This window comes from Rosa chinensis, chromosome 4, assembly GCF_002994745.2.
Source record: "Rosa chinensis cultivar Old Blush chromosome 4, RchiOBHm-V2, whole genome shotgun sequence".
Taxonomy (NCBI): Eukaryota; Viridiplantae; Streptophyta; class Magnoliopsida; order Rosales; family Rosaceae; genus Rosa; species Rosa chinensis.
The window spans coordinates 27270086-27342174 of NC_037091.1; the positions used below are offsets into that span (position 1 = coordinate 27270086).

General features: G+C 37.3%; 3 protein-coding genes and 2 pseudogenes across 5 annotated transcripts; 4 read left to right on the top strand and 1 right to left on the bottom strand.

The window, feature by feature from the left end:
• The first annotated feature begins 8516 nt into the window (after positions 1-8516).
• On the top strand, positions 8517-12169 carry LOC112199057 (annotated as a pseudogene).
• Positions 12170-14283: 2114 nt separating this feature from the next.
• LOC112199058 lies at positions 14284-27410 on the top strand (annotated as a pseudogene).
• Positions 27411-31782: 4372 nt separating this feature from the next.
• LOC112198142 lies at positions 31783-34384 on the bottom strand. Of its 2 annotated transcripts, none has more exons than XM_024339205.2 (4): positions 34253-34384; positions 33193-33517; positions 32513-32770; positions 31783-32221 (listed from the first exon to the last, which is right to left on the bottom strand). In XM_024339205.2, exons 2-4 carry the CDS (start codon positions 33463-33465, stop codon positions 31952-31954), a joined length of 801 nt encoding a protein of 266 aa, XP_024194973.1. In that variant the 5' UTR covers positions 33466-33517; positions 34253-34384; the 3' UTR covers positions 31783-31951. The 2 variants fall into 2 exon arrangements, with proteins under 2 accessions (XP_024194973.1, XP_040374523.1); XM_040518589.1 differs by having other exon boundaries at positions 31783-32240; positions 32460-32770.
• LOC112198141 (2-(3-amino-3-carboxypropyl)histidine synthase subunit 2) lies at positions 34365-39803 on the top strand. Of its 2 annotated transcripts, XM_040518588.1 has the most exons (11): positions 34473-34603; positions 34697-34887; positions 34964-35072; positions 35463-35484; positions 35586-35867; positions 36525-36594; positions 37059-37126; positions 37806-37921; positions 38014-38120; positions 38354-38493; positions 39175-39803. In XM_040518588.1, exons 1-11 carry the CDS (start codon positions 34523-34525, stop codon positions 39429-39431), a joined length of 1443 nt encoding a protein of 480 aa, XP_040374522.1. In that variant the 5' UTR covers positions 34473-34522; the 3' UTR covers positions 39432-39803. The 2 variants fall into 2 exon arrangements, with proteins under 2 accessions (XP_024194972.1, XP_040374522.1); XM_024339204.2 differs by lacking the exon at positions 35463-35484 and having other exon boundaries at positions 34365-34603; positions 35522-35867.
• Positions 39804-66396: 26593 nt separating this feature from the next.
• On the top strand, positions 66397-66780 carry LOC112199059. Its single transcript, XM_024340122.1, has one exon. The coding sequence runs from the start codon at positions 66397-66399 to the stop codon at positions 66778-66780; it is 384 nt and encodes a 127-aa protein (XP_024195890.1).
• Positions 66781-72089: the final 5309 nt, after the last annotated feature.

Below are 72089 nucleotides of genomic sequence, written 5' to 3' on the forward strand. Positions count from 1 at the left end.
CGGTGGGCAGGAAACTAGCGCCCAGACGCCTAGGCAGGTGCCTAGGCGGCGCCTAGGCGGTTTTCTATTTTTTAATTTTTATTTTATATATATATATATACACACGCACACACACGTACATATGAACACTATATAAAGAAAAATAGAATAAGAGAGTAATAAATATATGGATTAATTTCAGTTTACCCCCCTGAAGTTTGAAGGTGTCATCATTTCACCCCCTGTACTTTCAATTTTGAATTTTAACCCCCTAAACTTTCCAATTTCAATCAACCGAGTCCAATTTCTACTATTCCGTCCAAATTAGACGTTAAGTTTGACTTTTGAGGGCTAAAATGGTCATTTCAACATAAAAAATTTAAAAAAATAATTTATTTATTTTTTCTGTTTTTTTTTTTTTTCTTCTGTTTCTTCATTTTTTTTAAAAAATTAATTAATTTATTTATTTTGTCTTCAACCTATACACCACAAGTTATAATAGGTTTATAAAAACAAAAAAAATACTCTACGTGGTTGAAAGCCGCTCGCTGATCTATGATATTTGTGATATATCTCTGATAAAGTGAAGAATTTTAGGATATATCTTCAATAAAGTGAAGAAATATTTGTAAAAACTAATTTTACACTTTATCTGTAAATAAATATCTGTATATCCCCAATAAAGTGAAGAAATATCTGTGTAAAATCATTTTTGGTCTACGATATTTGTGATATATCTCCAATAAATTGAATAATTTTATGATATATCCTCAATAAAGTGAAGAAATATCTGTAAAAAATGATTTTACACTTTACCTATAAATATCTGTATATTCTCAATAAAGTGAAGAAATATCTGTGTAAAATCATTTTTTACAGATAAAGTGTAAAATTATTTTTTACAGATATTTCTTCACTTTATTGGGGATATATCCTAAATTCTTCACTTTATCGGAGATATGTCACAAATATCGTAGACCAGCGAGTGGCTTTCAACTACCTAGAGTAATTTTTTGTTTTCATAAACCTATTATAACTTGTGTTGTATAGGTTGAAGACAAAATAAAATTAAAAAATTAATAAATAAATAAATAAAACGAAGAAACAGAAAAAAAAAATATAAAAAAAATAATAAATAAACGAAGAAAAAAAAAAGCGAAGAAACCGAAAAAAAAAACTAAAAAACAGAAAGAAAAAAATAATAATAAATTTTTTTATTTTTTTAATTTTTTTTTATGTTGAAATGACCATTTTAGCCCTCAAAAGTCAAACTTAACGTCCAATTTGGACGGAATAGTAGAAATTGGACACGGCTGATTGAAATTGGAAAGTTTAGGGGGTAAAAATTCAAAATTGAAAGTACAAGGGGTGAAATGATGACACCCCCAAACCTCAGGGGGGTAAACTGAAATTAATCCTAAATATATATTTAATTGGATTATTAAATTTTTGTTTAACTAAATAAAGGAAAATTGAAGCCGTATTCAATTATGCCTCTAAGTTCTAATAATGGTTGGCCTGCACACACCTGTCCCACTTACTCTCCTATTCCTTTTTTCTCTTGAGACGAACAGGAGCCACACATTTCTTTTTTATTCTATTCTTCGTCATCTTCATTCTGTTCCTCTCTTCCTCTTTGCAAAACCAATCGCCACCACTCTAGGTTCTCTCTTATCTCTCTCTCTCTCTAATCTTCATCGATTTTTCTTCTTTCTTTGTTGTTCAATCACTGGGTAAATAACTACACAAAAAGAAGGTTTCAGTTCTCAGATTTCAAGACGTTGTGATTTTTCAGTTGCTCTGATAAGAGATCTTGGTTTTCAGTTTTGAATCAAGGGGACTAAAAGCTACTGAGAGAGGTGGTCAAAGACTTAAAAGGACGAGCTTGCAGCTGTTTCGAATCAGAGGAGAAGTCTCTTTCTCATCTTCTCTTTGATTTTGACGAGAATTGAAAAAAAAAATAAAAAATCAACGCCCAGCGCCTAGACACAGCCGCCTAGACCACCTAGGCGGCTGCCTGGGAACCCAGCGCCCAAACCATTCTCCCAGGCCAAAATCGAATTTGGCAAGTGACGCCTAGAGCGTAGGCGCCGTCTAAGCGGCCTAGAGAGCGTAGGCGCCGTCTAAGCGGCCTAGGCGGCCGTTTTTTAGAACAATGATATATATATATATATATATATATATATATATATATATAAATCTGAGACTTGTATAATTTGAAATGGGAGATGTTGTGATTTGGGGAGTAGGGTGACTCCAGGAGTTGAAGATATTGTTTGATATTAGAAGTGTAAATGTCTTTCTACAGGTTTTGGGTAGTCCACTTTTAGGAGAAGTTTCGCTAAATTTTTGATAGAATTTCTTCTAAGGTGGGCCCTGGAGGACTACTTCGGATTTCAGGGTGAAATTTGGGGTGGGTCCTGTCATCCGCTTTAGAATTTTTAGTTTACCAAGGCCCAAGGCACCTCAAACATTTCAATATTACTTTCATAACTTGCAACCCTCAACACTTGAAAAACCAAAAGTTAAACATTCAAAGTGAATCGGGGAAAGTCACATATCATAGCATCAACTTTTGAATTTATACAAAGATGGACTTGTTTAATATATAGTATGAATACAAAAAGACAAAACCAAGAGGCTTTATCTCACATATACATGAGCTCCAATAATGATGTAAAAACCAATAAGCAACCATGTAGAGCAAAAGTTGCGCACAATATAATGTTCAGGATTAAGAGTCAACATGATCAAGAGGACATAGTAAGGAGGGGGTAGTACGCTCAAAGTGAGTGCCAATTTAAAAGCCTGCATCAAATTCTAGTTAGAGTAAGCAGTGTATCGTTCTAAGCCGGGGATTGGGGTATACTTCCTGTCAAAAATGTTAAACATATTAGTATTATTCACAAAGTACAAAAATAAAACAAAGTATATATTTACAAAAACTACAAGATAAGGAGAGATTTATTAAATTTTGTATTCTAATATAACTATATAATACATGTGATTGATCAAACCATGAATCGAGGTAGAAGTAGGGAACAGAAAAGATGTAAGATGAAGTTAACAACCATTAACACAAAAACAGATAATCTAATCATAAACCATGGATCAAAATATGTAGATGAAAGAAATTAATCAAGTATAGAGATGAACTCATACAAAGTCCTTATTACTTTTCTTAGTTAAATTAACTAGATGAATGCACCATAATTAACTCTATTAAACATGCAATGCTAGTCATAGAACGCTACTCACTAACAAAACATATTTAACGCACCAAGATCAATGAAAGTTTGACTGATTTAAGCCAAACACATAAGTTGGAATGCTAATCAAGCATGCAAGACTCATTATTGATTTACCTAAGGAATTATAGGTTTTCCACTTAGCAATTAAGACCTAGAACGCTATCAAATCTTAATTTGGATTAAATTATATGCTCAATATTCTAAGTTTGCAACCAAAGAACACAAAACACATAAACGGTGGGATTGAAGCACAAAATCAACAATCTAAATTCATCACATATAGAAATCGCAATTTATGTCTATAGAAACCTAAAACGTTCATCATGCTTCATGGTTGTTGGAAACTAAACATCAAAACATTCTCTTTATTCTCACAAAATATCGAAACATTGATTTAAAACAAAAACCTAGAATGCTAGTATAATTGTTTTTAACGTTACAAAACAAAGAAACCAAAAACAAATGATAGAAGGACATGGTTACACTTTTGAAGAACTTCAAGAATGCAAAAAAAGACTTCAAAAGGATGGAGGGCGTTGATGAGGACACGACAAGGTGGTGTTAGAGATAATGGAGCTTGCTTCTTGTCTTCAATGCTTGAACAATGGAGAGAAATCAAAATTTAGAGAGTAAAGGGGAGGAATTATGAATTTGATTCTGGGTTTTGATGATTTCAGAGTTGTGGAATTGATGGACGTATATGGAGGGAGAGAGATACTTGAACAGAGTGAAGGAAGATGTGTTAGGCATCCAACATAGGTGAGTATATATAGAAAACACTAGATCTCCTTCTTCAAATTTGATTCATTTTCCTTCTTTGTGTTGATGTAGATTTCCTCTTCAATTTTCTTATTGGTCCACATCATCATGGCTACAATATATGCTTACATGGCTGTAATATATCCTCAAAGGCAAATCAAATATGGAGTAGAGACCTTCCCAAACTCGTCCAAAAGATATTCACCTCCAAAACTCTCTTTATTTGCACAAAACAGATTCTCGGGCATATTGACTTTCATATACTAAATCAGCCATAACTTCTTCAAGAAAATTGATATTGACGAACCGTAAAAAATATGAAAACTAGACATCCGTAGCTTTCCAACCATATAAGGATCATTATCTAGATCATTCTGAGCTGCTCTCAGGTATCTGTAGAAGTTGACTGATCTGCACATGCAGATTTCCTAATTTGAATAGGATATGACTTTGATGCGTAACTTGTGTCCCATGAGGATTCCTTGTCTAATCTTCATTGCTTTGCCATCACATGCCTTGCACATGTCATCCATGATATCATCTAGAAGCTTCATGAATTTCTTTATGCCCTCCTAGCCCACTCAAATACACTGGTATCATCGGGACTTCCAATGCCAACAGGTTTCCTAGTCCAATTAGGACTCTTCCATTTTCACCATTTCTCATTATTTCTCCGAGCTTGACTCCTAGTTCTCTTAGGATTCCTACTTCAACTGGGATTCCTTTTCCTAGTAGAACTAGAAAAATTTCATTTCTCAATTTCTTGTCATTTCTATGCAATTTCCTCCTTGCCTGCCTTTTTAGACTCAAAATTACCTAAAAACACAAAACTAAGTTAGAAATGATAAGAGAATAATTAGGTAAAATGTAGTGAGTTTAATGTTAAAAACATAGCAAATATACTCTCATCAGGGAGGGAGGGATGAAGGGGGGGGGGGGGGAGAGAGAGAGAGTACATTTTCAAGAAGTTGACTAGGATCGTATTGCCCTATACGATAGGCAGGAAGTTGAGAGAGATCAAATAGTGGCTGACACTCAAGGAAAAACTCAGCAATCACACACCTGATAAAGTGTCATGATTAAATGATAACATATCCCAGGGCCAACTTGATACATCTACTAGTTTTTAAGATGTATTTTGCGGTGCCACATGAAAGTATGAAGAATGAATGTTTAAAAGGTTTATATGTTAACTTGTAGGTTAACAAACTGACATGGACTAAATTTTTTTCTTCAAAAAAATGTCAAAAGCCGTTTCGACAATGTAACTTTGTATCTTGGATTTCAACTTTAAAATTGAAATAAAACTGAAATGGTACTGCTTTTGAAAAAAGAGATGCTAGTGCCTCGAAAGCTCACCCTACAACAAAGATATCCATAGATGGTCTTAATGGTGCATCTTATGCAACTTGCATCTCACCTAGCTCTATGCTCATAAAATCTCTGAAAGTCGAAGGTTATGAGGACATTAATAAAGTAACCATCTTAAAAGTAGATATGGAGACGACTAGGAAGTATCAGAAGCATAAAAAAAATTCCTAATTTTAATGGTGATTGGTGAAAGATTAGTTAGCTAACTCCTAAATAAGAGGGCCAAATACATGAGCAAAATTGTCTAGAAGGCTAGAAGTGTTGTATACATTGTAAACAAGAATATGCTAAAGTCTTATAGCTCATAAAACTGCTTAATTTTTTTTGTTCCAACATTTCAGAACTAAAGCCATTGTATGAATTACACAAACATACTCCAATCAATATATATTATGAGTACAACCATACCCTAAACCTTGAAAACCTACATCTATGAATCATAAATTCTTACGGCTTTCTGAAGAAGAGAAAAGCATCTTATAAATTGAAATAAAAAACCAACCTCGGTAGCAAGATAACAAAGCCTTCTAGTTCTTCCTCCAGTATCATAGAAAAATGAGAAATCAGAAGGGTCATCATATGGAATGTAAGTGGGTTTGAAGGACGCAAATTGCATAGTTAGCAAGATAGAGCCAATTCCAAGAAGTCACTAGCACATTCTTGCACTTATAATTATTGTTCAATGAACAGTGTCATGACATTTTTGCCCTTCAATTTTTTGGGAATTTACTAGATAGTCCCAACACCTTCGCGCCCAGTGGTTATGTTTTGGTTGTGCACACGTGTTTTCTTTTCATATTCTTATCGGGAAACAACGCCTGGGAATCCAAACCACCATCAATATCATTATTTAGTTTCCAAAGAAACCAAAGGAAGAAGAAGAAGACTGTTGGTATATATACCAAAGGCGAAGTGCAGATAGTTAATTTGGTAGATGAAAATCAGTGAAACTATGAACAAAATGTATTAATTTAGCATTGACTTGGACCCCATTGCTTCTGCAGCCCTCTCTCAGAGCATATTAGAAAATAAAACAAGGAAGAAAATAACTAGATGAAGACCACATCAAAAAAAATGGTTGGATCTAAGCCAGCTAATGAAAAAAGTAATTGATGGTATCACAAACAGTGATTTTTCAATATTATGAGCCTAAATATAAAGCCCAGCAAGACAGAGAGCCCATATCAATTTTCAGGGCTGACCCAACCAATGTTGTCGTAGTCCACCCAAGAAGTTCCAAGCTCAAACCCATGTAGCTCTGCACCAAGCTGCCAAACTAGGACTACTGACATTAGTGGCGACACTCCAATAACATGCCAACTTTTTTTTTTTTGGATGTAATTTATTGTTTTACAGTTCCCTAAGAGAAAACGACAGGCTAAATGACATGTACTGAGTGTGTTCAAGATGCTAGTTTAAATTAAATTAAAATTGAGTACAACTGATGTACCAAAGAAAATGAGTAGAGTTGATAGATGTAGTAGTGTGTCATTCGATCTCGTTGTATCCCAGTTGGGCTTCACAAGTACTATGTGAGCTTTCTACGTCAATCTATTGAGGTAACCCCTAATTTTAGGTTTGTTGTTGGTAACCATCAAGGCGATGACATTTGGTACCTTATTTCATGGAGACATAGCAAGAAGCCGGCTTGCGGTGAATTCTCCTTTTACACGACATCAACTTGTTTAGCATTTTATGCTTGGTTTTTCTTCAACAAACAACCACAAACTCTAACCCTAAGTTTCGCCTGTCCTGATTTGCGGGCATCTTGTGGCCTTTAATATCATCGTCGAGTGTTCTCGAGGTTTCTATGCCATTACTACACCTTAAGTATTTTAACACTAGTTAAAAATTCAAAAGTTTAGAACTCGAGCATCTAGGCTAACTTAATTTGCGAAGCTGTTCCAAATACTTTCATTAGCTAGTAAAAATTTTCAACCCGACCCGATTCAATAATCTGGCAGGTTATTGATAGCTCAATCAAATTCGTATCAGGCGGATTAACGGATACCCGATTCGCTAATCTAATTCGCCTATAAAAACGAATGTTTTTAAATTTTGAATAATTTATTTAATTTTTTATCTTGATATTTCAAAAAATATTAATAAAATATTAAAACAAAATCAAGAGTATCACCAAAAGTTGAATTCCATAATCAAAATATTCCTTAGAACGATAAACCAAGGTAACTAAAATCTTTTTTTAAAAAAAAATGGTAACCAAAATATTAAGAGAACAAAAAAAAAAAAACACACACACACGCACACATGCATCATATTTCCATATAGGGAAAAATTCTCAATATTAACAATACTCTTAATTATCTCATATTCCTAATATTGGAAGGTTAAAAGAAAATGGGAGAGAGAAAAGTGGGTTGTGGATATTTTAATTTTTTTTTAATAAAAATACATTTTGTAAATGTCTCAATTATTCTTGTGATTTAATTTATGCTCAAAGTTTATTAATCTTCTACTCTTCTAGGGTCAATTCTGTCAAAATTTTAGATTTTGACTAACAAAACCTCTTCTCTTAATAATAGTAAGTATAGATATATATTTATTATTTTATATTTAAAGCTAATAAGTATTTTTAATATTTAGGAAAATAATATTTTATTGCTACAAAAATAATATTTAATTATTATAAAAAAGGATTGGATCATTAACAAAAAAATCAGATAAATCTAAATCCGTGTTTGGTTCATTAAATAAACGGACTTAATCAAATTTTCAGTCTAAACCGGTTTAATAACTACGGATCCGGAGTGGATACGGATCAAAAGCCAATCAATTTACAAGTCTACGTACGTACGTATTGGGCTATTCAACCCTAACTAATATAAAATCATGACTATGAGAGGAACGAACACCCTGTTTTGGTTTCGTTCCCCAAGCAACTGCGCGCGCTATAGAGAATAGGGGTCTGTCACGGAGTCTTTACTCCGAAGAAAGATCCTCGACCCTCGTTTTCTTTCTATCTCAGCCTCCCTCGAGGTTTCATGCAGTAATAAGGAGGAGAGTCAGAGTGATATTAATCATTATCGCCCGTCGATCATGGCTAGGGTTTTGGCTCTGTCTTCAGCAAATAATATTCCTTGTGTGGTTGGTGGGCTAGTTAGGACTGCTCAATCTAAAGAATTGGGTGGAAAAAAGAGTAGTAGAGTGAAGATGATGTGTACTTCTTCGCCAGTAGGAGGAGCACTTGCTTTGAGAATGAGGTGCATGAGTAGTAGTAGCACTAGTACTGCTTCTAGTTTCTCAGGACTCCGTAGGTTTAACTCCCTAGATAAGCTGGTGGCCACACCTAGCAGCCTACACCACGAGGAATACTCTTTTGGAATTGCAACCCCTTGGGGTTCCGAAAGTCGGAAGGGGGCTAGAAGTGGAAGAGCTAGCAGATGTGTACCTAAAGCCATGTTTGAGCGGTTCACAGACAAAGCAATTAAAGTGGTTCTGCTTGCACAAGAGGAATCAAGACGACTTGGTCACAATTTCGTGGGCACTGAGCAGATCCTTTTGGGTCTCATTGGTGAAGGAACTGGTCTTCCTTCCAAGGTTCTGAAATCCTCCATGGGAATTAATCTTAAAGAGGCACGAATTCAAGTGGAGAAGATAATTGGAAGGGGTTCTGGATTTATTGCTGTTGAGATCCCATTCACTTCTCGTGCCAAACGAGTTTTGGAACTCTCACTCGAAGAGGCTCGCCAACTTGGTCAGTAAACTCCTCATAATATTATTCTTACTGCATGCATGGTTGCTCGATCTTTTGGTTGAATTTCAAGTGCATACCTTTACCTACGATTATTTAGTGCTGGCAGTTTTGCATCGTATAGTTAAGAGGTTTGATTTAAACTTTTATATAATTAAAAAAGGCTTAATAAGTTTGAAATGTAGAAGTATGCATGACTGTGGCTATTCGACCCCTATCAAATTCTTTGTATTCCCTATGGTGTAATTAGTTAGTGATTCCTCATTTTCTTTGAATGCATGAAACAAGTGTTTGCATTTCTAAAATGATGAATGACTTTTAGGCCATAACTACATTGGATCCGAACACTTGCTTCTGGGACTGCTTCGAGAGGGGGAGGGTGTAGCAGCAGTTGTTCTAGCGAATTCTGGTGTCGATCCTTGTAATATTCGCACACAGGTTATCCATATGGTGGGCAGTGAGAACACAGCAGAAGCTGTTGTTGATCATAGGCGAGGGGATGATAAGACTAAAATGCCAACACTAGAGGAGTATGGGACCAATTTAACGAAGCTAGCAGAAGAGGGTAAGTTGGATCCTGTTGTTGGAAGAGAACAACAAATATCACGTGTCATCCAAATTTTGGGTAGGCGGACTAAGAATAATCCCTGCCTTATTGGAGAACCTGGTGTTGGGAAGACTGCAATTGCAGAAGGTCTTGCTCAACGTATTGCAAGTGGCGATGCTCCAGAAACAATAGCCAAAAAGACGGTTATAACTCTTGATACGGGTCTTCTTGTGTCTGGTACCAAGTACCGCGGAGAGTTTGAGGGAAGATTGAAGTTGCTAATGGAGGAATTAAAAAAAAGTGGTGGTGAAGTTATTCTGTTTATCGATGAGGTGCACACTTTAATTGGAGCAGGAGCAGCAGAAGGAGCAATTGATGCTGCAAATTTATTGAAGCCGGCCCTTGCAAGAGGTGAACTGCAGTGCATTGGAGCCACAACACTAGATGAATACAGAAAGCACATTGAAAAAGACCCAGCATTGGAAAGACGATTCCAACCAGTCAAAGTTCCTGAACCAACGGTGGATGAAACCATACAGGTTTTGAGAGGGCTTCGAGAACGATATGAGATTCACCACAAAGTGCAGTATAATGATGAGGCCCTGAAAGCAGCTGCGCAGCTATCATACCAATACATCAGGTAGGTAGCCCTTTTATAGATTCTATATTCTGTCAGATGAATTCATCAGCTAAACTGAAAAGTATAGAGTTATATGCATGCTTGCTAAATTGCAGTCAGAAGGTGCACATTTTGATTTGATTGCACAAACATGTCGTGTAGCTGGAATTTTGGAGTCCATGGTCATTAGTGTCATAAATACTCATTTAGTATTTTTCTTTTTCTTTTTTGTGGCAATTGATACTTGTTTTCAGTGATATGCATGCTACTTCTCTCTTCCCCTGTGAATATAAGTTAATATTTTTCTGTTATGTCTCATAATTATGTGTATTTCAGCGATCGCTTTCTTCCTGATAAAGCAATTGACTTGCTCGATGAAGCTGGTTCTACAGTACGGCTCCGTCATGCACAGGTATCACTTCACTTTTTTTTTCAGGGTTCAGACTGCTACCTGACCTTTTAAACGCTGGGATTTTTCCAGTTAGTAGGACTTTTATTTTTTTGGTGATTCTAATTTGCAGCTTCCTGAAGAAGCTCAAGAGCTTGACAATATTCTGAGGCAGATAACAAAAGAGAAGAATGAAGCTAGTCGTAGCCAAGATTTTGAGAAGGTACAAAGTTTTTGTTGCTGGAAATCTGTATGATAACTATGCATGTTGCAGTAAATATTATTGATCTCAGCGGTCAAATGTTTGTAATTTTGTTAACTAAACTTGACACAACAAGATCTTGGACAGGCTGGGAAATTACGCGACAGAGAATTGGACCTTAAGAAACAGATCTCAGCAGTAACAGAGAAAGGCAAGGAGATAAGTGAGGCATTGGATTATGTTAATGGTGGCCCTATTGTTACTGAATTGGATATTCAACATATTTTGTCTTGTTGGACTGGTATTCCAGTTGAGAAAGTGTCAACAAATGAATCTGATCGCCTCCTCAAGATGGAAGAGACGCTCCATAAGAGGGTTATTGGCCAGGATGAAGCAGTCAGGGCTATTAGCAGGGCTATTCGTCGAGCTCGTGTTGGACTGAAGAGTCCTAATCGGCCAATTGCCAGTTTCATCTTTTCTGGTCCAACTGGTGTTGGAAAATCTGAGCTCGCGAAAACTTTGGCGACTTGCTATTTTGGCTCTGAAGAATCGATGGTGAGGCTTGATATGAGTGAGTTCATGGAAAGGCACACTGTTTCCAAGCTCATTGGTTCCCCCCTGGTTATGTTGGTTACACAGAGGGTGGTCAGCTGGTTGAAGCCGTTCGTCGCCATCCATACACTCTGGTGCTTTTTGATGAGATTGAGAAGGCTCATCCTGATGTTTTCAACTTGATGCTTCAAATACTTGAGGATGGAAGATTGACTGACAGCAAGGGCAGAACAGTAGATTTCAAGAATACACTCATCATTATGACGTCTAATGTTGGAAGCAGTGTCATTGAGAAAGGAGGCGGTAACATGGGATTTGACCCGGCCAAGGATGAAGACAAGGATAGCAGTTACAAACAAATTAAGAGCTTGGTGATGGAGGAATTGAAACACTACTTTCGACCAGAGTTCTTAAATAGGTTGGATGAAATGATTGTTTTTCGGCAGCTGTGTAAGTTGGAGGTAAAGGAAATTGCAGATATAATGCTGAACGAGGTTTATGGAAGGCTCAAGTCCAAAGAGATAGAGCTTCGTGTGACAGAGAGGTTCAAAGACAAAGTGGTTGACGAAGGATACGACCCAAGCTATGGAGCAAGGCCTTTAAGAAGAGCCATAATGAGACTTTTGGAGGACAGCATGGCTGAAAAGATGCTGGCAAGGGAGATCAAAGAGCGTGATTCAGTTATTGTGGATGTTGATTCTGATGGGAATGTGATTGTGCTCATCAATGGCAGCGCTAAGACAGATATAAAGAAATAGGTGAGTGAAACAAGTGCACCAGCAGCCTCAAGATGACTCTCTCCAGCAACCAAATACAGCTACACACAAAAAAGACGTAGATTGACATTGAATTCATAATTTGTTATGCTCTTTTACGCCACAGTTTCTATTGTTCTTTAGTAGGTATCATTAGACGTTTTGTTTTCCATATTGTAGTTTTTATTTTCGGCTTAGTCATAGGGCTGTCAATGGATCGTGTCGGGTTGGGTTCGTGTCGGGTCAAGGTATTTATCGTGTTGCAAGATACAAACCCAAACCCAACCCATTTAATAATCGTGTCAAAAATTTAAACCCAAACCCAACCCATTTATTAAACGGGTTACCCGTTTCCAATCCGCTTAACCCATTTAATAAATATATTGTGTTGTGTTTGACAAAATGACTCATTTAAGGGTTAACAATGCGACCCATTTAACTAAAAAAATGCATAAATTGATTAAATTTGCTAAAAACTCCACAAGACGAAGAATATAAATAATTATATATAACTCATAAATAATTAAATCCAATAATTATAAAGAAAAATATTTCAAATTGTCTAATCTTATGATCAAATACTCCCAACGTCTAAAATTTCAGGATAAAATATAGCATAATCGGGTTATACGGGTTCACTTCGTGTTGGCGGGTTGACCCGTGGCCGACCCATTTATTAAATGGGTCATGGCGGGTTGACCCGTGGCTGACCCGCTTTTTAATCGTGCGGGTTCAACCCGCTTTATTTCGTGCGGGTTTCGAGTCGTGTTATCGGGTCGTGTCGGAATTGACAGCCCTAAGTCATATGCATCAGATAAATATATCTTACGGGCTAATAATTCTTTGCATTTATTTCCGCTCTTCCTAGATTGTCAGATACTCAAATGTCTATATTTCTGCAACATGCAAGGATCCTAGCTAGATAGTTTGTTAAACGTCATATTTGATTTTTTTTTTTTTTTTTTATCACATGAGGCATGATGATATGCTTACCTAGGTGGTCGATAGATCTGATTGCTTCTGATATTGACAAAACTAATCAGGAGCCTCAAGAATTATATGATTACAAATTCCAGATATATAACCCTATGCAACTGACCATTTGAACATGATTAATCACATTTTCCTACTCCAGTTTCTATTAATTTATGTTGTTAATTACAAACTCATTTCCAAATTAAACTTGACTATAAGGCCTAACGAGTCATGTACTCATCTTGATATGGTTGTATCCATTACATTATTGTTACCTGTTATTGTGGGAAACTCACTTGATTAATTTATTTCCTACTCATTGTTCAAACTATATGTGGATGCTTTTATGGGCGAAATAGCAGTGCTGGTTGCTTAACTAATGTTGTTTAGAGTTCTTACAGAAAGGAAATTTGGTTTTCATCTCCTCGCTGGTTTCCTGTTTGTCAGAATCGATTTCACTGTTGTTTAGACGTAGTAGTAATAATGTGTGGGTAAGTGGTGACTAACTGACTATTGAGCATGCATTGGATCATGACTGATTAGATTCGTAATAAAATTGCCTTTCATGATGCATTGTACTATTGTAGTACTTGAAAATTGTCACCACAGAGGTGAAAACCCCAATTTGATGCAGAGATTGAACTTGCCATGAAGTCCAGGTTTGTATTTCCGTTCTCTTCCTTCACATCTATGTATAAATATATAGTCCAAACAACTCAATACTTTTTTCTCTTTAATTTGGTTTTGTAATGTTGCAGTCTAAGATGCCCTATTTATAAATTTCTTGTTGTCAATCCAGCGTGGGTGGGTATCTTTTGTTACAGCTTGATGATTTGAATGAGAAGACAGTGCAAGCATCCAGCAAAATGACCATTTCAGAAAGAGGAACTGCAGTGGTAGTGCTAAGAACTTGGGAGCAAAGTGAGCAATGATCTTGAAGTTAATAGTTTTTGTGACTAGGTTCTGAACTTGACCAATATCTTCTGAAAAGCAGGAAGGTCATGGGAAAATTTCTCAGTTTTCAAATGTGTTGGCCACTCAAATTACTTGAATCCCATGTCCTTTTGACAAAGAGGTAAAGCTTACTGCTTTCTATTGTCATTCTTCTCTTGGGGACTAAATAAGTAACTCTCAGGTCATTATGTAGTTTTGCTTTTCTTTAATATATTTAGAATGCAAGATGAATTCAAGTCTGGAGAAGAGTATTGGGCTCTGGAAAGAAAGCTTTGTCATGCAGTTAAGAATAAAATGCAGGTATGTGTATCATCCTGGGTTATTAACTTGTTACATTTCAACTGTGGGTATTGATGAGTTTTAAACTGTTTATATAATACTTGGATGGACAAAGGTTGGAACCCCTAAACCAAAACCGGTCTTCTCATTTGTAAAAGTAACATAGAGTTAGTCTTTAATTCTAAAATGATGTAGAACAGGTGTGAGGTGTCCTCTCTTCCAAAGTAACAATAAGCAAAAAGGTAAAAATGAACGGGCAGGCCTACTCCCTAATTTCTGGGGACATTCAAGCAGGGCATTGGGGTTAACTATAGTTTGGTGTGAAATTCAAAAATCATTCATGACCAAAACTCGTGTCTGAATGGTTCTTAGGGTAAATGCCTAATAGAGTCCTGTTTAACATAATTTTTGTTAAGCTATAGAAGGCAGAGTTGGTGACATTGAAAGGAAGAGTAACTAGAAGATGAGTAATACGAACTCTACTTGCCCAACTGAAGATTCCAAGTAGTCAGAAAGCCTCTATGAACACTAGCAACTGGATAGTACCTTCACCACTGTTCAAGCACAACCGGTATAATCAAACCACTGACCTCTTCTTTGACTTTAAGAGGACCATCAACTCCACCACAACCTCCTCTTGCATCCATCGATCCAATCCATCACTTGGCACCCTTTCTGGTCCAACCTTTTGAAAAGCCACTACTTTGATTGTTCAAGGAAAAAACAAAGCCACTAGTTGACATAATTAGATTTATGTAACCTGTTTTAACTGTTACTTTCAAATATTAAGGTATTCAATTTATAAGTTATATATTTTCTACTTAAAGAAACTCTTCAGACCGTCCTTTTTTTTAATTCAGAGGAATTATCTAGCATCAGACATAGACATGCTCAAGGTTTCTATGTAAAGATAATAATCAACAGTATGCTACACAGATCTCAGTTGAAGATGCAATAGAGGCAATTCATCTCAAATCTTTGATTATCGAGTGCTGAATCTTTTACTGTACCAGTTGAGAGGAGAAAAGATATCACTATATCTTAGTAAAGCGTACCAAATATTATATGATCTTTTTTATCTTTATTATTGTTATTTATTTAATTTTTTTATTTATTTTTTATAATCACTTGTTGTGTTGTATGTATCCGATTTCATCGGTTACGACTATATTGTTTGTTTGCATGTTTTTCTTAGTAACTGAATCTTATAGTTAACTGTTTACTAAACCTTGTGCGGATACACACACAAAGATCCTATCTGCGGAGCTCCGCTTTGAAATTAACGTGTGAAGTTCAAGTTTTAGGTCACTTTTCGGTTGCATATCTACATCTCGAAAGTTCAATTTTTAGGCACTAGTGTATAGATCATCTCTGCAAATTTTCAGCGAAATTGATGATCGTTAAGGTATCTAAGTCGCTTAAACCAATGGACGGACTGAATCTGTCAACATGAACCGTATTAGCTTTAAGGGAGTTATCAATGTCTTAACGATCATCATTTTGGCTGAAAATTTGCAGAGATGATCTATACACTAGTACCTAAAAACTGAATGGTCGAGATGTGGATGTGCGACCGAAAAGTAATCCAAAACTCGAACTTCATACATTAATTTCAAAGCGGAGCTCCGCTCTGGATAGGATCTCTGTGTGTGTGTGTGTGTGTGTATACAGGCGTGTTCTGAAGCGGACGTCCGCACTTCGCTAAAGTGAGGATGGCGACGCAGCAGCGGCGTTCCAGGCGGTGAGGGCTACTCGGGGCTTGGCGGACAGAGGCTGGAGGCATCCCAGACGGTTCTGGGCAGTGATCGAGGTTGGAGGAGGTAGAGGTTGCAGGTTCTGGGCAGCAACTCGACCTGCAACTGCAACTTTTTGGGCGGAGCTGCAACCTCATTGCCGGCAAATCCACCCGATTGTAGACCGGTCCGTCCTACCCCTGGCCTCCGTCCGCAAGCGGCGCCGCGCGGTCAAAGCTTGATCAAGGCTGCTGTGTCGATGTCCGCACTTTAGCAACAGTGCGGACGTTCTCTTTGGAACCGCTCCGTGTGTGTGTGTGTGTGTGTGTGTGTATATTATCCAGAGTGGAGCTCCACTTTAAAATTAAAGTGCGGATTTAGAGTTTATGGTCACTTTTCGGTTGCATATCTAGATCTCGACCATTCAGTTTTTAGGTACTAATGTATAGATCATCTCTGCAAATTTGAGCCAAATTTATGATCGTTAAGGTATCTAACTCACTTAAACCAACGATAGTTATCAATGTCTTAATGATCATCAATTGGCTGAAAATTGGCAGAGATGATCTATACATTAGTACTTAAAAACTGAACGGTCGAGATGTGGATATGCGACCGAAAAGTGACCCTAAACTCTAAATCCACACTTTAATTTCAAAGCGGAGCTCCGCTCTATAGGATCTGTATAAATATATATATATATATATATATATGTATATTTTAATGAATGAGTTGCTTGTAATTGTGTGTGTGTGCAGATATTACTACATTATCTTTACGAAAGTTTTTTTTGGTAAGAAGTATAACCTTACATTTTTCTTTCCAAGTATGATAAAATGATTTCATTTTGTTGACTGTGTTTTCCTTTGAAGTGATTATTCAGATCGATCAATGAGTTGCACATGGAATTTCTATGTGTCTCAGAATTCCTGATTGAGGTAGCTGATGATTTGTAAGTACTTTCTTTCTTTGTGTTTTTTTTTCCTTTTCTTTTTTTTCAGTCAAAGGCTCTTATTATTTGTTACATTTTTTCAGTGGCCCTTATTTCACATTATAATTATTAATTTGTAACTGATGGTTGGTTGGTTTTCTATCTGTTTTCAATTACTATGTACTCTGTCGGAACGTCGTTTAATCCTTAGACATATATATTATCAGTATCATTTGCTATTGAGTTGACACAATGATGTTGTAGGTTTGACTACGGGGTGAGTTCAATAGTTTTCTGAGTTCATACTGGTGACTATATAATTTAATTGGACGTTTCTAGTTCAAAAGTCTTGGCGCTCTTCGTGCTGGAGGATGTATTAGAAAATAATTTCAATATATTGCGCACGTTTGTCAGAGTACATGGAGCTTGTGCCCCTACAGTGCTGGTGAGCATTCATTAATTTGACCACTTCTTGTTTCCAAGTCTTTTTCTGGTGCGAGGGAAGGGGGACTGGACTGAACCTAAGACCCTAGATGAGCTTAAGCTCAGGTTGATCCCCTGAGACTCTTGATTTAATCATGTAATATTCTGAAAAAAAAAACTATTCTTCTCCTTGGTTTCCATTAAATGCAATGCAATTCATTTTTATTAATTCAAGCAATATGAAGTTGAGAATAGATTGATGCTGCTCGTTGTCAGGAATAAGAATTGCTTAATGAAAGCCCTGGTAGTTATGTTAATACAAAAAGGACTTGCATTGTTTTGTTTGTTAAGGGACAGGTAAAACTTAAGGTACAGTAGCCTAGTATGTGTAAGTTTTCGGTCAGTAATTTAGGTGGTTAATGTAGTTTTCATACAGTAGGTTCCTTGTCAATGAAGTAAAAGCTCGCGTCATGTTTCTATATATATTTATGATCAATATTTATTCTTGATTATCTTATTTACTATTGATTATAACACTAATTAAATTCTGATTTTTCTTGATTGTAGGAGTTTATTGTGTGCACAATTCTTGGAAGAAATTAGTGCAAATCAAAGGAGAAGAATAAGGGATGTATCTGGTCGCTATTCAAGGCATATACAAGGAGTCATTAAGGGGAAAAGAAATCAGAAAAATCAAGACATTGTCATGAGAAAATCAAGCAAATTTGGAGGAGAAATCACCTCAAGATGATTGGCCATGATTGCATCACAAGAGATGACAAATCCACTATAAATAGCAGCCATTCTCTACTCTAAAATCATCACTTCTTCATACAAAATTCAGTTCATTAGCTTAGCTCTCTTCTCTCCAAAACCCTCTCCAAATATTCAGAAAAAGCCTCTGATCGTGAAGAGCTTTAGGACTTCTCCAAGGCTGTTCGTGTTCTTGAAGGCCAAGCCTTGTGTTCTCTTGACGTTCTCCAAGCTTCCTTGAAGATTAAAAAGTGTAATTCATGGCCCTTATTTCTGTTTTCGTACTCTTTAGTATTGAATTTCAGATTTCTTTTATGAGCTTTATTATTGGAATTGGATTTTTGTTGAGAATGAGTTTATGTTAGTAATTTTCAGATTTGTTTCTTTATGTTCTTGATTTGTTTATGATATCTTTACAATCTGATTTTGTGCCATCCTTTATATCTTTAAGCATATGATTTTGGTTGAATAATGATGTTAATCTGCAGGTTGATAAAGCCAAATTTGTGTTCTGATTCACCTAATCGTTTTGGGGCATAAATTGAAGTGGTAAAGGCTATGTACAATGGTCGAGATTATATGCTACATGTTTGTGCGTTTGTAACTTCTTATGGATGCATACATGTTTGAATTCAGAATTCTAATTGCACTTAATGATTCATATTTAATGTTGACGGATGCTCTTCAGTATTAACGTGATGTTTTATATGAAATATTTTGAGTTACGGACTTTTCCTAACTTAGGAGATTCAAAAGAAGAATTAAAGTGGTACTCGATCTCTTCAGACTTGTACTTCGAATTCATTTATGATATTTAGTGTTGGCACGATTTTAGGTTGTTTAGATTGAAATAATTCATTGCATGTTGATATGGTTTGGAAATTCTGATTTGAGTGTGAAGAAGTTGATCACATGTATATATTTATCTTTTTGTTTTATTTCGTAGGAACTTAGAAACCAAAACTTGAATCCCCCTTTTTATGGTTGTTTCTTGTGTAAATTTGTAGATAAATACTTGTTAATATTTGTTTTATTAATTACTAATTTAAATTGACCTTTTTGTTTAGGTGTACCCTACAATCCCCGGACTGAACGATCCCTGCTTATCCTATACTAACAACTACATTTTGCAGGGTTAAATTGTGAGGCTATTTCAGCCCCATCAATTTTTGGCGCCGTTGCCGGGGATTGTTAAAATCTCTAGCACTTAAAGTGTCATTAATTTTGTTGTTTATATAGAATGTATGCTAAATTTTTGTACTACACTTGTGGAATGGTGACAAATTGCGATTTATGCTAGGCCAAGCTATAATTGTGATTTAGTTTAAGTTTTATGAGTGTTACCAAATTAAACATGTATTTTATAATTGTTGTGCAATTTGTAGAAGTTTTTTTTTTAACATGTTGTAAATTGTATGCGTTTCACTTAGATTAATATACTTAGGTTGTTTTGAATTTCGTAAAATACTTAATTGTTGTAAGTGTGTAAAAATAAAAAATAAAAAATTAACTCAAAAAAAAAAAAAAAAAAATTGTTGTGACACAAGGAGAAGAGTCCAGGCTGAAAGACTATAAATATTAAGCGCTGCATGGGAGGCAACCCATTTCAACCGAAGCTGTGGAGGAGCCATCAACGAGAGTTTGACATTTCTATCCCTTCACTTGTTTAGGTTGAATTGTACTTGTGTCTTTTATTTTCGTTTTTGCTTCTTTGTTTTCGTATTTATTTTCATAAATTCAATTCCTATATGCTTAATTGTTTCATTGCATGCTTATGATTGATTACATTGAGGACAATGCAATATTTAAGTGTGGGGGAAGGGATTTATACTTTTGTCTTGAGTCATATATATTGAAAATACAAAAAAATTGAAAAATGTCAAAAAAAAAAAATCGTTGCTTTTATTTATTGAGTCAAAATGATTTTGGGTGAAATATCTTCTTCATCGTAGGCGCATCTGATGGGATGTGATGTCTAAGGTCTAGTTTGGATCCGAGAAGTGCTGACAAAGGGTCTCGTCCCCTGTCAAACAAGTGAGCTGAGCTCCGCCAAAATCGGTCCCCTCTTCACCTGGTCATGTTCCAAAGGAGTTACCGAAAGGAGAAAGGAAATAACCCTAGTCAAAAACCTTTTTGGCGTCAGTCTTAGTCTTTTGTTTTGCTTTGAGTCTTAGGATGCCCTTAACTGTCTAGGATGATTCAATATCTCTGAAATTATGGCTAAAAGAGGATCACATATTGAGATGATTTTAAATGTTATTCTTTGGTTAATTGAGATATATATAAAAAGCATATACATGTGTAGTGGATATGGATTTCGTAACCTTGGTACAAAATAAGAGCATGTTAAGATGAGTTTTGATTCATAAAAGCCATGTGAGATATTTGAGCCTTGTCCCTTTTTCTTGGAGTGATAAATAAAATATATTCTTATTTTATTGGCGATGTTTTGATGATCTCATTATTCTTTCATTTGATTGATTGCTTGCCATAGATTAAGTTTGATGGACTAGAGAATGCTAGAATTCACTCTTGTGCTTGTTGAGACTTTTATCAATACATGGCCCTGATTCTGGAAAGGATAGAGGCACTCTAGGAACTACCACCATAGACAAATTAACCTGTGTCCATATTTGTGCCCGTCGTGGGACCCCCTTAGATAAACCACTTTGAGCCTAAATTAAGCCTTTTCTTTCATCACCCTAAAAATCCTTAACCTAAACCCTAGTTAGTCACAACCTGACCTTTTGTTCTAAAAACTTAGTGGAGCTATCTTTTGAGACTTACTACATGAGGGTGGCAAAGATGAAGATTTAGAAAAGGTAAAAGTGCAAGTGTGGGGGTAGACTTGTCCATGAGGAAAGAAAAAAGTATGTGAAAGCCGTGAAAAAGAAAATGAAAAAGAAATAAAGAAAAAAAAATGTGTACGGCTAGAAAAGAAAAAGAAGGAAAAAGAAAAATATGTCTATGGATTTTAGTCCCCCATACTTGGTGAATTTGGAGTTTTCTTTGAATTGAAGGCCCACTATTGAAAGGTTTGGTCTTTGTCCAATTTACGAGAGTTCAAAGGAAGTTTAGAGTGATGACATTAGGCTTTTTATTTTGCCTCTATGGGATGTAACGTTCTGTATGCCTTGGTGGATTTCTAGAAGTCTCTCTACATCAACATAAGCTCTACTAGGTTTTTAGGATACTTTGACATTCCTTAACCTTTGTTTCTTAAAACCTTGAACCTTAGCCCCATTTCAACCCTTCAAAGTCCTTTTTGATCCTTAAGATGGGATAGCCTTTGATCTGTGGAGATGAGTTATAAGAGTTGAACCTATGGCTTGGGTCCATCCGTGCAAGTAGTTGATATCTTTCATGAGATCTTGAAAAATTATATTCACAAAGTGCTTTTCATTTCTTATATATGTGAGCTATTTGATTGCCTCAAAATATTTTCTCTCACATATAATTGAGTGATTATAAGCTTTTAAGCATTGCCTTCTTCTGAGTGAAGAAAGAGTGGATATACCTTGTGAGGATATGAATCATACTTGTCTGAAACATGCTGAGCTCCACCCATCACCATTGTTACAACCAGGTCCTACTTATTTATATGTGGATTATATGCTTCAATTAACTCTCGAATATCTAAATATTGATTCTTGATTAAGTGCTAATTTTAATGCCATGAGAGACAGGATTCATGAGACAAATGTTAAGGGCAGTATAGTCTTTGTGTGTCATTTGTGTAGAGTCTGGTAATGAATTGTTTAATTTGGTTGAGTCTTTTGTTTTGATTTTGCTAAGGGACTAGCAAAAGCTAAGTGTGGGGGTATTTGATAAGAGCACAAAGTGTGACATTTTAATTATGTATTTTCCCTCATTTTGCTAAGTTATTCTCTTAAAATTAATAATTATAACATAGTTTATGTTTTTAGGTACTTCAAGGACTGAAATGGAGAAAACAAGCGAAAAAGAGCAGAAATGAGAGTAAATGAAGGATGACTTATTTTAGAAACTTTCCTCTTTCATTTTAGGAAATATTTCCTATTTTGTTTTAAGAAACTTTCTTCATTTGAACTTTTCTATTTCTGATTTTTATATTTTAATGAGAGTCCATCACATTAAGAACTCTTGACTGATGAATTCAAGGAAAACTTAAAACAAAAATCATGAAGAATTCAAGGAGATAAAAGGGAGTGTTTATGATCAATATTTATTCATGATTATCTTATTTACTATTGATTATAACACTAATTAAATTCTGATTTTTCTTGATTGTAGGAGTTCATTGTGTGCACAATTGGAAGAAGAAATTAGTGCAAATCAAAGAAGAGGAATAAGGGATGTATCTGGTCACTATTCAAGGAATATACAAGGAGTCATTAAGGGGAAAAGAGATCAGAAAAATCAAGACTTTGTCATGAGAGAATCAAGTAAATTTGGAGGAGAAATCACCTCAAGATGATTGGCCATGATTGCATCACAAGAGATGACAAATCCACTATAAATAGCAGCCATTCTCTACTCTAAAATCATCACTTCTTCATACAAAATTCAGTTCATTAGCTTAGCTCTCTTCTCTCCAAAACCCTCTCCAAATATTCAGAAAAAGCCTCTGATCGTGAAGAGCTTTAGGACTTCTCCAAGGCTGTTCGTGTTCTTGAAGGCCAAGCCTTGTGTTCTCTTGACGTTCTCCAAGCTTCCTTGAAGATTAAAAAGTGTAATTCATGGCCCTTATTTCTGTTTTCGTACTCTTTAGTATTGAATTTCAGATTTCTTTTATGAGCTTTATTATTGGAATTGGATTTTTGTTGAGAATGAGTTTATGTTAGTAATTTTCAGATTTGTTTCTTTATGTTCTTGATTTGTTTATGATATCTTTACAATCTGATTTTGTGCCATCCTTTATATCTTTAAGCATATGATTTTGGTTGAATAATGATGTTAATCTGCAGGTTGATAAAGCCAAATTTGTGTTCTGATTCACCTAATCGTTTTGGGGCATAAATTGAAGTGGTAAAGGCTATGTACAATGGTCGAGATTATATGCTACATGTTTGTGCGTTTGTAACTTCTTATGGATGCATACATGTTTGAATTCAGAATTCTAATTGCACTTAATGATTCATATTTAATGTTGACGGATGCTCTTCAGTATTAACGTGATGTTTTATATGAAATATTTTGAGTTACGGACTTTTCCTAACTTAGGAGATTCAAAAGAAGAATTAAAGTGGTACTCGATCTCTTCAGACTTGTACTTCGAATTCATTTATGATATTTAGTGTTGGCACGATTTTAGGTTGTTTAGATTGAAATAATTCATTGCATGTTGATATGGTTTGGAAATTCTGATTTGAGTGTGAAGAAGTTGATCACATGTATATATTTATCTTTTTGTTTTATTTCGTAGGAACTTAGAAACCAAAACTTGAATCCCCCCTTTTTATGGTTGTTTCTTGTGTAAATTTGTAGATAAATACTTGTTAATATTTGTTTTATTAATTACTAATTTAAATTGACCTTTTTGTTTAGGTGTACCCTACAATCCCCGGACTGAACGATCCCTGCTTATCCTATACTAACAACTACATTTTGCAGGGTTAAATTGTGAGGCTATTTCAGCCCCATCAATTTTTGTATTTTTCTGATCTCTTTTCCCCTTAATGACTCCTTGTATATGCCTTGAATAGCGACCAGATACATCCCTTATTCTTCTCCTTTGATTTGCACTAATTTCTTCCAAGAATTGTGTTACAACCAGGTCCTACTTATTTATATGTGGATTATATGCTTCAATTAACTCTCGAATATCTAAATATTGATTCTTGATTAAGTGCTAATTTTGATGTCATGAGAGTAAGGATTTTTGAGACAAATGTTAAGGGCAATATAGTCTTTGTGTGTCATTTGTGTAGAGTCTGGTAGTAAATTGTTTATTTTGATTGAGTGTTTTGTTTTGATTTTGCTAAGGGACTAGCAAAAGTTAAGTGTGGGGGTATTTGATAAGAGCACAAAGTGTGACATTTTTAATATGTATTTTCCCTCATTTGGCTAAGTTATTCTCTTAAAATTAATAATTATAATAAAGTTTATGTTTTTAGTTACTTCAAGGTTGGAAAGGGTGAAAACAAGTGAAAAAGAGCAGAAATGAGCATAAATTAATGACAAGTCATTTATGAAACTTTCCTCTTTCATTTTAGGAAATATTTCCTATTTTGTTTTAGGAAACTTTCTTCATTTGGACTTTTCTATTTCTGATTTTTGTATTCTAATGAGAGTCCATCCCATTAAAAACTCTTGAGTGATGAAATCAAGAAACATTGAAGGATTAATCAGGAAGAATTCGAGGAGATAAAATGGATTGTTTTTAATCAATATTTATTCCTAATTATCTGATTTCTTATTGATTATAAACTCTAATTAAATTCTGATTTTTCTTGATTGTAGGAGTTTATTGTGTGCACAATTCTTGGAAGAAATTAGTGCAAATCAAAGGAGAAGAATAAGGGATGTATCTGGTCGCTATTCAAGGCATATACAAGGAGTCATTAAGGGGAAAAGAAATCAGAAAAATCAAGACATTGTCATGAGAAAATCAAGCAAATTTGGAGGAGAAATCACCTCAAGATGATTGGCCATGATTGCATCACAAGAGATGAGAATTCCACTATAAATAGCAGTCATTCTCTACTCCAAAGGCATCACTTCTTCATACAAAATTCAGTTCATTAGCTTAGCTCTCTTCTCTTCAAAACCCTCTCCAAATATTCAGAAAAAGCCTCTTGTCGTGAAGAGCTTTAGGACTTCTCCAAGGCTATTCGTGTTCTTGAAGGCCAAGCCTTGTGTTCTCTTGACGTTCTCCAAGCTTCCTTGAAGATCAAAAAGTGTAATTCATGGCCCTTATTTCTGTTTTCGTACTCTTTAGTATTGAATTTCAGATTTCTTTTATGAGCTTTATTATTGGAATTGGATTTTTGTTGAGAATGAGTTTATGTTAGTAATTTTCAGATTTGTTTCTTTATGTTCTTGATTTGTTTATGATATCTTTATAATATGATTTTGTGCCATCCTTTATATCTTTAAGCATATGATTTTGGTTGAATAACTATGTTAATCTGCAGGTTAATAAAGCCAAATTTGTGTTCTGATTCACCTAATCGTTTTGGGGCATAAATTGAAGTGGTAAAGGCTATGTACAATGGTCGAGATTATATGCTACATGTTTGTGCGTTTGTAACTTCTTATGGATGCATACATGTTTGAATTCAGAATTCTAATTGCACTTAATGATTCATATTTAATGTTGACGGATGCTCTTCAGTATTAACGTGATGTTTTATATGAAATATTTTGAGTTACGGACTTTTCCTAACTTAGGAGATTCAAAAGAAGAATTAAAGTGGTACTCGATCTCTTCAGACTTGTACTTCGAATTCATTTCTGATATTTAGTGTTGGCAAGATTTTAGGTTGTTTAGATTGAAATAATTCATTGCATGTTGATATGGTTTGGAAATTCTGATTTGAGTGTGAAGAAGTCGATCACATGTATATATTTATCTTTTTGTTTTATTTCGTAGGAACTTAGAAACCAAAAGTTGAATCCCCCCTTTTTTATGGTTGTTGCTTGTGTAAATTTGTAGATAAATACTTGTTAATATTTGTTTTATTAATTACTAATTTAAATTGACCTTTTTGTTTAGGTGTACCCTACAATCCCCGGACTGAACGATCCCTGCTTATCCTATACTAACAACTACATTTTGCAGGGTTAAATTGTGAGGCTATTTCAGCTGCATCAATTTTTGGCGCCGTTGCAGTGTTATAATCAATAGTAAATAAGATAATCAAGAATAAATATTGATCATAAACACTCCCTTTTATCTCCTTGAATTCTTCATGATTTTTGTTTTAAGTTTTCCTTGAATTCATCAGTCAAGAGTTCTTAATGTGATGGACTCTCATTAAAATATAAAAATCAGAAATAGAAAAGTTCAAATGAAGAAAGTTTCTTAAAACAAAATAGGAAATATTTCCTAAAATGAAAGAGGAAAGTTTCTAAAATAAGTCATCCTTCATTTACTCTCATTTCTGCTCTTTTTCGCTTGTTTTCTCCATTTCAGTCCTTGAAGTACCTAAAAACATAAACTATGTTATAATTATTAATTTTAAGAGAATAACTTAGCAAAATGAGGGAAAATACATAATTAAAATGTCACACTTTGTGCTCTTATCAATAGAAACACATGAAAACTTCCATTTTCTATGTTGCCATGTTGGTCCTATCTATCATGATGTTAAATGCCCCGATGAGATTGATATTGAACCTAAGACCCTACATGAGCTTAAGCTCAGGTTGCTCCCTGATATACTCCTGATTTAATCATGTAATGATGTACCATTGAAAACACTATTCTTCTCCTTGGTTTTCCACTAAACGCAATGCAAACCCTCTTTTATTGAATTAAGCAATATGAAGTTGAGAATACATCGGTCCTTGTGTGGTTGTTATGTTAATATAACTAGCCACCTAAAAGGACATGGTTACTTTTGCTTTTTTACAGGACAGACGGACATAAAACTTATGGTACAGTAGCCTTGAATGTGCAAGTTTCAGGTCAGTGTTGTAGGTTTCATAGAGTAGGTCCTTGTCAACGAAATACAAGTTTGTGTCATCGGTCCATACAGAAACACATGATAACTTCCCTTTTTGTATTTCGGTACTATCTGTCATGATGTTAAATGCCAAAACCAGTGGAGTTTAATCGATTCGAAAATAATGTTTGATACCAATCCATTTGTTCATCACACTGAATTTAGAAAGGGCACCATGTATGACCTGTAAGTACTAACGCCCAATTATATTGTGCCATTCAGGCAAAATACATAACTGAGGCCGAAGAGAAGTACAATCAAGTGTTGAAAGCGTCGAATCATCAGCTGTCTATGCATTACCAGAGAAGATGTGTAGAAGCCACTAAAGAAGGTAGATCTGCAGCATTAATGTTTCAGTCTCTTTTGTATCAGAAGAAATGTTTCAGTCTCTTTTCCTTCACGCTTTGTTGATGTTTCTTGAATTTGAAATTTTTATGTGGGAATATGTCAGGGACTCAGGGCATCCTCTCGGAACATAGAGCATACCACCTTGATCTAATACTAGATGAGGAATTCTTTCGATCCAGTCTACCTGAGACTCCTACACATTTATCTCCCTCGCAATTAAGGGGACTTTAGCTAACATGGTTCACATATCAGAAAATGCTGGATGTAGAATAAATCAGACTGCATTTACCTGTATTTGTTTTAAAGTTCTTGCCCTATCAATTACACATGATAGATAATTGAACATACTTTGGAGTAACCTATTTAAGTTTTTTTTTTTGGTCAAAAAGTAACCTATTTAAGTTAGAAGTGATAAAAAACATTACAGTAGTAGATCAAATTAAGGCACTGCAATCATCACTTGTTGAGATGCCAGGTAAGCCAGCTACAACCTTGCAGCTAATTATTAATAGTGATTGATTGATGGGCCAGAACATTCCCACCTGCCCTGGGCTATAGATGGAGGTAGTTTATATTGTCAACAAGTTCCATCCTTCTGTTGCAATACATTTCCAGAGGACCCCTGATAGTGGCATAAGCTGCTGGTAATCAGGCATGAAAAGTCGTACTAAATTCGTGGTTTATCCACCCTTCGGTTTCTTTGTGATAGGAGCATTTTAATGCGATGTTTTAATAGTTATTTCCTCATATTTTACTTAGTTATTTCCATAAATAAATAAATTTTAATTTAGTTTTTATTTTCTAGTACATTGGAATAAATGGAGAAGAAATGAGCTGAAATGAAGAAATGGAGTTTTCCTGGTCCGACTAGGAATCCCAGTCAACGCAGGAATCCTAATGAGGCTAGGAAACCTGATGGCACTAGGAAACCACATGCCTTGAAGATGACGTGGGAGATATTATGGGAGATTAAATCTGATTTTTGCATGGGAAATGATGGAGATAATGTGAAAATCAAGGAGATTACGTTGAGAAAATCTTGGGAGAGTTTCAAGGGATTGTGCAACAAGAAAATGCTCAAAACAAGTCCAGATTCGTCCCTTAATTCCCTCAAGATATGTTGGCTGAAATTAGAGAATAAAATCTGCAATTTTAATGTGAAAATCAAGGGGAGGATGTTAAGGATAATACCATGGAGAGATTTAAGGGAGAAAATGTCCAAAATGAGTCCGGATACATTGTCTAGGTTCATGCCTAGATATTTGGCCGAAAATTGTGAATAAAATCAGATTAAATCATGGGAAAATCAGCAACAAAATATTAGGGATTGATTTTGGAGCTTTTTGATTGGTTGGATGACACAACAGAGCTGACGTGGCACTACGTGATTGGTCGAAGCTGTGTGGTGCAACCAGAAAATTCTTTGGAAATTAAATTCATGAAGCCTTGCCTTCCCCTATATATAGCCTCCTCTCAACACCAACCACAAAACCATCAACACCAACCACAACAAAACACCACAACACACCTCTCTTCCTCAGTAAATAAACATCAGAAAAATTCTCTCCATTCTCTAGTCTTCAGAAGCTCTGCATCTCAACCAAGGAGGAGAAGAAGTCATGCAATACATCAAGATTCTATCCGCCATCCACCCTTGGGTCGTCCGTAGAAGATTGCTTGCTTTCAAGGATCTTCGAGTTTTTCGTCTCAAGGCCATGTCATCCATCTTTCACGGTGTATTTCATACTTTCTTTTGTTTTCCTTTGTTTGATTCTTAGAGTTATGAATTCTAGTTAACATGACGTTAAGGGCAAAGTTTAAATCCCGTTTATATGTTTTGAAATAAAGTTACGATTTCTTTATGTTGATTGATATGTTGCTTATGTGAGATTGCTTGATTGATTTTGTTTTACAGAAAACTTTTATATGTATGTGTTCTTTGGTGGCCAACTTAGGATATATGCATGTAATTGAAGCTAGATTTAAGTAGTAAAGGCTTTGGACAAAAGTCGAAATCAATTAAGGAGGATTGCAAATAGGTGAACTTATTCATAACTAGGTTGTGCACTTTGGTTGACATCCTTTCTCTATGCTTCATGCATTGAATGTGTTCTTGATTAGCTAGCTTTCTAGACTATGATTGCATGTTCAATAAGATTGATTTAGGTGCTTTCACTTAGATAAATTATTCAAGGAAAGTAAAAATGATGCAGCTAAAAAGCAAGCGCATAATTTAACCCTGAAAATATCGTTAGTAGTATAAGCAAATAGGGATCGTTCTATTCCGGGGATTGAGGGTACACCTGTAATTGCAAAAATAAATTAATTAAAGTAAAAAGAATTATTTACAAGAATAAAGCAAAGAATAAAAATATATACAAGTAAACACAAATAAGGGGGGATTAGGATTCTTAAAATTAAAATTAAAATAAATAAAATAAAGAAAACGTAAAAACATATATACATGGGTGGAACGCAAGGAACAAAGATCAAAACCAATTCCATGTAATCAAATTCGATTCAAACCCTATAATTGTTCATCTAAGTCATGAGGAAGGAGTTGATCATGTGAAACATTCGAAAGCAAATGATTTCCCATATTTTACTTTTCAATGCTAATTAACCTAAGCGAAAGCACCTAGATCAATCCTATCAAACATGCATTCAAGCACTAGAAAGCTAGTTAATCATAACATGTTTAACGCATTACACATAGAGAAAGGCTATCAACTCAAGTGTACAACTTCGTTATGGAAAAGTCCACCTAATTGCAATCCTCTTCAATTAAATTCGATTCTTGTCCAGAACCTTTACTACTTTTGATTCAAGTTACACAAAGCAAAAAGTTGATTCATGTTCTTAAACCTAGCACCAATTACATGCAAATCCTATAAGTGTCGACCCAAATAAGATAAACATATAAAAGTTTTCTGTAAAGCAAATTTAATTGAACAAACTCACATAAGCAACTTAGAATCTCAATTATAGAATTCGAAAACTTTATTTAAACATAGAAATTGGGCTTAAACTTTGCCCTAAACGTTATTGTTAACTACAAACAAGTTCATACGAAATCAAACAAGGAAACCAAAAAGGTTACAAGGAAAAGGGACGAATTACACCGTGAGTGGAGATGGAGATGGAGAGCTAGATGGTTGGATCTTGAATCTTGGAAGCAAGCCTTCAAGGTGGATGATGGAGGATATGATCTTCACGGCTCATTCTTCTTCTTCCTCTCCTTGCTTGAAAACGCAGAGCTTTGCAACTAGAGAATGGAGAGAATTTTTCTGAATTAAGAGGTGTTGTGGTGTTGTTCTTCTGTTTGATGGTGTGTTGGTGTGTAGAATTGTGTAGAGAATGCTCCTATTTATAGGAGGATGACAACTTAGTCTCCAAGTCTTCAAGATTGATCCACACAGCATTAGCCAATCAGAGAACGCCACGTCAGCTCTGCTATGTCATCCAACCAATAAGAAACCTCCAATTTAACACCTTGATTTAGGGAGATTATTTTTGAATTAATTGCATGATTATTTTCTGATTTATCTCCTCAAATAACTATCCAATCATGCCACACAGCTTCGACCAATCACAGAATGCCATGTCAGCTCTGTTGAGTCATCCAGCCAATCAGAAAGCTCCAAAATAAATCCATAATCTTTCCAAATATATTATTGCTGATTTTCCCAAGATTTAATCTGATTTTTCTCTTAATTTTCGGCCAAAATACTCTTGAGTGAAAATAGGAATGAATCTGGACTTGTTTTGGACTTTTTCTCCCTTAAATCTCTCCATGGCATCATTATCCTTGATCCTCTCTTAATTTTTGACATTAACTCCATGATTTTCACACTATCTCCATGATTTCCCATGCAAAAATCAGATTTAATCTCCCACGTCATCATGTTGTCTCCTAATGCCTTCAGGTTTCCTAGCCTCATCAGGATTCCTGCGTTGACTGGGATTCCTAGTTGGACCAGGAAAACTCCATTTCTTCATTTCAGCTCATTTCTTCTCCATTTATTTCAATGTACCTATAAAATAAAAACTAAATTAAAAATGATTAAATAAAGGAAATAACTAAGAAAAATATGAGGAAATAATTATTAAAACGTCGCATAAAAATGCTCCTATCAAAAAAATGGGAAATCGTTTGCTTTCTAACGTTTCACATGGTCAACTTCTTTCTCATGACATAGAAAATCAACTATAGGAATTGTGATTGGATTTCATTCATATGATTGTGGATTTGATCTTTGTTCCTTGCGTTCCACCCTTGTATATGTGTTTTTACCTTTCTTTTATTTTATTTATTTTAATTTTCAATTTATTAATCCTAAACCCCCTTCTTTATGTTTGCATGTATATATTTCTATTCTTTGTTTTATTTTTGTAAATAATACTTTATACTTATTTTAATTCTTTAGTTGTTTTTGCAATTACAGGTGTACCCTCAATCCCCGGTTAGAACGATCCCTACTTATTCTATACTAACGATAACATTTTCAGGGCTAAATTATGCGCTTACTTTTTAGCGTATCACTTTGACAATTGCAGTATCTTTTATATGCAAATTTGATACATCCAATCCAACCCAGGGTCATTATCTGCAGTGAAAACAACTTTAACGAAATAATTTTAGGATCTCAAATGTCAGAAGTAACAATAAAATGTACGTTATAAGCTGATAACTTGTACCATCCCTCAAAAAGTTGATGGGAAATGCTCAAATGTAGAGGGAAGGTCGGTATAATTATAGTACTTGACTGGGACTATTCATCAGAATTTGATTCTAAATGAGATCTAATGCTCTCAGTTACGTAGTGATACTTGGCAGGGCTATCCCACCAAGTTGGGGTGCTGATTATGGCCTTCTCCAACCAGAACTTATCATACACCTTCTTCTCAGTCAGCTTCTGGTAGAACCTTCCCCATTTGTACATGGCACGTTTTAGACGAACACTCTCAGACCCTGAAAAGAGAAACTTGAGGTAGTCCTTTGCTAGCCGAGCCCACTCCTCACCAGTGATGATGTAAACATACTGCAACAAAAGCATTCGACTAAAGCATATCAAAACATCACTTTGTGAAACTAAAGCAACTCTGTTGTGGTAATTACTAAATCATGTCAGTGACCAAACTATTTTTCAGCCAGGTGGGAAAGAATATTGGCCAACCTAAATATCATATTCAATTAAGCAGCAATAAGTGATACTCTTATCTTGTGTTAGTTATTTATTTGTGCGCAATGTGTGCGCCTTACACTATACTACATCTCACCTCTGACAAAACAACAAGCTTATATGAGTTGCTAGGGAATGCAGGATTATTACCAGAAATATAAATCCAATGGTTGCTAGAATCACTTGCAAGGTTTCATCAATGATTCCAGCAAAGCCTTCATCTTCTGACCCACCAGATCCATCTGCACCACCGCCACCGCCACCGCCGCCACCACCACCACCAGGTGTACCACTGTTTTTGTCTTCATAGAATTCTTTCTTTTCTATCTGCTGACGTAATACATCCTCTATTGAACTTTCCTTCTTCAAATTGCTCATTGCTTTCTCCAGAGATTTCCATGGGGAAGCCTGGATGCATTAAGATATGCAGTGAGAATGTTGTTGGTGACATGCATTTGCAGGCTCACAAGTACCATTACAAATATCAAGGAGAATACATCTTCACAACTCTTCTCATATTGTAGGGAAATTCTCCAAATATATCATAAACAAAATCATTAAGCCCCCAAATGCCCCTTACTAGCTATTACTCTATTACTAGACTCTGATGAGCAAACCTTGAAAATAAGGCACTATTATCTTATTAGGTCATAATGTCATGTGGCATGGGGTGAAGGGATGGATTATAGGTTGGAAGGGGGGGGGGAACTTGAAATTGTAAGTATATCTCTGATAATTTGTAAGAATCAAATTCAGCCATGGTTCAACCATATATATTATTCAAGTATTTGGCATAAACACAAGCAGGGACTTGTACAAAGGTCTCTTACCTCGTCATCACTTCCATTTTTTCCTTTTCCACCCAATAAGCAGACAGGGAATGATTGTTGGTATGTAGATACCGCCCTGCATCGCTGGTTCTTCAATACGGTCATGCACCGTTGCTGAATTGATGCATTACACGTTGCTACCAAAGGATTTCTAAGAAGAGCATGTTTAGCATGAATTGGTAAAATATATGGCTTAGAAGGGAGACGAAGAGATTGAGAGCTGTTCCTGAGACGGATGCAAGGATTGCATGAACTAATCTGCACAGTGCTCATCCTCAATAAAATTCTCAGCTTCCTTGTAAATGTCACATGAAGATCTAAAATCCTACAATACCATTATCCAAATGTTATTGAATAATTACCCAGGAAAGTATGTGAACAGTAAGGTAGATGAATAGAATGAATTTTGAAACTCAAAAGATGAATAGAATGTGATATAACAGATTCAAAAGTTTTGGAAATAAAATTAAACAATGCAGATGCACTGGTTTCATTAGCAAAATAAAGTGAGAAATATATTGTACAGTGTAGGATAGAAAACTGAAGATGCGTGAATCTCTGCCCTCCCAGGTATGCAATTACGTAACACAAATACTTAACAAAGAAGAGATTTCCTTCCCCTCCTCAGCCAAATACATTTCCCAGCACAAAAATACTTCATTAACCATTTGAAGTCATTTCACAGCTAAATTGTCCAGCAAAAGTGAGAAATAATGTAATGTTCTCGGTCGAAACAAATGATTTTTAAGTGACATAAATTTTGCATTCACTAATTGTAAGACACATGAAGAAACACAATGGATGAATTTGAGGTTGTAAAAGTGAACTGGGATTGCGTTTTGCTTCTTTTATTTTTGTGGTAAACGACTAAACAAAACTGCTTGTAACAACTAGCGCCTTTCTCAGAGACCAATGCGGCATTCATGTCTTTGTTCCCAAAAACGGTAAGAGCTATGAATAACAGATGCATTCATGATTAAAAATGAGGAAACCATCGACATAAATTCCCCAAACAAAGAAATGAAGAGAGAGAGAGAGAGAGAGAGAGAGGGTGGCTTACGAGTGTTGCCCAACCGGTGACGGTGGCTGAGAGAAGCAGCGAATTTGTTTCTCTTCGGAAACCTCGACTCGGAAAGGGTTTTGCAGAATAGAGAAGACGATGGAGCTGGGACAAGGGAGCAGATAATATTTGTTTCTCTGGGCCTCCTACTGATATGGGCTGCAGTGTTATTTGGGCCTTTAGCTGGGCCTCAAGTCTGAAAAGAAAAGGTGCCTCAAGTCTTCTTCTTCTTCTTGAGGGTTTAGGCTGAGTTGAGTAGAAACCTCGGGCATGGAGTTGGAATCAAGTTACGAAATTGGGAGGACAGCGGAGTTCATTGAGAGTAATAACTTCAGGAGAGTGGCTTTACAGGTGGGAGGGACTTGGTCTTGTTTTTCAACAAAAGCTCTGAGTTGTGTGGAGTCTTTTATCATATCTCTTTTTCTCTCTGTGTGCGTGTTTCAGTTCCCGGATGAGCTTCTGAAGGAGTCGGTGAGAGTTGTGAGTGCTCTGAGGGCCTCACTCAACAACAAGGAGGAAGTGGGGCTGTTCCTAATGGCGGACACGGCCTACGGTAGTTGCTGTGTGGACGAAGTTGGAGCATCGCATGTCGAAGCCGATTGCGTTGTTCATTATGGCCACACCTGCCTCAGCCCGTGAGTAGTCTATTTTCTAAACTCTTTACTCTCCAAGCAATCAGGTTTTTTTTTTTCTTATGAATTGAATTGGCAGGACAACAAAGCTTCCGGCATTGTTTGTTTTTGGGAAGGCTCCAATCACTGTATCTGATTGCGCAAACAAGCTGTCACATTATGCTCAACCAAGTGGAAAGCCTGTTTTGGTACGATAATCAGATCCCTCTAGTCGTTACACTGATACATAGCAATTATTTTCGTCACATCAGCATTCTAGGTGTATAGTTACAGCTAAAAACTCTACTTATGAGTTGGTATTTTCATTCATAGGAGCATCAACAATGGTTATATTTCATTTGGGATCAACTTTTTTTCTTTTTTATATTTTCTTTATTCAGAAATAAGTAATGAAACAAAATAATCATGGTAACAGGGAACAGATAAAAATCTAGTTGGACCTCATGACATGAGTTGAGTTGTTCATTTTTGGATCAAGGTGGAAAATTCTCATCAATTAAAACATCAGTTACACTAAACATTATTCTCTACGTATCATCATCACGATACTGACTATTTATTTGTGGATAATCTGCAAGATACCAACTCTTTCTTGTTCAGGTTATAGCGACCAATCTGACTTTCAATAAATCTTTAGGTTCTTTTTGGGTTGGATTATGCACATTCCATACAGCAAATAAGAGAAACTGTTATGGCAGCAGGTGGATCCGAGTGCAAGCGAGAAGTTCAATTTGCTAATGTAATGTGTTCAGTTATGAATCCATCAAAAGATCCTCAACTCTCCAATGACATCGTAGGAGCAGCTGATGGCCTTACTAGTAGTAACAGTTTTGGGACGGTATCTGGTAATGTTTATAGAATTGGAGGCTTGGTCTGGGAATTACCTGAGGGACGCAAAATGGAGGATTACTTACTTTTCTGGATCGGTTCCAATAACTCAGCCTTTGCAAACATTGTGTTAACATATAGTGGCTGTGAAATAGGTAAATAAATTACTTCTCTTTATGCAATTCATTGTGTATGAGTATGTGTTTGTAACTTCATCTTATAGGCCACTCTTAGGTTGTTCTGTGGAGACATATATCATATATTGGCTGATCTATGGACGTGCATTTAGCCTATTTATCGGTGGATTTCACTTTTGCACAAATTAAAGAGGAGTGTTTCTCTGTGAGTATATGATGTTGCATTACTGAACATAAATCTTTAGTGCACACTTACTTTGTTCCTGTCCATCTAGGCAATCAACTGTTTGTGTTCCCTTCTCTTCTTTAGTGAGTAGTGAATCACATATTCGAGCTATTTATGTGCCATGAGTCCAAACGTAACCAAATCCCCCTCAACTCATGTTTGTCACATATTATTGGGAAATGAAATCAGGCTATGCAATTGCAGTTACTGTTCTCTCTTATTCGGACTTGGAGCTAATAGAATAATCAATTGTGATTCGAAACATTTTATGCTACTTAGTTATAAATTAACACTTGATTGATTACAAATAAAAATCTATTTACAAGTTCGTATTACAGATGTGAACTCTCATGAAGCTTCAAGTTATGGAATTTGATATGCTGCTTATATTGATTTTCTTCCAATTTTAGTAATTTATTTAGTTTTAATTTTGGTCATTTTGGTTTTAGTCAGATATGATGCATCGGAGTGCAGTATGGTCACCGACTTGTCTCAACAAAGAAGAATTCTTAAGCGGAGGTAGTATCTTCAAAAATCATTTTCTTTTGGTAATATGGTGCAACAACCCAAAATGAAACTATAATGGAAAAACCAAAGTGGGTTGATGGGGACTGCCTTGTGTCATGTTCACAGGGTTTAGGTTGCTAAAATTTGAAAAACAAAAGTGGAATGGAAAGGTTTGAGTCTTTTCTGCACAGTGGGTTGAGATGTTGGTTAATGGGGACTGCCTTGTGTCATGTTCACAGGGTTTAGGTTTCTAAAATTTGAAAAACAAAAGTGGAATTGAAAAGAAATGACTGCATAGTGGCTTTCATTTTGGTCCTTTCACCATAAAATCCTTTCTGTTTCCGCTAATCCCCTGCTTAAGAAGAATTAAAAACTTTATCTTGACATGAAGTACTGTTTGTTCATTCCACAACATCCTCTTTTCATGCCATGCTTTACTTTCATAAGATTTATTGTGCGTGTAATATCTTCTGCAGATATTACCTAATGGAAAAAGCAAAGGATGCTAACATTGTTGCAATCTTAGTAGGAACCCTTGGCGTAGGTATGTGATTTTGACCCTCTGGGATTTGTTCCATAATAATCTACTGTGTTTGACACTTTGACTATGGCAGTCAGTTTGTACTAGATTTTAGAAAGCATGGCTTGCTAGAAGAAATACTTCATCCGAATGTTATGTATGTTTCGTACCTGTCTTGAAGCAAGAAGCTGTGAAGTAAACTATATGATGAACCGTTGATTGTGATGTTGTTCATCAGTAGTTTCTCAATGTTTCTTGGTGTTGACTAGTTTTAAAATAGCGGTGCCTATGTTTTTATTTCATGATTTCACTAATGATAGATTCTGAGGAAAAAAAACCTTAAATTCATGGGGAAAAGTTAAATGATTCTTGGTTTCATTACACATTTCTAGTACTCTGTTACTTTGAGTTTCTTTGCTTTTCCTTCTAATTATAACCTGCATTTAATCTCCAATGATTCATGAGAAGCTGACATGAAAGCCTTGATTCAGAACTAAGTAAATAAGTAGCTTAAACATCATCTTTCTTTCTTCATAAATAAAAAAATATATATATATATATATCTAAAAATCTAAACAGCAAATTTTATTTTTCTGTACATTTTTTCAGTCGAATACATTTTGATATCTCCATTCATCACTTATAACTAATGCATTGTAGATGTCAATTATGATGAGATCTTTCTTTCATAACTATGATGCAGCTGGTTACTTGAATATGATTCATCAGATGAAAGAACTAATTACAGCAGCTGGAAAAAAAGTTTATACTCTAGTTATGGGAAGACCGAACCCTGCAAAACTTGCCAACTTTCCAGAGGTAAACTTTGATACATGCAAGCTGATAATTGCCCATTTTCCCTAATGGTGTTTAGTATTGCAATTGTGATAACAGATTATTATTTGTGGCAGTGTGATATTTTCATTTATGTCTCTTGCGCCCAAACTGCTCTGCTGGATAGCAAAGAATATTTAGCTCCAGTAATCACTCCTTTTGAAGCGATGCTAGCTTTCAGCAGGTACTGCACTACTTTCAGCTTACAAACTTTTCGTTTCCTTGTGACATATGCTGTGGATTGATTCAATCCTTTTTGTTTTTATATGGTTTCATAATTCTAGTCTGTTGAGAAAATACCCACTCATGAGATGGTGTGTTGTTGGTAATCATAACATGACAATATTAATTGATTAGTTTTGAGTTATGATTTCTTTTATACTTGACTCTTAGAATTCACTATTTTCATATCCCCAGAGGATCTCAGTGGACCGGAGCTTATGTAATGGAATTCCGCGATTTGATTAATTCTTCTCCAGTGGACTCAAGAAACCAGTCTGAAGAAGCACGATTTTCCTTCATACAAGGTGGATATGTAGAAGAGTTTGATCGGGAAGGTAGGTCTCCCAGGCTGATAAGTAAAGTAGCTCTCTCTTATTGTTCTAACGCATCTTTGCAAAATGAAGAATATTATACGAATATTCTAATGTATTACCTCTTCGTCAATAAGATTTTTTATTATTATTATTATTATTGGAAAATAAGTTTATAATAGATAGATAGATAGATAGATAGATGCATACATACATATTTTCTCATTCTTTGGTTACAGATACATATGAATCCTACAAAAGATTGCAAATTTGAGAACCCTTATATTTTCTCATTCTTTAGTTACAGATACGTATGAATCCTACAAAAGATTGCAAATGATTATTTTACAATTGTCATTCTTAAATGAAAAGTGCATGCATGCTTTTATTCTGTAGTTGTCCCATATTTCCTTATTACAAGTGAAGGAAATGCATACACAGATTTATTGGGAATGTATAGTCTACGACCCTGTTCCATTTTAATTAGTTGGATTAGTAATGATGTTGTCTGATACTTTATGGGAAGATTGGTTTCTCTGATGAACTTTTTATGGATGTTTGAATCATTTTTTGGTTGTACGCTAATTTTTTATTTATTTTGAACTAGTTTAATTCTTGTCAGCTAAGTACTAAATTCTCTCAATTTCCAATTTTTCATTTACTAAAATCTCACATTGGGAAAGTACGAAATTGCTGCATAAACAGGGAATGATGCTGATGAAGGCAAGGAAGGAGCTCTTGCTTTAGCAAATGCGACAGAGAAGGCTCTGCAATTGCGTGACAACCCTAATTCCATAGCCAAGCGAATGGCTAAGTCTGGTGCAGAGTTTTTAGCAGCTCGATCCTATCAGGGTCTAGATATACATTATGACACTTCCTTGCCAGGACCATATCTAATGGGGAGGAGTGGGAGGGCAGCAGGGTATCAAGATGAAAAAAGCATGCAAGAGAAATTGGAATGAGTTGAAGAAAGTTAAGATGTCCTTTCCATTTGCGTGAGAATTTATTTATCAGAAGGAAGCGCGGAAAGCAGTCCAAGGACAGGCAAGGAAAAGGGCATCTTCAGATCTACTTTCCACCTTGGAGCTTATAGGCAAGCTATTTGCCAAAGAGTACTAGAGTTGTGATGCGTCACAAACAATTTCTTGACGAATTTGTTTGTTCTGTTTTCTTTTCTTTTGCTTTGCTCATTTTGTTTTTCTTTATAATGTAAGTGTGTAATTTAATGGAACATGCAATGAGCCGATAAGTTTTTGGATGTATGATTTTGGCACTTTAATCTTGCCCAAATTTAGGTTTACAATTGAATGAAATGCCCCAGATTTTACTAGCTAGCATTAATATGGTAGAACTTAGAGATTTACATATGAAGTTGAATATATTTCAACAGTCGGTCTACTGGACCGTGCTTTATTGATTTAGTGTGCAGCATACATATCATTGACATCTATTTATATTTTGAGGTAATGCTGTAAGAGCCCCAATGATAAGGTCGCATCGTTGAATGTTGAGTTCAACCTCACAGATCCTTCTCTGTCTGGAGCTGTCGATCTTGACTACCCATTTAAGCGCGAATCATTCTTCAGCGGAAGCTGAGTCGCCGGAGAGCTCTGGACCTCCATCTGGGCTTTAAAGCTGTCAACAGTCTTTTATTGTGCTCAAGCAGGGGAAAATTGGAAAGGATACGTTTTTGGTGGTCGGGGTTGGTGAGGGTGAGAATTTTCTGAGGTTAAATTCTATGAATACTATTGTTTCGTTTAGCCAAGTATGATTTTTTAGTACAATTAATGAAATTGAGAGAATTGAGAGTACAACAGTTATCAAAATCATGGTTCGATTGATTATGGTTTCGCAAGTATAGTGAATTTTTTGCTGACATTCATTAGTCCTTTTTGTATTTGTACGTGGCTGGATCTGCATTCTTGGTTTAGTGATGGAATTTGATGCAAGGTGGAAATCATTTACTCAGTTTTAGATTCTAGATGAAAATGCTATCAATTAAAGCAAACTAGATTCCAAAACATCAATATTTTTGTCTTCTAAAAGAAAAAACCTCAATAATTTTGGTCAAAAGATAGAACCATTTTTTTGTGTGCATGTGCAGAGATGTGTACTCGGTGCCATCTAAAACATGATTCATGCCTTTCAAGTTTGCAATACATGGAGTGCGAGGATTCATCCTTGAAGGGGTAGTGCAAAAGAACGAAGTATGTGGCTGTACAATGCAGCAGGCGGATGAGTGTAATAGTCCAATTGTTGATTTTGAGACATTTTTTAATGTTCGTTGTTGTTATTTTCCTAGTTGGCATAGGTTTTAGTTTAGACCCATTTCCCCTTTGTAATATATGATGCCTCCCCTTTCTGTCTTTTCATTGGTGATCAAGTCTCCGTAAAATTTGGATTTGTTGATATAGTCCATTACAAATTGAGGTGATACATTTTTGATACAAGTATGATAGTGTTAAATATAGGTGTGATATAGTTGTGATACATATGAGAATAAAGATTGGGTTTGTTATCAGTCAAAGAAACAAACAAATATAGGGATGTGGTTCCGAGAGAGAAGGTTGAAACATTGAAGCAATTTGCATAACAAAGAACTAGGTAACTGGATTTGCTGATTTTCTTTAGTTGGCTTGGAGATGAGGGCTAACGGTTTTAAAACTGATAGGTGTTAAATTTTGAATGGGAGACAAGAAAGGAGACATGTAATTTGGAGACGGGGGATTTCCTCCCATCAAAACCCATCAAGTCTTAATGTATCACGAAACTATCCCTATTCTATTAAGTAAATATCCAAAACACGTCCAGTTACCTTTGCATGTGCATTGATTGACCAGCTGTACCGAAGAGTTATATGGTAGAGCGATTACAGAGGGCGTTATTATGAATTATGCAATGGAATGGTTTTCTACTAATTTGAAGTAAACAATAGAACACTTCAGGTGTTGTCTTTCTTGGCCTGGGTCCCTTTACAGATAGAACAGCTGGATTAAGCTTAATGTGCGTGGGTGTAGAAAATGAGATGAATGTATCATTAGAGCTGGAGGGCTGCTTAGAGATAGCATGCACTGGAAATTCACTTGCTAGGTTTGCTGTTAATAGGTGACATTCCTACCGTCGAGTCATCATGGGTTGTGCTTAGCTTCGAAGAAGGGTTATAATTAAAAAGACCAAAGTGAAAACTTTATGGGATTTCAAACACATATAGTGGAAGAAATATACTATTTTCTTGTTGTTGAAGCTTGCATATAACTTCTGGTGCTTAATTGACCTTTGCTAATCATGAGATATCTAATAGGGACTGGGAAAACTGGGCATCTGAGGGCGGGTGACTTTGTATTATGAAAGAAGTTTTAGCTACAGCCTTGAAGAAATAGTTTGCTCGTGTGGATTAATATTTCTCTTGCTTTACTTTTCTTTTCTCCGAGTGGTAAGGCTGCAGTGGAATAAATTGAGCTCTTCTATCTATTAATTAACAATTCACCACATTGCTGAAGGTGACAATTGATTCTTCAGCTCCTAGCCTCCTACAGTATCAAAGAAGTTAACCGGTATTTTGATAGTGGACGGTTAATGGTGTGGGCGTTTAATCATATGCAGATGTAAAAGGTAATATATATAATAAATGCATATATACAAGGCTCAGGCAAAAGAAGAAGTTCAACGGTTTAACTTGGGGTCCAAATAGCAATTTAAGAGGTTTGAATATAACCACACTTAGGACTTTGGCTCCATTTCACTAAAAAAAAAAAAAAAAAAAAAAAATACATATATACCTCAGTCTGTTTATTTACTTTTGTAAGACTTCGGAAATTTGTTATCAATTCCTAAATGTTTATTGGGATTAATAAAGTGTTCGTTTGTACGATTTCGTAGTTCGAGGGTGGAGTGAAATTATTTTCGGACGAATAATTATTCGAAGTGCACGTTTTAGGGGGTTACGAAGTTTGACTTTTTATACGTTTAGATTCTGTGAGAACTTTCTTCACAAAAGTTGTAGAGCGCATCGATACGAGTTCGTGGACATGTGGAACGCGGAAATTGGAGTTCGCATGAAGAAGTTATGGCCTTCGGAAAAAGTTTCTATTTTGAGATATATAGGAAAAATCAGAAAAAAATATCAGAAAATCAGAATTTCCGAAAAGGGAAACTTTTTCTCTCTCCTTTCTCCCGAGCCATTCCCGAGCAGCTGACTTCAACCGGCGATTTCTTTCTCGTCCGGCCACCAATCTACGAGCCGTTTGCTCCTATCTCTTCGTCTCACTCCCATCTTGCACCCTATGAAGTTTCACTGTGTGGGTAAACCTGTGCTTGATGCAGCAACTCCGGGAAGTTTGGCACCCGAGCTGCAAATCCCCCAGATCGCAGATCACTTTTCCGTCCACCATAGCCGGTGATCCTTGGGGTCTTTTGAATCCCAGAGGACGTAGATGCTTCCCTCCAAGCGGCTTGCAACGATTCAACTTATGGAGCTCGAATTTGAAGATTGCGAATCTAGGGTTCTTCGAATTTCTGAACTTGCGAGGTAAATTCCTGCCAAATGGCTTTGATTCTGACTTTGTGCTAGTTATGAATGTTTCAATTTGAGTTGAGATGAAGAACTTTGATGTTGGAAGTTTTGTCAAATTTTGACTTTGGTTTGGTGGCGGTGCCGCCACTGTGGTGGTGGTTTCCTGCAGCTTCCGGCCACCTCTGGGGCAGTTTCTGCTCCTCAGTGCTATCTACTAGTCGATACGAGCATTTCGATATATAGTTTGTAATTTTTGGAAATCGTATGAGCATGTTATGAATTTTCCAAGTTTTAGGGTTTTCGGTTCAATCGGTTTTCGATCCGTGAGGATTCGACCGTCCAATTGACTTGTAGTTTTGTTATATTGATCGAATAAGTATTCCGGAGGCCTCGGGTGGTCTCGGATGAAGTTTCGCCTCGATTGGCATTACTTTTGGGGATTTTAGTTCAACGGGGGTTTGAACTTTAATCGTTTTCGATCCGTATACTAAGTTGTGATGCATTTTACATAGGTGATTGATGGAGTGTGTTCTGTACTTTGTCTCAGCTGTAAGAGAAGACGCAGTGGGATTTAGAGGTCTGTAAATCTGACGTGGTTTATTTACGAAAGGATTTATTATTTATTACTCGGAATTACTTGTTTAATTGTTAAATCATTTTCGAAACAAATTATTTGTTTTAAAATATATGAACTTGATCGACAATGTTCATGGGTAAGTTAAAACAATGTTTTGATATAAAATGATTTTTGAGTAGTTAATTTATAAAACTATAGTTGGTATTAGTGGTCATTCCTGCGTGAATGGCTACGTATATATATATATATATTTACGTGGAATATTTATATGGATGGGGTGACATTGGGATATGTGTATGATTTGGGAATTATTCGCATTATTAATTGTGCATTTACTGTTTTTGGGGAATGCAATGTATCATGTGATTGATTGATGTGATTGTGTTAAAGAGTATCTTGTGTTGAGTATGATGTGTTGAGTTGTGTGGGACTTTTTAAATATTTTTGGATCTACGGATCTGGTGTCATAGTTGTGACTGTTTTCGGATCTACGGATCTGGTGTCACAGTGGTGACTGAGGCAAGTATATCGGGAACCACACCTTTGGTCGGGTTAGTGATTACGATCAGTTAGAGCTCTAGTCTGTCTGCCTTGTACTGCATGGGAGTGACGCATTGGGTTACTTGAGGCCCATGAGTACGTACTGCATGGGAGTGACGCGTTGGGTCACTTGAGGCCCATGAGTACACGTGTTTTTAAAAGAGAGTTCGGGTGGGTTCTTTCTTTTATTGTCCAAGAGGGACTTGATTTCATATTATGGGTGAGTTGTGTTAATATGATTTATTTGGAGTTGATGGGTGATCATCAGCTTTAGTGTTGATGGGTGATCATCGACTCTAGTGTGAGTTGTTTGACTTCTTCATTTATTTTCCTTTTCCTTCTAATTGTTGAATTTTATGTAATCTCCTGAACTAAGTTATATGCAGGGATTACTGTCTTTTGAATTGTTTTTTTAATGTAATCTCCTGAACTAAGTTATATGCAGGGATTACTGTTTTTGTATTGTTTGTTTTTATGTAAATTCCTGAACTAAACACTATGCAGGGATTTATATGATTTCTATTGTTTGTTTTTAATGTAATCTCCTGAACTAAGTTATATGTAGGGATTACTACTTTTTGAATTGTTTGTTTTTATGTAAATTCCTGAACTAAACTCTATGCAGGAATTTATATGATTTCTATTGTTTGTTTTTAATGTGATCTCCTGAACTAAGTTTCAATGCAGGGATTACTAATTTTACTTAATTCAATTGTAAGTGCGGTTGTGGTTTGAGACTTGTAGTGAGTTGTGAATGAGTTGTGAGGTTATCGTTTTGACAAATGCTTTATGTTGATGGGAAGTGAGTGTGATTTGTCGTTGAGATGATATGATATGATATGAACTTGATGTTTGGTTGTGTTTTGTGGAATTAAATATTGTTGCTTTAAGTCATCTCACAAATTGAGAGATTATAAGCATGCGTGACGTGAGTAACTTTATTTGAGTTTACTCATACGGGCTGAAAGGCTTATAGGGTTTGTTGTTTACATTCCCGGTGCACTATTCTATGGTGTAGGGGTTATTGTGCAGGTTTGAATATCGAGTGATCATTATCAAAGCTGAGGTGTACGTTCGATGGCGTGGACGTGGAAGGGTGCTCTTAGTTTTAAGTCTTCCGCTGGGTAGTGAGTTGTGTGGGTGTGTTTACTTATTGAATTGTCATTCAGTTTGATTTGTAAACTATCTGTAATGTAATATGTGACTCTAAAGAACGAGTCGGTATTGACATTGTGAGTTCAGTTTGTTTGTTGCTTAGTTTAAATGAAAAATTTTCTATGTGTTTTTCTTGTGCTTGTTAAGTTATTGCGTTTCGGATTTGAATTTAATTATTCAAAATTCGGGGCGTGACAACTTTCTTATGGCTTCTCAACCTAGCTCATTTAATTTGTATCTTTAATAACGATAGTGTTTTAGGGAATCAGAAGTTGAGAGAAAATCGCTGTGTATTCTCATTGATAATATGGGTCTCTTTATATGGAGGATTACAATGCATAGAATCTCATTCATACAAGGAAATTAATCATACATTGAATAAGAATCTAGATCCTTCTAATGTAACCTTATTACCACTAGGTCAAGTAACCTAGAGTTTGGGCCAAACACAGAATATGGATTTACTTGAACACTCCCCCTTGCGTTGCCCAAATGTGGTGCTTCTGTTATGCTAAAATTAGCATTCAACTTAACCCTAAAAAATGTCATCATTAGTATATAGTAAATAGGGATCATTCTATTCCGGAGATTGAGGGTACACATGTCATTGTAAAACAATTAAAGAATTAAAATAATCAAATTCGATTCAACCCTACAATTGTTCTTTCAAGTCATGAGAGAGAACTTGATCATGTAAAACATTTGAAGCAAATGATTTTCCATATTTTACTTTCCTTTACTAATTAATCTAAGTGAAAGCACATAGATCAATCCTATCAAACATGCAATCAAAGTCTAGAAAGCTAGCAAATGAAGACATGTTCAACGCAAAACACATAGAGAAAGGTTATCAACTTAAGTGCACAACCTAGTATGAATAAGTTCATCTATTTGCAATCATTTTCAATTAAATTTGATTCTTGTCCAAAACCTTTACTATTTTTGATTCAAGTTCACAAAACTATTAGGTGAATCATAAACTTAAACTTAGCACCAATTATACATAAACCCTAAAATGTTTCGAACCACTTAGAATAAACATATAAAAGATATCAATCAAGCAAATTTAATTGAACAATCTCACAAAAGCAACTTAGAATCACAATCATAGAAATTGAAAATATCTGTCACACCCCTGATTTTACACACATGAAAATCGATATATATAACCCCATAATTATATATGCGTGAACGTCCAGTCATCAATACAAAATACCTTAAATCTTTTTCCTTTAAACTTACACACATATTGATGTCCTGAACCCCCAAAGTTAATATAGACTCGCATCCGAAGAGTTATATATTACACAAACTTACGAATTAAATTGTCAACAACAAAATAAAACGTAAGGCTGCTCAGAGTAACTATACAACGGAAGTCCTTATCAAAAGTAAAGTCACAAAGGTGGCTTCCTACCGTAAAGCTGCAAGCTCGCTGCCTCAACCTCGATTATCCTAACCTGCAGGATTAACCCCTACACCGTTTGAATGGTGTACCGGATTGCCACACAACAAACCCGATAAGCTTTTGCAAGCCCGTATGAGTAACTCAAAACCACACATGCACAACTCGCCTAACGAGGAAACCCATCAACTCGTAAAAAGGAACACACACCATGTTTTCCCAAAACAGCACATTCTTTTCCCAAAAGAAACAATAAAGGTCACACCGTGACCAAATCCTATAAATTGAAACTCTGACAATCAGATAAACAAGTCCTCCCAGGACATTAAAAGAAAGAATCCCCGAAACTCCCTTTTAAAACACATTCTCAAATCAACACAAGTCACCCCGTGACAAAATCATAATAATTGAAACTCTGACAATTACATATGATAAATAAGTCCTCCCAGGACATTTAAAAGAAAGAATCCCCGAAACTCCCTTTTAAAACACATTCTCAAATCAACACAAGTCACCCCGTGACAAAATCATAATAATTGAAACTCTGACAATTACATATGATAAATAAGTCCTCCCAGGACATTTAAAAGAAAGAATCCCCGAAACTCCCTTTTAAAACACATTCTCAAATCAACACAAGTCACCCCGTGACAAAATCATAATAATTGAAACTCTGACAATTACATATGATAAATAAGTCCTCCCAGGACATTTAAAAGAAAGAATCCCCGAAACTCCCTTTTAAAAACACGTACTCATGAGCATCAGATAGCTCCCCGCTACCCCCCATGATGTACTATGGCAACAGACTAGAGCTCTAACTGATCGTATCCACAAACCCGGCCAAAGGCGTGAAGTCCCGATATATATGCCTGAGGTTACTCCCAGCAACCCCAAATCCTCAGACCTCCCAGGTCGTGAGATCAAAACCTTTCAAAATGGTCACTCAGGACCCAAAAGTTACTCAACTCACACAAAAGGAGATGCCACCCCGTGACCTCCAATCATCAGACCTCCCCGGTCATCAGATCAAAACATTAAATCAAACCAAAAGGAGAAATCACAACTTGTGACTCTCAGATCTTCCGACCCCCGGTCGTTAGATCAAAACATTCAAATCACATCAAAGCAACTCACATCAAATCTTGACACTTTTCAAAACAATAGAAATTCCCAATTCCCAAAATATGTTTCCCGAAAAGTCAAGCCCCCAAACAATAGAATGAAACCCATCAACCCCCAAACCTATTGCTTCAATTCACTCATCAACCCACAAGAATATACATATTCCACGTAAATATATATATAAGTGGTCATTCACTCAGGAAGGCCACTAATACCAACTATAGTTTGCAGTTAACTAAATAACTCTCAAAACAATAAGGTCAACCCATTCGTGAATGAACTTCGTGAGATTACTCACCTCGAACTCCTGCTGCGTCTTCAATACAGAACCGAACCAATCTATCACCAACAACTCATCCAAATACTTCGTCAAGTACCTAATCACAATCGGTTTCCGCTTAGTAATAATTCACAAACGATTTAAGTCCGAAACCCCTGTTTTGAACTAAAATCCCCCAAAGTGGCGCCAATCGAGGCAAAACCACATCCGAGACCTCCCAAAGTCTCCGGAATACGTCCACGATCGATGTGACCAAACCACAAGTCGATCGGACGCTCAAATCCTCACAGATAGAATAAATTGATCGGTATGAAACTGCAAAAATCATAACAATTCCAAACGAGCTCCAAAATTTGCATATTATATATCGAAACGCTCGTATCGACGAGTAGAAGACATATAATACCAGAAACAGTCCCATACATGGCTGGAACACCGTCGGAATGCCGCCACAGGCGGTGGCGCACCACCGCGGGCCAAAACTCAATATTTCACAAAAGTCCCAACATCAAAGTTCTTCATCTAAGCATGCTTGTGAACTTTCCTAACTAGCTCGAAGTCAAAAAACAAGCATAAAGGGTCGAAAACTAGCTCACAAGCCGTGAACAGTAATCCAATCTGAGTTGGCCGAGTTTCACGTAAATCGATCCAAACAACCACCAAGGATCGATCAACGAGGCTGCTCTGAGCTCAACCAAGAAGACTTGAAGCCTCGCCGACGTCGGAACAAGGATTTCCGACGGGGTCCGAAAACGCCAACCTGCACCGCCTTCTACTGCCGCCACCACCGAGAATCAGTGCTAGAGGACACCACAGGGACTACCAGACGGAGGAGACGAACTGATCTGGAAAGTTTCGTCGCCGGAGACTGCCGCAGTTCGCCGGAAAAGTTGGGTCGGATCGTCCGGGTTTGGGTCGGGTCAGAAGGAAAATTTCGTTTCTGAAGGTAGCAGCCAAGAGAGAAGAGAGAGAGAAGAATGTTTCCGGAAACGGAAATAATGAAAATAGTAAGTTTCCAACTTGGGAAACTTCTATTTATACCAAAATGGAAATTCCTTCCAATGGCCATAACTTCCTCATACGAACTCCGATTCTCGCGTTCCACATGTCCACGAACTCGTATCGATGTGCTGTACAACTTTCGTGAAGGAAGTTTTCAGAGAATCCCTACAAATAAAAAGTCAACCTTTGCGCCACCCCTAAAGTCACACTTTTCAAATAGAATTTTGTCCGAAACACTTCCGCTCCGTCCACGAGCCACGAAACCGTCCAACAACCATAAATTAGATTCCGGAAATTTCTCGGAAAATAATTACGAATTTCCGGGGCATCACAATATCCTTCAATCATAAAATTTCAGAATTAAACTTTGTTCAAATATTGTTGTCAACTAGAAACAATTCCAACAAAATCAAACAAGGTTACAAAGAAAGAGGGCGAATTACACTGTGAGATGGAGATGGGGATGGATGCTTGGTGTTTGGATTCTTGAATCTTGGAAGCAAGTCTTCAAGGTGGATGATGGATGATGATGCTCACGGCTTGGTTCTTCTCTTCTTCTTCCTTGCTTGAAACGTTGAAAGTGAACTAGAGGATGGAGAGAGGAGGAGAGACTTGACGTTATGGAGAGAGTATTTTCTGAATTGTCTGTTAAACGTCTAGGGAGAGGGAGTATATATAGGGAACGACAAAATACTCTCCAAGCTTCTTGATTCTTCTATTATTTTCCAAGGAATTATCAAAAAATGCCACATAACTCCAACCAATCGAAAATTGCCATGTAAGCCCTATTGTGTTGTCCAACCAATCAAAACTCTCCAAAATAAGTCTAAATCCATTAAATATATATTATTGCCAAAATATTTAGAGATTTATTCTGATTTTCTTCACCAATTTCGGCAACAATATCTTTAGAGAAAATAGGGGACCAATCTAGACTTGTTTTGAACCTTTTCTTGTTGCACACACTTCTTCTTTCCTTAAAACTCTCCCTTGAATATCTCTTGCGTAATCTTCTTGATATTTTCTTTGATTTTCACGTAACCGCAAACCCTCCAAGCATATCTCTTTGCGTCACAAACCCTAAAATCCAATGGGCTTTTATCCATTTTGCCGAAAATCCAAGTTAATCTAGAGAGTTCTTGGGCCATCTTGCGTCATCTTCAAGCCTTGATGGTCTCCAACGCGATTTCCATCATTATTTCGATCAAGTTTCTTGGTTAGCTCTGAAGTCTTGCTTGGTACACTTTCCTCTTTTGAACCGGGTTTCTTGGTTGGAACAAGAAAGCTTCATTTCTTCATTTCTGCTCATTTGTGTAGCCCTTTGTGTCTTATCTTTACACCTTTCAATGTTGGCTAGCTCCTCTTTCCTTTCGTGAGTTCATTTCCACTTATTTGCTCCAAGGACCTGAAAATAGAAACTATTACTAAAAAAAAGAAACTTTCCTAAAACGAAAATAGAAACTTTCCAAAAATGAAAAATAGAAACTTTCTAAAAGTAAGAAATGGAAACTTGCTAAAAAAAGGAAAAAGAAGCTTTCCTAAACTAAAGGGATTCATTTAAGGAAATAACTAAGTAAATAGGGAAAATCGTCCAAACAGTGTCTGAACTTTTCCAGACTATTAATTTTCATACCTATACTTTAAAAAACCTCATAATGGTACCTGAAGTTTTGGCCCCGACCCAATTTTCATACCTAGTAACAGTAAAATCATTAACGGAGTTAACTTTTGAAGGATATTTTCGTCATTTTGCTATTCATCATCTCCATCCTCTTCTTCCACCGAAACCATCACCAGCACCTCTCTTAGTGGGTTAATTTCTGAGTTTAATTTCAAACGAGATTGGTGGGATTGGATTCATGAATCTGATGATTAGTTTCCAAGTTTTGATTGAATTAATTGTATTGCATTTGAATGTTAATTGGATTCGAAGGAGGATTGTGATTGCAACTGCTGCGTGGTGGAATCATTTTCATGAAATCAGAAGCAATTCGCCATGTAGCTCCTTAAAGCCTTCAAACTCGAAAGAGATCAACAACCCCTTCAAAACCACCAATCTTTGATGCACCGCTGCAATCATAGTAACCCCTCTAGTTCCTGCCAGACACCCACTGCGAGACAACAAAGAGTCCAAATAAAAAAAAACTGGGTCAAATCTGCAAGCCTAGAAACAAGCCTGCTTAGACCCAAGTCCTACCGGATCTGCTCATCGATCACCATCATCGTCACCCAATATGCTTTGCTGGAAAACTATTTTGGTGATATTGAACCTAGCGCAAAGCGCTCGACTCTAATGGATAGGCCACGAAGCCGTAATCGGAGAGGGTAGGGATCGGCAGGGAGATTATATAAGCCTCAGTGGGGTGTAGATTACCGCTGCTGGGATTGACTCTAAGAGACCAGGTGGAGAAGCCGGTGGTTTTCCAGGCGGAGAGAACTAGAGAGTCGTAAAGGAGTTGGGAAATGGTGGATTTGGAGATGGGTTTTGGAGGAGGAAGACAGGTGAAGAGGGAATAGAGAGGGGAGGGGTGATAGTTGGGTGGTGTGGGGTGGAGGAGAGGGGCGGAGAGGTAGCGGCAGAATAGGTTGGGCTGGTTGGCCCAGTCGAGTCTACGAGGGCCTCTGGCGTAGCGAGTGAAGTGGTGCTTGGTGTCATTGTGGTACGTGAGGACCTACGAGGGGTTTTGGTCGAGTTGCGGGTCAGGTTGTTTGGGGATGGAGAGTGAAGAAGGGGAAGGAGAGGAGGAAGAGAAGGACATGGTGGTGGTGGTGGGGATGGAGGTGGAGGAGAGAGGTTAGAGGGAACGAGAACCTTGTGGGAAGGAGCGGTGGCATTATTCCTTGCATTCGTTTTTGTAGAGGAGAGTGGTCCTCTAAGTTGTTGAAGTTCTAGAGCAAGAGAGGTGCTGGTGATGGTTTCGGTGGAGGAGAAGAAGAGGATGGAGATGATGAATAGTAAAATGATGAAAATATCCTTCAAAAGTTAACTCCGTTAACTATTTTACTGTTGCTAGGTACGAAAATTGGGTTCGGGCCAAAACTTCAGGTACCATTATGAGGTTTTTTAAAGTATAGGTATGAAAATTAATAGTCTGGAAAAGTTCAGACAATGTTTGGATGATTTTCCCAAGTAAATATGAGGAAATAACCGTTAAAACGTCGCAATAAAATGCTCCTATCATCTTCTCTCGTTGCCTCGCTAAAAACCTTGCCGAGTAACAAAAACCCAGTGGGACAAAAAATAACCTTAGTTGAAGGGGAAAAAGAGCACAACACACCCTTCATGTTTCGAGGTGAACATGTATACATCTCCCCCTGATGTCTGCGCCTCCCCTTGATGACTAAGATCATGGGAGTTCAGTTAATTTCTGCAAGCCAATTCTTGCCACATGTTTCTCGAACGTGGATTTGGGCAATGACTTAGTAAACAAATTTGCCACATTGTCCTCAGATCGAACCTAGTTTACTTTGATCTTGAGGATCTTCTGTTGTTGCTGATTGTAGAAGAATTTGGGCGATATATGCTTGGTGTTGTCGCCTTTGATGTAGCCTTGCTTCATTTGTTCAATGCAAGCAGCATTATCCTCATAAATGCTGGTTGGCTCATCTGTGGTACACTTCAGATCACAATTGCTTCGAACATGCGTAACTATGGATCGAAGCCATATACATTCACGAACTGCTTCGTGAAGAGCAATAATCTCTGCATGATTCGAAGAGGTAGCGACTAAGGTCTGCTTTGTAGACCTCCAAGATATCACAGTCTTTCCCATGGTGAATACATAACCAGTTTAGGAGCGACCTTTTTTTGGGTCAGAGAGGTACCCAACATCAGCAAAACCTTCGAAAACACTTATATCGTTTTGGGATAGGGAGAGGGAACGCAGTCTACTATATAAGGCGTCCCTGGCATTTGATGGGTTAGAAACCATCATCTCTCTGTAGGGATAGAACAAACCCATATCAATCGTACCACTTAGGTATCGAAAGATATCTTTAACACCAGTCCAATGGCGTTGTGTTGGCGCAGAGCTATATTTAGCTAACAAGTTCACAGCGAAAGAGATGTTTGGTCTTGTGCATTGTGCTAAGTATAATAATGCTCCTATTGCACTTAGATAGGGCACTTCTGCATCTAGCACTTCTTCGTCGTCAGCTTTTGGACGAAATTGATTCTTCTTTGGATCAAGACTACGGACAACCATTGGGGTGCTTGAATGCTTAATCTTATCAGTGTTGAAACGCCTAAGCATTTTTTGGGTATAAACTGATTGATGAATCAGGATACCATCTCTACGGTGCTCAAGTTCTAAACCGACGCAAAACAGTGTTTTCCCAAGATCTTTCATCTCAAACTCGGATTTCAAGTGTTCAGCGGTTTCCCTTAACTCTTTAAGGGTGCCAATTATGTTCATGTCATCGACATAAACCGCTACTATTGCAAATCCAAAACTTGTCCTTTTTCTAAACACACATGGGCATAGTTCATTGTTGACATATCCCTTCCCAATCAAGTAGTCACTTAGACAGTTATACCACATCCGTCCGGATTGTTTCAATCCATATAGTGAGCGTTTCAATCTTATAGCAAACGTGCTCTGTGGTTTAGAGCCACTTGATTTGGGTAACTGAATTCCATCTGGAATCTTCATGTATATTTCTGTATCTAGATCCCCATATAGATATGCAGAAACCACATCTATAAGCTGCATGTTCAGTTTTTCAGAAACTACCAACCTGACAAGGTAGCTGAACGTAATGACGTCCATTACGGGAGAATAAGTCTCCTTGTAGTCGATTCCAGGGCGTTGTGAGAAGCCCTGTGCCACAAGGCGAGCTTTGTACCTTACAATCTCTTTTTTCTCACTACGCTTTCTAACGAATACCCATTTGTGACCACCTGGTTTGGTGTTGGGCGGTATTGGTACAATTTTGCCGAATACCTTTCTTTTCGCTAGAGAATCAAGTTCGGCCTGGATCGCATCTTTCCATTTTGGCCAATCAGCTCTACGTTGACATTCATCAACGGAGCGTGGTTCGATGTCATCGGTCTCAATAATCTCTCGCGCCACTGAATACACGAATACATCATCAATGATGATGGAGTTTCTTTCCCACGTCCCATGTACACTAGTGTAATTTACAGAGATCTCTACGTTCTCAGGGATAGGTTCTGACATTGAGGCGTCCCCCAATGATGTGTCTTGGACATAACCATAATCCGGAACATTCTCATGGGAAGGATTTTGAGTATCGATGATCAAAACATTTGTTTGTGCCTTATTCGCTCTCTTTCTAGGGCGAGAATCCTTCGAACCAATCAGTCTACCGCGTTTTCTTGCTGGACCTACGGCCATAGACGCCACATCACTGCCATTCTGAGCAATGGCGCCATCTCCTGGTGTCACAGGAGTGGCGTGATGTCCAGTATTCGGGACATTGATCCTTACAGGCACGTTTGCAGTAGGTATGTGTGATCTCGTCACTTTGGCAACATTAGAAAACGCATTAGGTAGAGTGTCTGCTATGTTCTGGAGCTCGATTATTCTTCGCACTTCAAGTTCAGACTGTGTGGTACGGGGATCGAGATGAGACATATTGAGGATAGACCACGAAATTCCTGTCGTTCCTGTTGAACATCTGTGTTCTTATCTCCCCCTAACGATGGGAAGATTGTCTCATCAAAGTGACAATCCACAAATCTAGCTATAAAGAGATCGCCTGTCAAGGGTTCAAGATAGCGGACGATGGTTGGAGATTCATATCCAACATAAATGCCCATTCGTCATTTTGGACCCATCTTAGTACGTTGTGGCGACGTAATAGGCACATAAATGGCACACCCAAAAATGTGTAAGTGCGAGATATCAGGCTCGTACCCAGTCACTAACTGTAACACAGAGTAAGATTGAGTTGCAGTGGGTCGTAGACGAATTAGCTTCGTTGCATGCAATATTGCATATTGTTAGGTCCATAATTACCTACTAATTATTCCCCTAATCTTGCACTTTTGCTTAACCTTTGTGTTTATTTATATATATTTATTATGTTTTCCTTGTCATGCTAGGAAATGATGGAGAAGCTTGGAAATGCACTAAAAAGTCAACTTTAGCACATTTTCCTACTCCGGGTAGGAGAAACCGAGCTAGGCAAAGAAGGAGAAGTGGAAGACTGACCAAATCAACTTCAAATGAGTTGAAAATTTTCAGATCCATTCTAGAAATCCTAAGGATCATTTCTTATGAAGAGTTCAAGAGCTATTTCGGAGTGGAAAGCCTTCAAAAGATCAGCACAATTTTCCGACTAAAAGACAAAAACTGCAAAACCGGACCTATAAGGATTCCGGCAGCATTTCCGGCCAAACCACGGTGAAATAAGCTCTGAAATTTTACCTGGATGATCTAAACTCATGGAGGAACATTTTTTATGAAGAAGTCAAAGGTCAATTCCAAACTCTCGGTGGAGATTCAATTGAAGGAAGAAAGGAGACGAAAGTGGGCAAACAGACAAAAAATGGGTCATTTCTAGGTCATTTCCGGCCGAGTTGGCCGACCAAGAACAGTTGTGGAGGACAAGGAAGAGCTGACTAGGGTTAGAGACTTTGGGTGGGAAGACTTTAGGTCTAAGTTATTTTGAAATTCAAAATTTGCAAGATGACAAATGATTTCATTCTTACACCTTACACATTTGTCTCCTATTTATTTCCTTGTTTCCTCACACAATTACTCTTCTACCCTTACTTTTTCTTCTCCACCAAAATATCTATGGGCTTTCTAGGTCATTTCTATGTGGAGTCAAAAACTAGATCCATATTTTGTGCTTACACATTTGTCAATCACATCTCACCATTAATTCCTTTTGATCTCCACCCTTGATTTGAATTGCCTTGGCCTTTAAATAGCCCATTCTCTCTCCCCAAAACTGTTCACCCTTTTACTCTCTCACTTTGCAACATCAAAATCTCTCTTTTCTCTAGTTCTAGCATAGTTTCTCTCTAGTTTTTCATAGCTAGTTCATAGTTCTTTGATTTTGTGTAAGAGAGAGGTGTGTAGCCACTTGGGTTTCACCAAAACCGAAGTTTCTACACACTTTGATCAATCACTTCTCTTGATTCTCACACATCCAAGCCTTGTTCTTACCTTGTTCTTGAGATTTTGTGGAATTGTATAGTGATTTGGGTTCTAGAAACCGAAATCCCTATACTTTGAAGCATTTCTCTTCTCATATAGCATCTAGGAGACAAGGGAGCCATCTTGTGCTTTTGGTTTGGCTCCAAAAAGAGTCAAACCCGTGGGTATATCACTTGTTCTCCACTCTTTGCTCTCTTTTATTTGTTATTTATGATGTTCATGGCTTGTAGTTGTGTAAATATGAGTTGTGAGTAGTTTAATTTGGGGCTAGGGCATAGCCTTAGCCAAACTTGTGCACAAAACAATGTAATCTTTATGCTCTTTGATGTTTATGTATGTTTTGAATCTTTTGGCCACTATACTTTAATGTGTCCTAAGTGTGTTCATATATTTATCACCTAGAAGCATGCTTTAGGAAGTTAATGAATCGGAAACATAAACTTGATAAACTCTTGATTCCGTGAGCATATGTAGCTAAATAGGTGGTGGCTTAGCTTATTCCTACGGGAAGAACTAAGTTGCTTGAATTTCTTACCTTGAAATTAAAGCATGATGTTGTGAGTTTAGGTTTTGGAAGAATTTAGGCTCATGGCACCATAGGCCATTTATAATCCGGAAGATTTGAATGGTATAAAGGTTGTGTAATTTAGCTTTGCTTTGGAAGAGATTGTTTAATTGCATGGCTAGTTGGTTTCTTAGTAGCTTCATCAAAGCACTAAGGGGGAATTTATCAAAACATGTTGTTACATTAAATTTGGGTTACATTGTGTGCATAAGTAAGGCTAGGTGTGATGCCTAAGCCTCTATTTCTCTCTTATATCAAAATCTCTATTTTTATTTGCATACTTTATTTTTGGGTACTTTTAATTTGTTCGCATAAAAATTAAAATCAATCAAGCCGTTCACTACCATAATTGTTAATACCATCCTCATGATCTTTAGCTTCCAAAGGGCTACGGTTGTGACTTTGTAAAAAGGTAGATTGCATAATTTTTCTAGGCTTTCTTGCGGTAATCTAGCTAGGGTGGAGTTTCTCTCAATCCCTTGGGTACGATACTCTACACTTACCCTTACTAAAACTTGACCTTCTACACTTGGAAGTAAGGAACATCATACACAAAGTTGCACGCACTTTCATACTCAATGATGTCTCCAACAAGTTTTTGGCGCCGTTGCCAGGGATTGAGGTAAAACTCAATCTCTAGCTAATTGTTGTCGTGGGACTAGAGAATCCGTGTAGTTTATCTTTACTTTATTTTGTTCGGTTTTGTGGTAGTTTTCTTATTTTCGAATTTGTGTAAGTATTTTGGGTAAGTAGATGGTAAATTGTGGTAAGAAAGACTAAATTGAGCATATCAAATTAAAAAAATAGATATATAGTCTTGATTATTTACTATTTGCTTATTACTTATTGCAAGTTCACCTTTTAGTATGTTTAAATTGGTTGTTGAAAGTAAAAAGTTGTAATTGCGGTAAAATTGGACTAATTGGAGCATATTGTACTTGTGAAAGTTAGCCTTAATTACTCATTCTTTTTACTTAAAACTTGTACCAATTTCGCTTTTAGCTTGTAAGTTTAAAATTTCTTTGAATTTGTCAAGGTATTTTAATTTCACTTCTTTAAGGTTTGAATTTAATTAGAACTTGTGAAGTAGGATTTTATCTTTGTACCGTCGAGGTTATTCACTCTTCACAAGTAGGCTCATCCGATTGAATTAATTCATGAGGAGTTACTGAAAAGTTGAGTGTTAGACAACACCCAAAGATGGATTCCTATTCCCCTTTTAAGTAAATTGGATCGGGATTTCACCATAGTAACGGATTGGTTCATCACTTTTCACCACTCGGCTCACCTTAAGAAGGCGATGTCTAGGTAAGAGGCTAGGGATTTATCCCGGGTGTTGTGTCGTGTACTAAGTGAGCCTCACTCTACCAAAGCCGCACCTACTCTTACCTGGTCGTACTTCGATAAGTGTTACCGAAGGTTGAAGTGTCAAACTTTGCGCTTAAGTTTGGAACTACGCCAAGTGTTGCACTTAGCTTGGAACTACGCCAAGCTCGTTACACCTAATTTGGAACTATGCCAAATTTGAAATCCTTCTTCCATTTGCTTTTCTACTTACAAGTTCTTGCTAAATTCTTATCCTCTTAGAAGTGCTATTAAAGTTCTATTGATAAAGGAAGGGAGGTTGAAAATAAACAAGTCTTTGAGCAAATTGCACATAAGGGTAAAAAGTGTAAATAGTTAAGCAAGCTCTAACAATTGCAATTTGCAAAAGTTAGAAAGATTTGTGCGATTACTCTTTTTAAGTGTGCTAATTTGTATAGTTTCTTGTATTCTTATTTACTAACGCTTTTGACTTGTGTGATTCATAGGTGTATATGACTTTGTCCCCTCAATTTGGAAGTGGTTTACACACAGTTCTAGAGCCTAACGATCAAGAGACACCGCAAGGGAAATCACTTAAGCTCACGGGCCCTTCTTCATCTACTATCTATTCTAATCCGTTGGTTCAATTATCCGAGGAAGTTTCAAGTAGTTCAAGTGATAATTTGGAGAAAGGAAGTCCGGTTCTAGTTGTTAATAATCTAGCCACCTTGGATAGATTATTCAAGCTATACCAAGAAGAAAGGGTTGCAAATCCAAGTCTTGGACCGAGAAAGTATCATATTGTGATGGCCGGTGAAGAGGAAAGAGAGGAAAGGGGAGAGCAAAGGCCAGTAAGGGATTGTGCCTTACCATCATTGTCCACACATTCAAGATGCATTGTTTTGCCACCGTGTGCCTCTTCATTTGAGATAAAGCCAAGCTTCTTGCAAACGCTTCCAACCTTTTATGGATTGCCAAACAATGATCCATATCACCACCTACTAGAGTTTGAGGAGGCTTGTGCAAACATTAAGCTCAATGGAATGACGGAGGATGCTTTGAAGCTTCGGTTGTTTCCATGTTCCTTGAAGGAGAAAGCAAAGATGTGGCTCAACAAGTTGCCTTCTAATAGTATCTACTCTTGGGAAGAAATGCAAAGGAAGTTTATCAGTAAGTACTTTCCACCCGGAAAAGCAAATGAAAGAAGGACCGCTTTGATGACTTTTAGAGAAGATTAAGATGAGTTATTTCATGAAGCATGGGAGAGGTTCAAGGACCTTGAGCTTGGTTGCCCTAACCATGGTCAAAGTCAAGACATGTTGATGAGCCTTTTCTATCAAGGGTTGTCTTCGGAAACTAGAAGGAAGGTTGATAATGCAAGTGGCGGTGACTTCATGGATATGACCTCAAGAGAAGCACATCAAGTGTTGGAGAAACAAGCCGAAAGATCTCAATTGTGGGACAATAACCCACAAGGTCGCAAGCCTTCTACCTCACATGTGTCTCTAAGGGAAGCGACTCAACCAAAAACCGGTGGCATGTATGAAATCAAGGCATCAAGCTTGGATGTACATCATGAGTTCAAGAGGTTGGAAGATAGTCTTAATAAGAAGTTTTATATACTTTTGAAGCAAGGCAAGCAAGGGGTCCGTGAGCAAGTCAATGAGGTTCAAGGGCCACAAGTATGCTTGATTAGTGAGGGGGTGAACCATGATACTCTCTCTTGTCCACATGCAGATTGTTTCCTGGAGATTATCGAAGAGTGCAAACAAATGGGGTACCAAAGGCCTAAGAATGATCCATACTCCAACACATATAATGTCGGGTGGAGAAACCACCTAACTTTTCATGGGGTGGCAATCAAGGAGGCACACAAGGAGTAGGTTATGGAGGGGCTAGTGGAAGCCAAGGGTTTCAAGACAATAAGGGTGTACTTGATGGTGGTGGTTATCCTAGGCCACCTTATCAAGCGAGGTCTCACTTCCAAGCTCCTATTCCTCAAGTTAAAGCACCTATTCCTCCACCTCAAGGGGAAGCACCAAAGTCGAGCCTAGAGGAGATGCTTGCCAAAGTGCTAGCAAATCAAAATGAGATCATTCAAAGTGTTCGAAATGAGGTGGCATCCACTACCCAAGGGTTGCATAAGCTTGAAGCACAAGTGGGGCAATTGGCTAGTGAGATGACAGAAAGGAAGCAAGGAGAGTTGCCTTCCATGACCGAAAAGAACCCACGAGTCAACCAAGCCAAGGCAATCACAACTTTGAGAAGTGGGAAGGCATATGACAACAAGGTTACTCTTAATGATGATGATGTGGAGATGGATGCCCCAAGGGAACCTTTGTTAACTCCTAAAGTTCCAAGAGTACCTCCCGGGTTTGATAAGAAGTCTAAGGGCATGAAGGATAATTTGGGGGATAATGGGACGATTTTGGGGGATAGTGATGAATATTTGAAGAACAAAGATAAGACCAAGACAGTGAATAATGATGTGGGAGTAAGTGGGTCTAAGCCAAGTGTTGAGGACGTGCAAGACGAAGTGTCACTTCCTTTTCCACAAGCGATGTATCAAGAGAAAGCCTTGAGCAAAAAGGAGAAGGCCTTGAGCAAAAAGGAGAAGAAGTCCATGGAGTGTTTTGATGTTTTCAAGAAGGTGGAGGTCAATATTCCTCTTCTTGATGCAATCAAGACTATTCCTACTTATGCCAAGTTTCTCAAATATTTGTGCACACACAAGAGATACAAGAGCAAGTTGATGAAGGATGACAAAGTATGCTTGAACGAGAGAATTAGTGCCGTACTTCAAAGGAGGTTACCTCCCAAGCTCAAGGATCCGGGATCCTTTACTATTCCTTGCAAGATTGGTGAGAAGCCATTTGAGAAGGCACTTATGGATTTAGGGGCAAGTATAAATTTGATGCCTTACGGAGTTTACAAGGAGCTTGGGTTAAGCGACATCAAGCCTATCCAAATTTCTCTCCAACTAGCCGATAGAAGTGTGGTGTATCCGAGAGGAGTCGCGGAGGATGTGCTAGTGCAAGTGGACGAATTGGTCATACCGGCTGATTTCGTTATTCTTGACATGGAGGAAGTCTACCAAGATGATCTCCCTATCATCTTTGGCAGAGCTTTTATGGCCACGGTGGGGACAAAGATTGATGTCAAATTGGGCTTACTCACCATGACTGTGTATGACACCACTATTGGATTTATGATCTTTGATGAATTGAGGAAGCCCATGAGGTTGCAAAAAGTCTATTCTATTGAAGTAGGGGATAACATTGAAGACTTGGTGGAACACACTTTTCATGAGACTTCATCGAGTGATGCCTTAGAATCGGCATTAACACACTTTGGGATGGATTTTTGTGAAGAAGGTACTATAGAGGCCATTGAGCACCTTGATTCTTATCTTTCTATGGGTAGACCAACACTTGAGGAGGATTATTACACAAGGCATGAGGCTAATGAGGTTCATACCTCTAACACTCATCTTTCCATTGATTCCTCTCCTTCGGTTGTAAGTTCAACCTCTATTGAGTTGAAGCTCCTTCCCTCACACTTGAAGTATGTGTATATTGATGATGCATGCACTTTGCCTCTCATTATCTCTTCGAGTTTGTCACAAGAACAAGAGTCCATGCTTCTTGATGTTCTTCGGAGGCATAAGGGTGCTTTTGGGTGGAAGATTAGTGACATCAAGGGTTTGAGCCCCACTCTTTGCATGCATCATATTTACATGGAAGATGAAGCAAGACCAAGGAGGGAACTTCAAAGAAGATTGAACCCCAATATGTTAGAAGTGGTGAAGGAGATCATTAAGCTTGTTGATAATAGGGTTATCTATTCTATTTCTGATTCTAAATGGGTCTCTCCAATACAAGTGGTGCCTAAGAAAGGGGGAATGACGGTGATAGAAAACGAGAAGGGTGAGATGGTTCCACAAAGAGTTGCAAACACTTGGAGGGTTTGCATCGATTACTGCAAGTTGAATACGGCCATAAGAAATGACCATTTCCCACTCCCTTTCATTGCTCAAATGTTGGAAAGGCTTGCAGGACATGCATACTATTGTTTTCTCGATGGCTATAGTGGATATAATCAAGTCCCTATCGCCCCCAAGGATCAAAAGAAGACAAATTTTACTTGTCCGTATGGCACTTTTGCTTACCGAAGAATGCCATTTGGGTTATGCAATGCACCGGCCACATTCCAAAGGTGTATGATGGCGATCTTTAGTGACATGGTGGAGCGGTTTCTTGAAGTATTCATGGTTGATTTTTTGGTCTTTGGTGACTCTTTTGATGCTTGCCTACACCATCTTTCTCTAGTGCTTCAAAGATGTGAAAACACAAACCTTGTGCTCAATTGGGAGAAGTGTCATTTCATAGTTCACGAAAGTATTGTACTCGGTCATGTGATTTCTTCTAGAGGGATTGAAGTGGACAAAGTCAAAGTTGAGATTATTAAGAAATTGCCTCCACCTACATGTGTCAAAGCCGTGAGAAGCTTCCTAGGCCATGTCGGTTTCTATAGGAGGTTCATCAAAGACTTCTCCAAGATAAGTAAGCCTCTATGTGACCTTCTTGCTAAGGATGCTCCAAGTCAAAGTTGATGATGCTTGCCTTATTTCCTTCGAGAAGATCAAAGAGTTGCTCACTAATGCACCAATCATTTGTGTACCGGATTGGTCACTTCCATTTGAGCTTATGTGTGATGCTAGTGATTTTGCTTTAGGCACCGTTTTGGGTCAAAGAAGAGGCAAGCTTTTTCATGCCATTTATTATGCAAGCCGCACTCTTAATGATGCTCAAGTGAATTATACTACTACCGAGAAGGAGTTGTTGGCTATTGTGTTTGCGTTGGAGAAATTTAGGAGCTACTTACTCGGTTCTAAAGTGATCGTGCACACGGACCATAGTGCTTTGAAATACTTGTTGTCCAAGAATGATGCAAAGCCTAGGCTTATAAGGTGGATTCTACTTCTTCAAGAGTTTAACTTGGAGATTGTGGACAAGCCCGGCAAGGTGAATTTGGTTGCGGATCATCTCTCTAGACTTACTTGTGGAAGTGGCAATGAAGTACCTTTAGTTGAGTCTTTTCCGGATGAGCAACTACTTTCCATTCAAGCAAAAGAGCTTCCTTGGTATGCACCTATTGTGAATTATTTAGCTAGTGGTGGAAAGTCAATTCCTCGGAACTTTGATTTTCATGCAAGAAAGAGACTACAAAAGGAAGTAAGACACTACTATTGGGAAGATCCTTACCTTTTCAAGCAATGTAAAGACCAACTTGTGAGGAGATGCATTCCGAAGGATGAAGTTCAAAATGTTCTTTCTTTTTGCCATAGTCATGCATGTGGTGGCCATCATGGAGGTAAAAGGACGGCTCAAAAGGTGCTCACTTGTGGATTTTGGTGGCCTTCCCTATTTAAAGATGCTCATGAGTATGTGTCTTTGTGTGATTGATGTCAACGAGTTGGGAATCTCTCATCAAGGGACCAAATGCCTTTGAACAATATCTTTGAAGTTGAGTTGTTTGATGTTTGGGGCATTGACTTAATGGGTCCATTTCCTAGCTCCTATCGCAACTCATACATTCTAGTGGCGGTAGATTATGTTAGCAAGTGGGTGGAGGCTGAAGCCACAAGAACTAACGATCACAAGGTGGTGTTAAAATTCCTTAGAGAGCACATCTTCACAAGATTTGGCACATCTAGAGCTATCATTAGCGATGGAGGCACTCATTTTGTGAACAAACCCTTTGCGGCACTATTGAAGAAGTATGGGGTCAAGCACAAAATATCCACTCCTTACCACCCTCAAACAAGCGGTCAAGTCGAGATCTCTAACCGCGAGATAAAGGGCATTCTAGAGAAAGTAGTGTCCACAACAAGGAAGGATTGGGTGATAGGAGCATTTTAATGCGACGTTTTAACTGCATTTCCCTACATTTTCTGCGTTATTTCCTTAATAAAACTCTGTTTAGGAAAGTTTCCATTCTTCGATTGGGAAAGTTCCTATTTGTACAAAGTTTCCATTTTTGTAGTTTCTATTTTTTATTTTTAGAAAGTTTCCCATTTTCAGTTTAGGAAAGTTGCCATTTCTCATTTTAGGGAAGTTTCTATTTTCAGGTCCTTGTCACAAATGAGCTGAAATGAGCTCACAAATGGAAAGAAAAGCTAGCCAACGTTGGAGGGAGACAAGGTGAAGTACAAAGGGAAGCACAAATGAGCAGAAATGAAGAAATAAAGCTTTCCTGGTCCAACCAGGAAACCCTGTCCAGAAAGGAAAGCGTGCCAAAACAAGACTCTTGAGCCAACCAAGAATGGAGATCGAATTAATGAAGTGACATGGCATGAGAGAAGCTTCTTGAAGACTCTAAATGATGACATGGCATAAAGGTGGCGCATGGAGGCCCAAGAACTCTCAAGACTTATTGGATTTTCGGCAAAATGGATCAAAAGCCCACAAAGCCCATGGAATTAGGGTTGTGACGCAATGGATGAAACCCTAAGAAGCCTTTGCCGTGAAATCCTAAGAGATAAACAAGGAAGTTGGCGTGAAAATCAGAAATTAAAAGAAGATTTCGGGTGAGATTTTCTAGGGCTATTTTTATGGAAAGATAAACCCTAGGAGATCTTTTGCCATCCAAGCCAAGAGGAAAAGAAGGAATAGCCGTGTGAATCAAAGAGAAAATAAAAGATTTCGGCAAAGAGATTTTCTAGGGCAATTTTTAAGGAAAGAAAATATGTGTGGAGACCAAGAAATGGCTAAAAAGGAGTCTAGATTCATCCCTAGAATTCCTAAAGGAAGTTTGGCTGAATTGAAACAAGAAAAATCAGAAATTATCTCAAGGAATTTCGGCAAGATTTCTAGGGAATTAAAAGAGAATTTTGTGATTGGTTGAACCACCTCATAGGGCTTATGTGGCAAGCAAGCATTGGAGGAAATTATGTGGAGCAATCATGTTAATTTCGTGGAAAATAAAGGAGAGCACGGCTTGGAGACCAAGTTGGCCGTGCTCCTATATAAACTCCCCCTTTCTCAACGTCAAGGGTTCCTCTCTTTTGACGTTTACACTTTAGAAAAAAAATCAGAAAAGTTCTTAGCATAGCCGTAAGTTCCTCCATCCTCTAGAGCAAGCTACGAGTTCAAGCAAGGCCAAGGGAGAAGAAGAATTGCCGTGAGCATCATCATCCACCACCATCCTTGAAGCTTGCTTTCAAGATTCAAGAGACCACAACGTTAATCATCCATCCCCATCCTCATCCACGGTGTAATCCGATTTTCCTTTGTAACCTTTGCTTTGATTTCGTTGGTTTTGTTCTAGTTGACATATGTGTTTGAACGAATATTAATTTATGGAATTTTATGATTAATTGAGAATTTTCAGATTCATATATTGTGATTCGAGAGTTGCTTATGTGAGTTTGTTTAATTAAATTTGCATTATAGATATCTTTCGTATTTTAATCTTATGTGGTTGCAGGGTTTCGATATGATTGGTGCTAGGTTTAAGAACATGAAATCGACTTTTCGTTTTGTGTAAACTTGAATCAAAGTAGTAAAGGTTTTGTACAAAGATTGAATTTAATTAAAGAGAATTGCAATTAGGTGGACTTTTCCATACTAAGTTGTACACTTGAGTTGATAGCCTTTCTCTATGTGTAATGCGTTAAACATGACATGATTGACTAGCTTTCTAGGGTTTGATTGCATGTTTGATAGGATTAATCTAGGTGCTTTCGCTTAGGTTAATTAGCATTGAAAAGTAAAAAATGGGAATTCATTTGCTTTCGAATGTTTCACATGATCAACTCCTTTCTCATGACTTAGATGAACAATATTAGGGTTTGAGTCAATTTTAATCATATGTTTCGATTTTGATCTTTGTTCTCTCATTCCATCTTTGTATTTACGTTTTTTCATTTTAATTGTTTTGTTTACTTAGGATAATTTTCGAAATCAAAATCCAAAACCCCCCCTTTTTCATAAATAATGTTTATACTTGTGAATATCTTTGTGAATATTATACTTTGTTTCAATTTTAATTGTTTAATTGTTTACCAATGACAGGTGTACCCTCAATCCCTGGAATAGAACGATCCCTATTTACTTTTACTACTAATGACATTTCGGGGTTAAATTATGCGCTTGCTAAGGGCGCATCATTGGGCTAACAAATTGGATGATACCTTATGGGCCTATCGGACCGCTTTCAAGACTCCCATTGGAATGTCTCCTTACCGTCTTGTTTATGGGAAAGCATGTCATTTACCGGTTTAATTAGAGCACAAGGCATATTGGGCTATCAAGTTTTTGAATTTTGAGATGAATAAGTGTGGTGAGAAGAGAAAGCTTGATCTTTGTGAGCTAGATGAGATTAGAATGGAGGCTTATGAGAATGCAAAGTTGTACAAAGAAAGAACAAAAGCTTTCCATGATCAAAAACTCAGGACTAAGCACTTGGAAGCTGGTCAATTAGTTCTTCTCTACAACTCAAGATTGAAATGGTTTCCGGGCAAGCTAAGATCAAGATGGATTGGACCATTTGGGCTCATTGAAGTATTCCCACATGGAGCGGTGACTTTGAAGAACTTGAGGAATGGTGATACCTTTAAGGTGAATGGGCATCGAGTCAAGCCCTACTTGGGAAGTGCACCTAAGGATACTCATGAGGAGGTGAAGTTCTTTGTGGATCCTCCATCCATTTGAGGAAGCACTATGGACCTTGTTAATGTCCTTAAACTTAAACCCGTCTTGGAGGATTCCAAAAGAAAGGAAAAATAATAAGGAAGTTAGAGCTTGAGATTTGAAAGGTGTAAAGTAGTCATGGGTTGCTTTGTTCAAAGCTTAAGTGAGAGGTTCATTCGGTTCTTGATGCATGGAGCTTAACGGATGGCAAGTGCCCAACTGAGCCTTGTAAGGTTATCACCATGGAAATGTGCATTATGGAGCAAAATGGGGATCTTCAAAGAGTTTGCGCTTTCTAATCTCTCACTTTTATCTTTCCTAGCATGAATTGTTTGTTTAGTTGTTTAAGTGTTAGTATGTTGTGGTTTGAGAATTTTGGATAGTTATTTCACCCTTGGTCCATGGATAAGACACAAAAGATTTATCTTTTATTGAAAGGATTATCCAAAGTTCAAGTGTGTGGTTTAGTTGTTTAAGTGTTAGTATGTTGTGGTTTGAGAATTTTGGATAGTTATTTCACCCTTGGTCCATGGATAAGACACAAAAGATTTATCTTTTATTGAAAGGATTATCCAAAGTTCAAGTGTGCGGTGGATACCCGTATTCTCTTTCCATTGTTTTAATTTTTTTAATGCTAGTCTTGGCCATTAATGATGCATGCTCCCCAAAATGTTGATAGGATCTTAATAGCTTCATTATACATTAAGGACTATATGATTTTTTAAGTGTGAGGTGCTTGTTTGGCCATTTTTAATTGTTAATAAATTGTGTTTACTAGCATTAGGAAGTTTTTATTTGGTCCTAAGCTTCGCACATGTTTCACAATTGTTCATAACGGCACATTGAGGATAATGTGTGATTTAAGTGTGAGGTGTAAGGCTAAGTAATTTCATTCCTAATCCTTTGTTTTCTTTTTATTTTCTTATTGAAAAATCCATAAAAATTAAAAAAAAATTCAAAAAAATGTGTGTTTTCTTGCTTACGTGGTCTAAAGATGAAACAACCCCCGATGATGAAACCGAACTTATGTCTAATTGGTTTGAGTGATTTTCAGCATGTTTAGTGATTGAAGATCAATGCTTATTTAATAAATGGATTTGGCATTTTGTGCTCACATGCATTTAAACTCATATTGCCTATGTCATTTTAGATGCACTCATGTGGGAAAAGATAAGGACTAAATTTGTTAAAACTATCTATGCCTAATATGTGAGATTTTGAGCCTAAGTATGTGAGATTTTGAGCCTAAGAGAGTGCGTACAAGTTTCAAATGCACTAAATCTTTCGTTGTGTGATCAATTCATTGTGCATGTAATCTAGAACTTGCTCCAAATCTTTCGAGACTTTATATCAAAAGCATGAGTTGTTATTGGGGAAGACCAAGGCATTAGGAATCCACCACGGCCAAATAACTTTTGTCCTTAAAATGAAAATCCATTAGTAAGCCAATTTGAGCCTATATAATATGTGTTAGCCATTTCATTTCTCCACCACCACAAATGTCTACCTTTTAAAATCTTAAACACTTTTCCTACCCTTTCTAAGTCAAGTGGTAAGCAATGTGAGTCCTATTGTTAGTTTGGTGCTTGTAAATGGGTTTGAGAAGTGTGCAAAAGAATAAGTGTGAGGTGGATAGAGTATTGTGTGCGTGAGCTACGGGTTGTAGCCAAGAAAAGAAAAGGGTGACCCTAGAAGCATGTTCAAAATATATTAAAAATAAATAAATAAATAATTATTCAAAGTCAATATGCACTAGGGTCACCAAAGAAAAGAAAATAAAAAATGAAAGAAAAAAATAGAAAAAAGTGTTATGCAAAAATAGTGTGAGTGAAAAGAAAAAAACATAAAAAGAGTGTGGGTGGTACAAAGGGGGAATAATAGTTTTTTGTAGTTTTTGGGTTTGTGGAAAAGAAAAGGAGGTTCTACAAAGCACTTAGAGCCAAAAGAAAAAGGGACTCAACAAGAGAATTGTTTACTAGGAGGCTTAGAATTTGTACTTACCTTTCCCTTCATTTCTTTAACCCCTCACCTAAGCCCCATTACAACCTAAATAAAAGACCTTGTGATCCAAGAGAACTCATGCAATGATCATGTGGAGAAAAGATGGAAGAGCAAGCATATGGAAACCATGTCAATCGAATTGTTTTTGAGTGCAAACACTAACCATAAAACATTTGAGTGAAAATGAGTGATATGCATGTGAGTTTGATGGTTAGACAAATGCAGTTCATATTAATCCCACATGAATCATTTACGGTGGCACACATGGCATATGCATATGCTTTGTTGAGCATGACTTTCCAAATCCCATTATTAGCTTTGCATTTCGAAAATTTAGTTCTAAGCTTGCTTAATTGAAAGTCAAATCACATATCCCCAAGCAGAAACAGGGAGATTGGTGCGCATAACCAATGTCCGTGCTATCATTTGTAGTCGTTTGATAACGGCTTCTGCGAGACCATTTTGGGTGTGAACATAGGGAACTAGATGCTCTACATCAATCCCCATTGACATGCAATAGTCATCGAACGTTTTCGATGTAAACTCCCCAGCATTATCAAGTCGAATTAACTTAATTGGGTGGTCAGGGTAGTGAGCCCGTAGACGGATAATCTGGGCAAGGAGTTTAGCATAAGCAGCATTTCGAGTGGACAAAAGAGCGACATGTGACCAGCTTGTCGACGCATCAACCAATACCATAAAGTATTTAAAAAGTCCGCATGATGGTTGAATTGGTCCACAGATATCCCCTTGGATTCTCTGTAAGAACGGAATGAGTATTTTGGGATCCTTTGCGTAGGACGGTCTCGGTCCTAATTTCCTGAAGGAACAGGCTTTGCAAAATGAGCGAGGGGCCGTAGAAGCAACCAATGAGGATTTTGGTTGGGCCTGCGCATTTGTAGCACTATTAGAAGCAAAATGTGCGACTACATCTCCCAACATGGCGTTGGAGCCATGGGAATTAGTATGTATGGCGTCATGGCCATTGGGAGGAACAACCATGGCGTCATGCTCATGGTTGGTGCCATTGATGGCATCATCACATGGGACTTGGGCGGCCCTAGCTATGGCGCCCCAAGATAACTGCAACGCCAGATGCTGCAATTGTCGCGGTCTTGCTAAGTCCAGGAATCAATTTTCGATTCTTGCTTCTTCTCACTCTAAAGAATGGATGTCCGTGTGAAGTCTTTAGTATACGGAGCATCATATCATGACCAGGATGTCCTAGTCGATCTTGCCAAAGCCAATATGTGTTAGAATCCAAGAGATCTTCTCTTATCACATTGTTGGATTCAATTGATCGAATTGTGGTGACATAAAGTCCACTAGATTGACACATAAGCTTCTCTAAGATGCGCTTTCGTCCGCAATCATTAGAGGTAATGCAAATGAACTCTTTTCCGTTCTCATTATGCATTTCCGCATGGAATCCGTTGGCTCTTATATTTTTGAAGCTCAATAAGGTTCTATTTGCCTTAGGAGCGTAGAGAGCTTCAGTGACTTTAATCAAGGTGCCATTTGGCAATAGGAATTAGGCCATTCCATGTCCTTGAAGTAAACATGATGGCCCAGCCATCGTAGTCACAGAGGAATATGTAGGCAATATCTCTAAGAATAATTGCCTATGTCGTAGAATGGTGGGCGTAGTCGCACTATCCGCAAGACATTGTAGTTCATCCATTTCTAAAAGAAAAGCTCATAATTAAAAATGAGTCAAAAAGAAAAGAACTCAACTTTTATTAATAAGCCAAACGGAATTACATCATTGTTTCTTTGACCAAAGAAAATTTAATCCAATAAACTAGCTAATGCAAAACAATGGTAGTCATCTAACTCCTTTCGGTAATTCATATACAAATGTGACCAGGTGAGTCTCGATGTCGGTGGAGCAAGGCTCGCTTAAGTACCACTTATCTCAAAACCTTCCTAGATATCACATTTACATTGAGTACGCCCACTTTGAAGAAAGACTAATACCATTGGCATCTACTACAAAAATAATATGGCAATTGCCTACATCTCTTGGAAAATAAAAAGACTTAATCAAAATCGTCAGTTTTTGGGTCTTGATCCTTGTAGTCTTCCACCCTTAGATCGAGATCGCCATCTTGATCTTCTTGTTCCATGTAATTTTCCTCCCTTGCATCACGATACATCATGTATGTGTTTGCAACGTTCTGGGATGTTTTATATGCCTTTGCCCAATGTCCAGTTGATCCACATCGAAGACAAACATCATTATGGTCAGGCTCCCTTGATCGAGGCGCCTTTGGTGCGCGGTTTGGACGACCATTGTTCTTGGTGGCGTCACCACTATGGCTGGAGGCTCCGCTTCTCTCTCTCTCTTCACACGTTGACCTCCACGGTTCCGTGCAAGCCTCTCTTGGTGATTTCCTTCCTCTTTAGGGCAAGAATATGGACCAGGACGTCCAGGATTGTCCCTACTCTTAGGGTTTCGCTCCTTGCGCTCTCCCTTGGGGGTGCGACTATAGTTAGACTCTGGAATAGACTTGGTTCCCACGGGTCTAGCATTATAGTTCTTCACAAGGATATTGTCGTGCTTCTCAGCTACGTTCATGGCACCAATGAGCTCATGAAACCTCGTGATACATCCTCCATTCACATCAATCCGATAATTCTTTGAAATCATCAGTACAGAGACGGGGAAGGTAGAGAGAGTCTTCTCGATCAACATCACATCGTATCAGTTATGGTTTTTCCACAAAACTCCATCAAAGACTTGATACGAAGAGCTTCCGAGTTATAATCAAGCACAGACTTGAAATCACAAAAGCGGAGGCTATGCCATCTCACTTCTAAATCAGGAAGCAGGGAGTCACGAACGTTGCCAAATCACTGCTCAAGTTCCACCCATAGTTTTTTGGGGTCTTCCTCATTGAGGTATTCACTTTGGAGAGCGTCATTCATGTGCCTTGTCATGAGAACTATGGCTCTAGCTTGATTTGCTTCAAAAGCAGTAGCTTGCTCAATGGAGAGCACGTTCTGACTAGGCTCTTGGATTGTTTCCGGAAGTCTATCAGCCTTAAGATGTTGGCACACATCTCGGACTCACCTGCGCCAGTTGTCTCTAGTGGAAAAAAGTTCAACTTATTCAGGTTACTCATCTTGAAAAACAACATAAGATTAGGGTTAGTTTCGGAGCGAAAAAGGCTACCACAAAAAACTATAAAATTTCTGAGCATAGTCGCTTCCAAGAAATTAGGAATTTCTGAGTGTAGTCGCTTCCAAGAAAATCAGATTCCAAGGGGGGTTTTGGATTAGATCGAAACAACGATGTATGTGGTCGATCATTTTCTTCTCAACAAACT

What these genes read in the sequence shown, in the direction of transcription:
- LOC112198142 (XM_040518589.1), bottom strand. Translation starts at nt 33,465, where the DNA reads ATGAGCACTGTGCAGATTAGTTCATGCAATCCTTGCATCCGTCTCAGG. An exon ending in AAAATGGAAGTGATGACGAG is followed by an intron (nt 32,771 to 33,192) that starts GTAAGAGACCTT and finishes TAATGCATCCAG; the next exon opens with GCTTCCCCATGGAAATCTCT. An exon ending in AGCTTGTTGTTTTGTCAGAG is followed by an intron (nt 32,241 to 32,459) that starts GTGAGATGTAGT and finishes GATATGCTTTAG; the next exon opens with TCGAATGCTTTTGTTGCAGT.
- LOC112198141 (XM_024339204.2), top strand. Translation starts at nt 34,523, where the DNA reads ATGGAGTTGGAATCAAGTTACGAAATTGGGAGGACAGCGGAGTTCATT. An exon ending in TCAGGAGAGTGGCTTTACAG is followed by an intron (nt 34,604 to 34,696) that starts GTGGGAGGGACT and finishes TGCGTGTTTCAG; the next exon opens with TTCCCGGATGAGCTTCTGAA. An exon ending in GGCCACACCTGCCTCAGCCC is followed by an intron (nt 34,888 to 34,963) that starts GTGAGTAGTCTA and finishes TTGAATTGGCAG; the next exon opens with GACAACAAAGCTTCCGGCAT.
- LOC112199059 (XM_024340122.1), top strand. Translation starts at nt 66,397, where the DNA reads ATGAATAAGTGTGGTGAGAAGAGAAAGCTTGATCTTTGTGAGCTAGAT.